The sequence below is a fragment of the Arvicanthis niloticus genome, chromosome 8 (assembly GCF_011762505.2).
Source record: "Arvicanthis niloticus isolate mArvNil1 chromosome 8, mArvNil1.pat.X, whole genome shotgun sequence".
Taxonomy (NCBI): domain Eukaryota; kingdom Metazoa; phylum Chordata; class Mammalia; order Rodentia; family Muridae; genus Arvicanthis; species Arvicanthis niloticus.
Genome location: NC_047665.1, coordinates 24,578,736 through 24,650,824, shown reverse-complemented (window position 1 = coordinate 24,650,824; position 72,089 = coordinate 24,578,736). Strand labels below are relative to the sequence as shown.

Here is a 72,089-nt window from a genome sequence, read left to right as displayed (position 1 = left end):
GTGTTCTTAGTGTTATCCTCAGTCCTTTATCAGTTACTAATCCATGAAGCTTTGAGACCATGAGGGGGAATTCGATCAGAGTCTAGTGATAACTAACACTGTTAAAGAGGATGCTACCTGTGTACTTAGTGACTTGAGATGAAGATGCCTACGACTAATGTATTCCATTTGCCCTTGTTCCAGTTCTGTAACAGTGCCTGAGTCACGATGCCTGGGATGATCTATGTCTGATCATTATAGACAGATGTTTGCTTTGACTCTCAATTCTGGATGTTTCTGAGTATGATTATGTGGACCCATTGCTTTTAGAACTCTAGTATGACATAGCCTAGAAAACTGAAAGAGATCCCACATTCACCTTCAAGTTAATAGCACCCCAATAGCTAAAATTCTCCCAGCAGCCTTTGCCTCTTAAAGGTTCCATTATCTTCCAACAGTACCACTCTAGAGACCAAGAGACAAGGCCTTTTGGTGGACATTTGAGATCCACATACCTACCAAGCAGTGAATTTTGTCAGTGGTCAATGCTCTTACTTAGCTGTTCTCAGCTGTCTTTGAATTATCAAATCCATCCTGTGAGAATCAAGGTTGTGTCAGTCATTCTGAGGATGGTTTATATGGCTGTCAAAACTTCACCTTTGCTGGACATGGTCACACACACCTATAATCCCTGCACTTTGGAGTTGGATGCAGGAAGGTGCAGTGTTTTGGGTCAGCCTCAGCTAACAGTGGTTGGGACTGCATGCACAAGACCTGTACAAGACCAAGCCGACCAAACTCTTAGCATGGAGACAAGAAGGGTCGTGAAACCCACTCCTATCTGAGGAGCTATAGATGACAGAGGGAGAAAAGTATGTTTTCTTCAGGGATGCAACCTCTGAGCAATTACCTGTGCTCTAGTGGATGCTCCTATGTCCATGCACATACAGGCAGCTGTAAGTGGTCTCAGTGGACTTAAAAAGAAAAGAGCACACGACATCGGAAGAGAAAAGAGGTGGGAGAGGACCGGAAGGAGCTGGAGGGAAGGGTTTGGGGTAGGTCTAATTAGAGCATGCTTGAAATTCTCAAACAATTAAAAAAATTTAAAAAAAAAATGGATCTTTCCTCTCTCCCTCCCTCCATCCCTCCCCTCCTTCCTTCCTTTCTTCAGAGACAGGGTCTCACCTGCAGCCTTGGCTAACCTGGAACTCACTATGTAGACTAGACATGCCTGGAGTATACAGAGCTGAGCCTGCTTCTTCCTTCTGAGTGCATACATTAATGGCCTGGACCATCATGCCCAGCTCAGGTGCCTTTTCTGAGAGCAACAGAAAACACATTGTCTCCTCAAGATGAACTGCGAGCATTAACTTCCTTACAGGATCCTTATAGGATCCAGAAATAAACTTAATCCTTCTGGCTAGCAGTGGGGCCTCCAACTGTGTTGACAGTGTGGCCCTGGCAGCAAACTCTGTGCGAATTGGCCACTCTATCTCCCTTCCTTTTCCCTGTCTGCCAGGTGGGGCCTTGATGTCCAGTGGCCGTCGGTCGTCTGACTCTTGGTGGCACCCGCCTCTTATCACTGTCTGGCAAGCCACCACTCTGCTTCCAGAACTCCGGAGCCTTCCAGGGCATATGCCGATAAGGGATTCTCAGGCCGTGGTGCCAGGGGCTTTCTTGGCGAGGGTCTGAGGAAGGCCATTGTTGTAGCTAGCTGTTATCTCTCACTCTGACTCCACTTGGCAGAGATGCAAGGCCCATCACTGCGGTGTGGAAACGGCTGCTGGACACCGGAGGAGCCGGCGCGTCAATAAACACGAGGCGCGCAGGAAATAGCAACCAGCCTTGCAAACAAAAAGAGAAACATTCTCAAGTTTATTGGATGCTGAGATGTTTGTCCTTGGTACTGCTACCCGGCTTTATCTCACTCCACAGCCTTCCTATGGAAGAAGCTGGGAAGTGAGCGGTTTATCAGTGGGGATCGGAGGTAATGTTTATGTTTGGCTGACATCGCTCGGAAAGTATTTTTGGTGCCGAGGGTACTGTTTTTGTTCGTTGCAAATGTCTGTCTTTGCCATTGGCTTCTTTGTTAGATTCCATATTCTAGGAAATCCCCAGTCAACTAAGATGTTTCTTGTCTCCCCAAGCCATCAGGGAACCTCCAGACTGTGGCCTCATGGAAGGGCAAACTGCCAGTATGCTCCTGAAAGGACAGCAACAGAGTGGAACCCCTCCCCAATGGGAGGCTGTGGCTAGAGGAAGACACACCTACATGGAGATATCTGCTCTGTGCATGCCCCCTGCAGACACTAGGTGATATTGCATCCTGGTCCCTGGTCCAATTCTGCAACATCTTTGCTATGTAGTTCCTATACCAAGTATCAGGATAGCCACCCTGGGTGGGTCAAATGCCACTCCTCAACAATGTAACAGGAACCAAGGGTTCCCATGAGATTCAAACTCAACTGTTGAAGATACAATGCCACCTTCAGAATTCTAGGAGTACTGCAGGGAGAGGGACCTGACCACGGTTTCAGGTCATCTTCCCACCCAGAGATCTTGAGTCAACAAGAACAATTAAGAACAAAAAATGCTACAAAACAGCCCAAGACAGGGAAGTGCTGCCTGAGGTGACTTGGGCTATCTCACACTAATCCTGTAGTGAGAGTCATAGGCCATGACTATATCTCTGATTCCTCTAGGAAATCGGTTTTAACCCAACACATGCATTGGTAACGTTCTCTCCCTTGCTCGGAAAAGCACCTTCATTTGGGTGGTAAATAGTTTCCTCTCTTCGAGCTGTACCAACAGCATGGCTGCATTGTGGGGCCACTTACTACCTGTGCTTTAATTTAATTTGGTTTCAACAAACACTCCTCAGAACAGCTGAGAATCAGGTAGGTGTCCTGGCACGAACTAGCACTAGGGAGGTCAGGGGCAAGAAGATTGAAAATGAAGGAATCTTGGATACATAGTGAGTTCCAGGGCAGACTAGACTATATACTAAGTGGGGAAGAAAAGGTTATAAGGGAGAGAAAGAAGGAGAAGTAGGAGGAGAGGAAGAGGGAGAAGGAGAGAAAGAAGGAGAAGGAGAAGGAGAAGGAGAAGGAGAAGGAGAAGGAGAAGGAGAAGGAGAAGGAGGAGGAGAAGGAGAGGGAGAAGGAGAAGGAGAAGGAGAAGGAGAAGGAGAAGGAGAAGGAGAAGGAGAAGGAGAAGGAGAAGGAGAAGGAGAAGGAGAAGGAGAAGGAAGATCTGGTGAGCCAGTTATGGGGACACTTGCCTGTAATCCCAGCACTTAAGACCCAACATCAGTTATTTAAAGTTCTCCACCACAGTAAGGCACATTTGAAGCCAGCCTGGGATACTTGGGACCCAATCTAAATGAATGAATGAATGAATGAATGAATGAATGATTTTTAAAAAAAAACAAAGCAATTCATGTCCTGACAGTTCACAGGTCAGAAACTGAGACCCAGAAAGGGTGGGCTAACGTGTCCAGGGCTATACAGAGAGATTTTAAAGGCATTTCTATAAACCCTAGGATACCAAGTTCTTTCCTCCATAGCATGTTGATCACTCCAGGAACTGGGCTCTCAGGTGTGTGTTAAGTAGCAAGAAGTGGGGCTGGAGGAGGTGAGAGTCTAGGAACCCCGAGTAGTTACAGCCTGAACAGTGAGGCTGAACAAGGTGAGCTTGGGAGGGAGGGCAGGGGGTGGTCACTGTAAGGTGACCAGGGAGGAATGCTGATGGAAAGTGTGAAGTTGACGTATCCCTGTGACCTTTAAGCAGCAACTGGAGGGTGTGGGTTCTGTAACATAGAACACACATATGTTACTGCCTGGCCACAGTAATGGTAAGAGCAGGCAGTGCCCATCGCATCTAAGTGCCAATGCTGGTGAGAAACAGGACAGGATGGAAAGAAGGCCAGGACACGATGATGTCATTTGCAACTAATGAATACAGCAGAAGTGCAAATGTCTGGGAAATGGATGTGTTCTTTTCTGTGAACCTATAGCCTTCTATAGGTTCCACGTCTTTCTTAAAGGTACTCAAGCCAGTGAGATGAGTCTGAAGGGTTTCGTTTTTCTACATGCTGGGGCTAGAACACAGAGCTCTACCACTGAGATTTACCCACCGTCTGAGTTGACAGTTTTTACATCCCTTGCTTTTCAAGTGTAACACATAGAGGCATATAGTGTGTCTTTCCATAGCGTATTTTCTCATATGGACAGCTGCCAGGGTGCCTGGCCCTTTAAGGAGAACCCTCTGCTGTGCTGTTAGCAGCATCACTTCTGAGACACAGAATGGGGGTTGTTCTTATGCTAAGCCACCCATCCAGAGAAGAACTTATTCAGACCTATGCTAAGAACTAAGGAAACAGATAAAGAGCTGTGGCAGCTGCTGCCAAGAAGTTGTTTGGCTCGCTGGTGGAATTTCCTAGTTCCCATGTTGCTCTTGGCTGTGCAAAAATTAGATGTTTGAAATGGCATTATTATCTAAAAAGGATAGGTTATGCCACTTAGTGAGAGAGAAAGACCTCGTGGATGTTCCAGGGTGAGTCTGCTGGTGGAGATTGAGAGAACCTGAGCAACTAGCTCCTTAGGGAATGACAAGCGGTGTCACTATCGCTACAACTGAGTGAAGGGTGGCAAAATGACATTCTGGGGTTGCTTTCAATGGTCTTTAAGAAAGAGCTCCAGACAGAAGATGATCCTTGGGAATGCTTGCAAGATACTCAAGTGGAACAAGCTGGTGAAGCCAGCATGGTGACCTAGTCTTAAATTCCCAGTACTCAGGAGGCTGAGACAAGACTATTGAGCAACTGAGGCCAACCTGGGATACATAAGCTACAGGATCTGTACAGGAGTATGTTTCCAAGATCTTATCTCAAAGTGGAAAACAAACAAAGAAACAAGGCTTATTCATAAGGAACATGGAAGCTGACGTGGCTTTGCTGTTTACAGTTAATGAGACACTTGGTTCCTCAGGCAGACCAGCTCACGTGTGGCCAGTGGCCTCTATACTGTACAGCATGAGCTCAGGACATTCCCTCCATTCCAGAAATATTACTGGGCTGTTTGAAAATGGAATGTGTCACCATTCTAGAGGCTGTGGGACCTGGGAGAACAGAGCTGATAAATTACATGGACAAAAGTCTCATGCACTAGCAACTTTTATTCAGACAATTTATACTCTGAGGGTTAAAGAACAGTCACCTGGGTAAAGGTCTCATGGGTTCAAGCTGTAAACAATCACAAGGGCAAGCTACATGTTGGTAACAAAAATGTGGCTTCCTATAGAGGTGTATAAAGTTTAAACATGTAATTGAATAACACCAGCAAGCAATAATGAGTAATTTGAAGTAAAGCCATTCCTATTTGCTCCACCTGGGAAGAGCACAGAAACACATTCCAGGAATAATTCCATGGTTTGTAGAAACTGAGGTCACAAAACTCATCTTGATTTCTTGTGGTGTTCTCACAAGTTCTCAGAATTCTCTTCACAAGAATTCACTCCTGGTCCGTGCTCCTATGAAATGTCTCTTATAGAGGTTCAAGGTTGGGAATGAACACGGAGCTACTGAGTTTAGAAGTCACAAGAGAGAAATTACAGCTAATTACAATGAAATGTAATCAAAATATAAAATCACAGTAGAAACACCCGGGTGGGAGGGGTTGGAGGATAGTGTTAGCTGGTATTCCTCTGGTACCATCTACCTTTGTCCTTGAAATGGAGTCTCTTTCTGGCCTGGAACTAGCTAATTAGAACAACTAGGGTGGCTGGCCACCAAACCCTAGGGATCTCCTTGTCTCTGCCCCACCAGAGCTGGGATTACAAGCACCGAGTTTCAGTTCAGGAAAGAAGGAGATATGCTAATACTGTCAAACTCAACAACACAAGCGTCCTGACCATAAGCAAGCAATGACTTTTCTCACCCTTGTTTGAGACGTCTTTAGGAAGACAGCAAGATCTCTGTAGGTAATCCTGGTTTTGACAGCAGGGTCAAAGTTTTTAACTCTCAGACAGATTTCCCGTCCTTCCTACGGCCCCTAATTTTCCCTTCCTATCCTGCCTCCAGTCACGTGGTTATCCTGGGGTTGTCCACATGCAGTGGGCGTTACTTAGTACAATGTATCTTGTTCATGTGGACACAGAACACCATTCGACATGAATGGCTTGTTCTAATAGAAGCCCACTTGACACATCCTCATCTCGTTTTCCCAACACAAGACAGACAGACATGGGTGCAGTGCTCCATGGCTTACAGTGATGATGAGAAAGACCCCAAAACTGCCCAAATGCCACGGGGACAGCATGATGTTGGCAAGCACTTCTTTCATTGTGTCCTCTGTCCATCTCCTAGAAGTTACTACTTAAAGCTAAAGAAGGGAGAACAAGAGGGGGGGAGGGGAGAGTGAGAGCGCATGGGCAATTTCCCAGATATCCATTCAGTCTCAGAGGGCTAGGGTCTGTTTGCGTGATATTGCCAGCTCAGCAGTGGAAAAATTGAAGCCCATTATTCCCCTTTGAAAGTGCTCTTCCTACGTGGCTGGGAGCCCCACAGCGTGAGGCTGCCACTTGCCACAGTGCCAAGCTCAGAACAGAAGGGCCTGGCTCTGGGGCAGAAGGACTTAGGAGCTCCAGGGCTCTACTGGTCTGCAGTCCTTCCCTTGGCCACAGATAGCGGCTATTGATCTGGAGGAAGGACTGCCAGGTCCTCAAAGCAGACCTAGCTAATTGTGTACCGGGAGGTGTTGGGAGAAGCCAGCAAGATGCTGAGGAGCAAGTCCTTTGTTTGCTGGAGTGATCAGTTTGCATCCCACACCATCAGACTCTATTGTCTTAATCTTTTCTTGCTTAATTGTGAATATCACAGTGATCAGACTTCCAAGGGAAAAAAAAATCCAGCCACAATATCTGACCTCATGACTTCCTGTGGTGGTAAACTCTACAGACCAGCTACATGTTTGGAGAAAAGACATTTTCTCTCGGTTGTTCATTTCCCAGAACGAAAGCTCACTCTTTCACTGTCCCATTTCAGTTACATATCCTCTAACGTTTTCTCATCCTGCCGTCACTTAAAAACTTCCATTTAAAACTACTTTTTTGTTAATTTTTAAAGTTTCATCATATTCATGCTCACTCTGATCCTACGTCCTCCCAGACCCACACCCATCTTTGTGCCCTTTTAAAAACCCATTTTTGAGCCCAATTTGTATTGCCCACATAATCCTTGGGCATCCCCTGGAGTGTGGCTGACCTACCAGGAGCTACACCCTTAAAGAAAACTGAGTCTTCTTCCCCAGAAGCCATTAACCGTCCATATCTCCTCGGCCAGGAGTGGGAGCTTGTAAGCCCTCCATGAGGGGATAACTGGCTTCATCCTGTACAGGTCTTGTGGCGGTGGCCACAGCTGCTGTGATCTCATGAGGTCTGGAATGTCCAGAAGACACCATTTCTCTCAGGTCCTCCTGACCTCTGGTTCTTATAATCTTTTATTTTTATTGTGAAGGAGGCTTCACAATGATCCCTGAGCATAGGGTGTATGTGTGTGTGTGTATGTGTGTGTGTGTGTGTGTGTGAGAGAGAGAGAGAGGAGAGAGAGAGAGAGAGAGAGAGAGAGAGAGAGAGAGAGATGTCCCATTTGTGACTGAACACTCTCTTGATACTTACCCTCTGCACTTTGACCAGTTATGGGTTCCACACTATGCACAAACAAACTTCTCCTCACTGGTCTGTGCATATGGAGAACTTAGAGGGCAGCTTGCTACAATGTCCACTTAGTAGAAAAACAGTAACCATAGGTGCTCAGCCAGATTTACAGACCTGTACAAGTCTTCCTGTGGAGGGGGCCTTAAATCTAGTCAGAAGGTTGTTAGTGACCCTCCTAAGTTTATTGCCACAATTGAACTCCTGAGCATAGCATGCCACATTGGACATTATTGGAGCCCACAGGGTTCACAGCTACATAAGATGGTTAATGACTTTTCTCTCCATGTAGCCTACACAGTAAAAAACCTTCTAACACCACGAATGCTAGCCAGCATGAATGGAGGAAGCATTCTGGTCAGAACCAACTTGATTTCTTCAGGTCAGGTGACCACTGTCTGTGATGTCTTTGACAATAGGTTCCCGTGGGTCACTAAGAACAATGGCAGTAGCCTGTGCTGAGAAACTTCCATTTGAAAACTACCCTTTAAAACTTCAGATAGGCAATACAAAGAACTGACTGCACAGATCGAGGCACTACAAGAGTTAAAACAAGCACCTTTCATTTCTCACTGCAGCCCTGTAGACCCACGGATGTCCTCCCCACCCCCACCCCCAGGCAGCTGTTAGTACCAACTGCTGGTATACATTCCAGAAGTATCTAAATCCACTAATCCAAATTGATCTTTTCTTTCAAATACTGAAAATTGCTACACATGTTACCGAAGTGTTACCTTGTCCTTTTCTGTGTTTGTGTAATAGTTTGTTTTAAATACACCACAGTTAAAGTTCATCAGTGTCCTATTGGTGGGCATTGTTGATGTGTTGATGTTTCCTGTATTTTGCTCATGTGTAAAAAGCACTAAGAACTTTGTATGTTTGCCTCTTTTATATTGATTGATTGATTGATTGATTGATTGACTGATTGAGACAAGGTCTCACCTAGCCTAGGCTGGCCTGAAACTCTTACCCTCCTGCCTCCACCTCCCAAATGCTATTACAGACATACATGACTCACCATACACACCCACATATCTTGTTTTCCTCCTCTTCTGTTTTTTTGTTTGTTTTTTGGTTGTTGTTTGTTTGTTTGTTTGTTTTGAAGCAGAAGCTCACTAGCCTTGAACTCACTATAATTCCAGGCTGGCCTCAAACTTTTGGCAACGCCTAGCCAGCTTGTTGTAATCACAAGCCTGAGAGGCCACACTAAGTGTTACATACCTCTTAACATACGAATGAAAGCATATGTATTTTAAATGCTGGCAGATGTTTCTGTAGTGTCCCACCAGAGAGTTACAACATCAGCATCTCACTGGTGGGATGGAAAGGTTGATGGTCCCCCTTCCTTGCTAACTAAAACTGTGCATTCATTCTAATAAGACAGCACAATCGCTTATTATATGTCGACTGCCCCCAGTTGATACAGTTATATAAGGAGTGCATGTAAGTAAGAAAGTGTTGGGCCTGTGGTTGGGGGAGGGCAGAGTGCAGTGGGAGAGCATGCTTAATGAGCCCGGGAATCAGGATTCAATCCTCTGTTCTGATACTGAATCTGAATCTTTCACCCAGTCCATGGTGACCTCAACCTCACCTATATAACCCTGGAGTCTAATGGAGAAACGTGTCTAGGACAAACAGATCAAAAGGGTTACATGAATAAGTGTCACCAATTTTTTAGTCAATTGTCGCTCCACTGTAGGGCACATCCTTTTAGGGAGGTGGAATTTGTGGAGTTTGACTGTGCTTATCCCATACTGAGACACTGCTCCAGGGGTGGGAAAGCACAGTCTGAGAGGTGGGAAAGCTGGAGCTGGTTGGTGTGTGTGTGGGGGTGGGGTGGGGTGGGGGGTGGATTCTTACATTCTTAGATATCCAGGCACTGCTGGTAGTTGCAGAAGAGCAGAGAATAAAGTTGGGAGTCCTTAGGCTGGGGAGAGGTCTAGCCTGGGGATGGGGGTGGGAGATGGGGGGGTGGGACAGCTAGTCCCAGCAGTGATTGTCCTTAGCTTGGCACATGCAGGCTTGGTGGCAGTTATGGCTGGGAACACAGGGAGGCTTTCTACGGGAGAATTAAGAGGCAGCTCTGTAGTCGAATGCCTTCTTCATGGTTCTCCATAGCAGAGCCTGATGAAAAAGACGGTCCGTGGTTCTAAACAGTTTATTGGTTCTTTGTGGTGGAAAATGGATGCATAAAACCATACCCCACTTCTCAGGGTGGGCCTGAGATTAAATACCTTCTGCAGGGAGGTCTGGGAAGGGAAGCTTATTGGCTAAGCCCTCGGGGCTTCTAAGTATCTCATTAGCATAGAGAACTCTGTGTTGGGCCTATGGGACATGTTTCTTTTATGTGAGAAGCATGTGTTTCAGGTGAGGCATCTGGCAGGGAGCGGGGAATCGCCTAAGTCTCCCGTGTGTGCCCACCAAATCTCCCTGTCTCAACCTGCTCTACCTAACCAAACTTCCTGGCATGGTTTCATGTCCCACAGCCAATGTGCACCCACAATTGTGTGTGTGTGTGTGTGTTTTGTATGAGTAGAGGTGGGATAAGAAATCGATAGACTGTACCAGACTCCCAGAATGTTGTATGCCTTCAGAAAAAAGGAGGAGGAGGAGGAAGAGGAGGAAGAGAAGAAGGATGAAGAAGATGAGGAAGATGAGGAGGAGGAAGAAGAAGAAGAGGAGAACGAGGAGGAGGAGGAAGAGGAGGAGAAAGCAGAAGAGGAGGAGAAGACAAGAATCCATGGCCCAGATGATAAAGAAATGAGAGATGAAATTTCAAGTGCATAAAAATACAACTAGTTGATCTTACTTTAGATATGCTAAGTGACACTGTAAGCATAAATTATTACCAGGTAAATAACAATACCACTGTAGATCAGCTGTCTTTTCTCTCTTGTTGTTATACTTGTGTTCTGAGCCAGTCTTATTATATAGCTCAGGCTGACCATAGCAAAACTACCTCCATCTGTTGAATGCTGGGATTAGGATTATCGGCATGTGGAGCACATTGCTTCATGCGCAGAGTTTGGGTTATGAGTGATCCACTTTGGTTCCCAGAGTTCCACTACTGTAAGTACAGACGCTGACAAAAAAAAAAAAAAAAGTAGCTACCACATTTGTCATTGTCTCAAAACATAGTATTTTGAACAAGAGGTGGGAAAACTAAAACCTGGGAGTAAAAGGCAGTTCTTTGAGTTGGATGAGTGAAACTCTGTGTTAATCTCACTATATTGACTCCTCATAGCACTGTCCTGTGCTGCTGAGACTGTAATGGCCATGCCCCCACTAGGAAACTGCTACCCAGAAGGCTTCGCGGCTCCCACCTTTGCTGCCTTTTCTATGGGTGCAGCAGGGGAGTCCTGAGGAAGGAGCTCTAGGGACTGGAGGCCTAACCCATCTATATGACTCTTCTTTGAAGCTCATTTGTCAGCATCAGATGAGGATAATGACAGGGTTCCCATCCACTTCACAGGAGTTCAAAGGAACTAAGTGAGCAGGTTCTGAGAACCAGTGTGAGTGAAGGGCGAGTACTGATGGACGCTGTGAAGCACTGAATACTGGCAACCAAGGTGGGAAACCGAGGCTTACAGAGGATAAGGTGACAGGCTAAATCTATACAGCTAGGGCAGTGCAAGATTAGAACAGGGTGCAGTGCTTAGTTCCAGTCTCATAGTATTAATCATTATCTGCATTTTCCTAACAAAAATACAAGCATTACTATGATTGTTGAAATGACTATGTTTTGATTTCCAGCGACTGGCCAAATGTATAATAAGGATTCACAGTTTGTCAGGCCTGGGCTCTCTTGATGTAGAATCAGGACCTTTACAGGTGGCAGGTCTGGTTTCACCACAGTTTGTTCAGGATCCCTGATACCACTTGGTGCTTTGTGTTCAGATGCTAACCAGCCTTCGCGTATGAACATGTGACCTGGCAGGTAAAAGCCGCAGGTAGTCCATATTGTTCTGGAAATGGGTTGGCTGTTACTGCATAAAACTGGGAAGGTGTCATTGGGTGAAGATGTGAAGGAAGGGGGTGGGGAGCTGGCCTACAGAATGAGATGTTAGGCCTCAGATGGAGGATTATTAGCTGACTCGAGATGAACTACAGTCCACCCAGGCAGCACCCTTTCATCCTCTTACACCACCTGCCGTGACACCTCTGATAGCCTGCTCCTGCTGCACTAGCTTGCCTGCTCCTAGGATACCGACTCCGCTGTATCCCAACTCACAACCCTTCATTGTTAGCTGCCATCTGCTCTGCGCAAGTACCTTTCTCGGCTTCCTCCACCCAGTTACACTTTGGACACAAAGGGGCCTTCATTCCTCCAGAGCAGAGCATATGCTCTACATGTGTTCTCTACTCTCCTGCTCCCTCTGCGGAGAAATAAGGTGCAAAGGGCATAGACAGACGGCTATGACAGCTAAGAGGGAGTGCTGACTCCTTCATGTATACATATACACGAGTCACATATAAAGACATCTTCAACTCTCCAGTATTCTGTATGTGTGTGTGTACGCACGTGCGTGTACATGTGTGCATACACATATGTATTTATACTTTTTAAACTTGGTATTGGCAACTGAACCCAGGACATTATGTATGCCACACAAGAGCTCTACCACTGACCTATGACCCCAGATGATTTTACCTTTTATTTTGAGACAGAGTCTCAAACTTGCAGTCTACCTATCTCAGCCTCCCAAGTGGCTGGAATACAGGCCTATTCCACCTAGGTCTAACTACACACACTATTTTAAACATTTGAGTGGCTACAGTATTTCACAATCTGAATTGTTCTTTATCTCATTAAGTAGTTTACTCATTGCCTTCGAAGTAGCTCTTATTATCTCTTCAAATACAGAGAAATGATCAAAGCACAAAGAAATGTAGTCTGGGTTACAGCATAGCTCCATTGGGAGAATGCTTTCCTAGCGTGTAGTACCATCCTGGGTTTAACCCCAGCACCACATAGTGTCAGGGATGGTTATACAGACCTGTGATCTCAACACTTGGAAGGTGGAGGCAGGAGAATCTAGAATTCAAGGTCATCCTTGTTTATATAATGAGTTTAAGACCAGCCTGGGCTACATGAGACTTTTTTTTTTTTTTAAGTTAAGGAGGGAGGGAGGGTGGACAGGCAGAAAGGCACCAGGATTCAAATTCAAAGCTGCCTAAGATATGGAGCCAATAATACTCAGAGTGCATAAGCAGGAGCAAACTACTTACTGTCTCCAGTCCTTAGTATCCTCAGGTATAAACAAGGATCTAGTGTCCACTCTGCAGGCTTAACACGAGTGAGTGCATGGGGCTACAGGGAAGGACTCTGGCATTCATGGGAGGCTCTGTGAATGTTTCTCTCTGTGTCTCTGCCCAGGTGCAGTGCATCCATCTTTCACATCCCACTCCTTCCATGAAGGCTTCTGGGGAGAAACAAAGACCTATTTTAACCTAGAGATGTCCTCTCTTACAAAATCCAAAAGTTCAAAGGAGAGTTTTCAATCATTTTCCAGCTATTTAAGTTTTAGCCCCTCACGGTTTCTTCAGTTGAAGGATCTCACAGGGTTATAGCCACATATCACACCCCACTTGTGCTGGCTATTAATTAGAAAAGCACATGGAAATATCTAGATAAGTGTTGACAGGCTTAGAGAGAAAGGCTCCTGAATGCAATTGAAATTAGCTCTGACTTTAGAAAAAAATCCATTCTATTTGTGGTGGTTGGTATATGCTTAGGCCTAGGAGTGGCACTATTAGGAGGTGTGGCCTTGTTGGAGTAGGTGTGTCATCTTGGGCATGGGCTTTAATACCCTGGTCCTAGCTGCCTGGAAGTCATATATCCAAGCTTCTCTTAGAGGCCTGCAGATGAAGATGTAGAACTCTCAAGTCCTTCTACACCATGCCTTCCTGGATGCTGCCATGCTCCCTCCTTAATGATACTGGACTGAATCTCTGTAAGCCAGCCACATTTGAATGTTGTCCTTATAAGAGTTGCCTTGGTCTAACTCAGTCATTCTGGATTTCTGACGGGGTTGAAAACTTATAGTCTCATAGCCAATCCTAGCTATTTACCTTGAGAGAAAAGATTTGAGTGGATGGTCGTCAGCTGACATTCATCCTAAAGCCAAGAAAAAAGCCAGGTTCAGAACTAAGTGTTTTAGTCAGGATAGACGACAGAGGTTCTGGTTAGTCAACAAAATGATGGACTGGGTATTAGGACTATCTTGTACCTCACTGGCACAACTTGGCATAATTATGCTCTAATTGTATTTTGAGAGAAAAGTTTTATTTTAACAGGAAGGATGATATGTAGGAGGAACTAAGGTGGGAGGAGTACTGAGAGGAAGAGAAGGAGTAAGGAGAGGAGAAGGAGAGGAGAAGCTAGGTGATGAGAGAGAGAAAGAGGGGGGAGACAGGGAGGCAGATGTTCATGTATCTCCACCAGTCAAAGATAGTTGATATATCTAGGTTGGGTATTGGGTCACACCTCTGATTGAGCAATACCAAACTTATAAAGCCTTTGATTAACATTTTTTTAAAAAAATGTATAAGTGCAAAAAGGAAAAGGGGGCATGGGATAGGGGTTTTCTAGGGAGGGGAAATGGGCCATGTTTCTTTGGACCTATGGTAAGGGAGCCCATCACAGCAGGACCAACTGCTGTAGCAAAAGTGTTCCTTAAGGAGCAAAAGAGACAAAGTTGAGGTGAGCTGAATCCCACAATCCCCTTCGAGGACAATAAGCCCAGTGATCTAAAGACCTCAGTCCAGTCCCCATCTCCCTAAGGCTCCATCACTTCCCAGTAGTGCCAACCCTGAGGACCAAGCTTTCAGCACCCAGGGCTTTGGAGGGCACTCATAGAAACCATACAATTATTTCCACAATGTATACACAATTGATTGGTTTCTGAGATAGACAAGGAGAAGCCATTTTAAATAACAGTTCCACACTGTTCATCCACATACTTTGTCAGAGGGAAATGTCATAGAGGTTGATTCCAATGCATCAGGTCACTGATGGAGCTCCCAAGGGAGGGAACTTTATGGACATACTGCCAACAGATAAGATGGTCTTTCTCTGACAAAACCCTGCCTCTTCCTCCCTTGGTAACGCCATAGTATCTTGGTTTCCTTCACTCTGTTTAGGATCCCCTACTGTGACACTTATATACACTATGACACTGTGACACTTTATACTTTGGATTTTATGCTAGGGGAGGAGAATATGATGACACAAAGCCAAACATTCCGATGAAGCTTGAACAGCCATCTAGAAGTTTCCAAGTAGCTTTAGAGATGGCATTGTACAGAAACCCAACGTTTGTCCCCAGCCTTTTCTAAAGACACCAATAAGGAAACTTTCTACATCTTAGGTGACATGCCCACCATGCCTGCTTTCCTTTTGATGAGAACTCAATATTGAGAGCTTAAGAAAGACCAGTGTATCACCATCAGCTGCTTCATTATTGCTGTGTAATGATGCCATAACTACTGCGGTCCTGACTGTGTATGAAGTTACTTTCCTGTTACTGTGATGAAACACCTGACAGAGGTGACTTAGGACAGATGGGTTGATTCTGGCTGGAAGTGGTAGGGTACAGTCATCAATGGTAGGGAAGTGACAGAGACAGGAGCTGGAGGAGGCAGCTGTACCAGCACCACCACAGTTAGTAGGCAGTGAGAGACTGAGGATGCTGCTCAGTTTGTTTTCTCTCTTTATCCCTTGGAATGGTGCAGTCCACATTCAGGGAGGGTATTTTTACCTCAGTGAACTGAATCTTTCTACATACATCCAGAAATCCCCTCCCCCATGACTCTAAATCCCATCAAGTTGACAGGGTTAACCACTGGAGATTGGGAAGGATCACAAAGAAGATAGTTCTCAGGGATATTTTTTAGTCCACGTTCAAGAAGAAGGAAGGCAAGAGGTTCAAAAAACCTCTCATACTGTTATAAAAGTTGTTTGACAAAAAGAGATACCTATTCTTTGTCCAAAGCATTTTTAAAAAAATGAGGTGTTTGAAACAGAAGCCCTGAATTCTCTTTAGAGACAAAAGGAAAACACTATTATAGAATACAATCCAATAAACTGTTAACTTTAAATCATTTCTGGATTGTTTCCAAAGGTGGCAAAAAAGAATCCCAGACCTGAATCTTAAGGAATCCCAAAAGGCAGCTACCCTGCACATCCAGAGCCCCTCTCCATCACGCCAAGTGGGTAGTGACTCAGGCTCTGCTCCCTGGAACACAGTCAAGGAGACTGGAATGGCATGTCTTCATTCATAACACTGTCCCGTGGAATTATTTTTTCCGGATTCCTGGGGAAGTTAAAGTATTTGAGGAGAATATCAGGAACTGTTGTTTCAGCCTGTTTTGTGAGCAGATAATTGCCTTCCAACTCCATTACTTCAGGAAGTGATGTGTGCGGCATTGTTTCTGATGGGGGAGGTGCTGAGTGTCGGCCAGACATACCAAGTACATTGAAACAAAACAAAGCCAGGAGCGAGGAGTAAGTAAGTCACCACATTGAACTTAGACTTCTGAGCCCACTTTGCAGATAAGACAGCCCCAGACAACCTGACCACATGCCAACCTCATTATTTTGAAAGGGTGTAAGCACAACTTGTTTTGGGAATGAGAAATTTCACTAAAATTACTAAATGTGGTCATCAAAACTTTTGGTAAATGAAGTGCTATCAAAATGGCTTCAGCAGAAACTTACTTGGAAGGCCAAACTTCTCTCTCTTTTGGGTCTGAATCAAAAGCCAGCCTGGGAACTAGAAGCAAAACACGTTTTGTCCTGAGAAATACCTTTGATCCTATGGAACATATTAGCTGATCTTCCTGAAGTGTGACATCATTTGTGGCACCAGCTGTGTGGGTGTGCCATCTAAGGATTTACAAAACTCGTCTTTCTTTGGCTTTAATGTGTATTTTAAGACTGCAGAAAGCAGTCTAATCCAGCTAAGTGCTCCAAGGGGAACTGTTACAGACTTTAACTTAAGAAGCTTAAACTTCTTATGGCTGCGATCTATCAACCTTTCAATAGTTATTACAAAGTCATTTCCAAATGGGCACTGGGAACCCATGATAGTGATGATAAAATTGTTATTGAGCAAACATAAGTATCACGTCTATGTTGTCAGCTCCTTCTAAACTTATACACATTAACTCATCTAAACTTGAAATTTATGATGTACTATGATATATTATGTATTGGTTCCTTTGCCAACTCAAGTGTACAAATAAGGAAACTGAGGCACAGAGAGGTTAAATGACTTGTCACTGGTCACTTGACTAACAAAGAACAAACAAACCTAGGATTTGAGTTCCCACTCACGATTTCCTCCCCTATATCGTCTCTCATGGTTCTCAGTTTTGTCTTAACTCTGTTATAATACAATAGTCAAATATTGTCTTAGCAAAGGCCATTAACTCTATGTTCTGTTAAGAAATGAGAAGTACTGATATTTTTCCCCTAGAGACTAATTTTTAATAGAATCAGTACAGCCCCATTTTGACTCAACATGCAGTTGCCGTGGGGAGGTTCTGTTTTCCCTCAAGTAGTAGGCTTAGTGTTATTTGGCAAGTGATCTATCTGCTCCACTATAGAAAGGGTTGCTTTTAAGGATCTATGCCTAAAACTATCACTCAACAGTTTATCCTTCAACATTGTAATGCATTATCTTTCAATGCTTTTAAAAACCCATTACCAAATGGAGTCACACTACTGAGAAATGGCTCGATTCTTATGTATTACACTTAAAAATAGCATGAGTAAAGATGCCTAGGTGAAAGGAATGCTGGGTTAGAGCATGTTCTACCATCTATTTACTCACTAATCCATTCACCTGAAGAAGGACTCACCCATCCATCCACCTCAATACCCAGGTGTTCATCCATCCATCAATCCACCCACCCAGTATCTGACATCAACCCACCCAATAAATGCTGTATTTCAGGCACTGAGAATACAGAGTGGATCACACAAACAAGCTGCTCATTACAGCCAATATTCTAGTGGTTGAAACATTAAATAAAAATGACCGGACTAGGGGCCTGAGAAGGCTCTCTAGGGAGATAGCATTTGTAAACAGAGCTAATGAAAGTGAGAGATGGACTCTTGATAGAACTTGGGGGAGAAATCTGGGAGGAAAGTTTTCCCAGTGCAAGAAAGAATGTTGGAGCATCAAGAAGGCCCACATGGCTAAATGAAAATGAGCAAGGGCTTGGGGTGAGACAAAAAAAAAAAAAAAAAAAAAAAAAAAAAACAAAAAAACAAGACAGCCAGGGTTCATGCTGTGGGACAAGTCACTGGAATGTTTTCAGAAAGCAAATGGTACCCACGGCAAGATGCATGCTGTTATGGAAAACTGGACAGAGGGAGAGAAGCAAAAAGCAAGGAATCTGGTTAAGAGGTGATGTCCTGGGTTGGGGGAGAAGAAGAGAGCTGGTGAAGTGGTGGTTTTGAAGCCAGTGGGCAACTTAGCTAACATGTGGGTTAGAGGTGAAGGATGAATGAAGAGCTAAGCAAGATTCCCAGAATGCTGTTGGGAAGCTGACTGGGAACTGGTTTCTACCTGGCAGCATTACTGCACAGCACAGAAAGGTGAAGAAGAGATGTGATCTGGATACATGTGTATCAACAAGTCAATGTATCCAATGCAGCTGCACGCTGTTAGTACATTCGTGATGTGCACGCTGTTCCTGAGAGTGTGTCTGTCCTGACTAGGGATTGCTAGTTCCAGTCAAATCAAATCCCAAAATATCTTGCCACAGGCTAGCAGTTTCTTCCATCCATTACACATCTGAGTCCACAGAGTAACCTTCCTGAGACACTTTAAGAGTCTATTACATAGTATCAAGGTAAGCACGGATTGCCATAGTTGGAAATGATGCAAAGGGGCCTGCTTCAAGTCCATGAGTAAATTTAGACATGGAACACAGATAAAAAGGACTTCTAACTCTGATGTGGAGCTACCACCAGACAAGACTGCTGGACATGGGTTTAAGCTAATAGCTAGTCTTTATTAGCTGGTGACAAGAGTGGATGATCAGGATCCCAGCGTAGCACTGAGACTTTCTCAGGGTGAGCTTTTAAGCACAAAACCCATGTTCTGGGTTGACACACTGGGTTGTCCATTCAACAAGGACAGTTAGCCAGAAGCAGAACTACAGAAGCTAAAAAGCAAGGTTAGTACATTTAGAGACTTTCTCAGGCCTCTACGGACTTTGATGGATCAGGCCCTTGTTTTTGTTTTGGCAGGTGGTGCTGTCTGCATGCTGAGTTTTACAGCCTGAATGGCACTTCCATCACAGAGTCAGTTGTGCGAAGGTCTAGGCCCCCTTCTAATCTTATCTACAATTTTTCAGCATCAAAGAAGTTATATCATGCATAATCAGTATTATTACCAGCATTTCAATTTCTCTCTCTCTCTCTGCGTGCGTGCGTGCGTGTGTGTGTGTGTGTGTGTGTGTGTGTGTGTGTGTGCGTGCGCGCGCACGCATGTGTACACGGAAGCCAATTTCTCCTTAGGAGTAAAAACTGCCTAGAATACAGGCAATCTGTAAGTGGTTACTGGATTTCATGACCATCTTTTTGTGATCCAAATCCTCATGAATTCACATTTTCCCTTCAGTGCAAACGGTTCCCTACCACAGTTCACAAAGATAGTTTCTGCAGAGTCTGCTAGTGTTTCTCATGTGGGACATGTTTAATCCTGGTCATTGGAATGTTACATACTTTTTATTTGTACTTTATTACTATGTGGACTCAACTGCAAATTCCTTAATGACAGGACACAGTTCTTGCCTTTCTTTGGGAACTTAATCCTGACACAGCTCAATGCTCCAGTGATCACTGTGAGTCAAATTCCACTCTGCCTTCCATATTTGAAAGGAATAAAATACTAACAGCTAGCTTTCTAATTCCTATTTTTATATTCTACCAATTATATTTTTATGTCTCTGAATGATGTGTTTGACTTGTAATTCTTTCTTAATTTGAAAGAAAGCACTAAGAGTTTCTCGGCACCTGTGTAGGTCATTATAGATAACATTCTCAATTCAGTTTTGGTTATACAAACTGGAGCCTTGTAAAATGTGTTCAGAAAATTTACAGTTGTTTTTTAACCTTTACTTTTCTTTCCCTAACAAAACTCTGACATCAACTACATAATAAAAGATATGAGGAAAATTAGGAGAAAAAAAATACAGTTTTGCAAAACACTCCTAACCAACTAGGTTACAATTCCTATACTCTTCTAACTTTATTCAGCTATGTGAATATGAATTTATTATGTCATACATTTTTGTCAATAGAAGAGGAAAAATATTTTATTGCAGTGACACCTGCTGGTCTTAGTGTATAAGTTTTTGATTCTAAGTGGAAGACATTCTCTGGTGTCAAAATTGCTTAGCATGTTATACATACACATAATTACAGCATTTGGAGGGCGGAGGAAAAGGAGTAGACATTCAAGGTCATCCTTAGCTGTGTAGCAAGTTTGAGCCCAGTTTGGGATACATTAGACCTTGCCCCAAATAAAACTAAACATACAACAAAACAACAATAGACATGCTATGGGGGTGTGAGGGTGGGGATGGGGTGGGGAGTGACATGGACACAAGGCCCCAACCCTACACAAAACCTACAGGCAGTGAAGGAATGCTGCAATTGAGAGAAATAGTCTTCCTCATGAAGAACACACCAATTGGTTATCCAATACCAAACAGTCAGCCTTGAAGACATACATGAGTAACATTATACAGACTGAGAAAGCTGTATTTATATATTTATGAACACACACACACACACACACATACACACACACACACACGGGAAAAGCATCATGACTTTGAAATTCAGAGAGTAAGAAGGAATACATGGGAGGAAGGAAATGGAAGGGAAAATGATGTAATTATAATCTCTAAAAATATTACTTAAAAATGAAAAAACATTTAAAATATCTAAGCATTGTTTTCTAATATAATAATTTATTTGACATACATCGAATTTTAAAAACTTTAATATATCACAGATGACACCATGCTAATAGCATGGAGGATTTCTAAATTTTACAGTGGTCTCACTGTAACTACATGAACCACTTTCTTTCAAAGTACATACCTCTGAGCTAGAGAGATGGCTCCATGGTTAAGAGCACTGGCTGTTCTTCCAGGGGATCCAGGTTCAATTCCCAGCACCCACATGGCAGCTCACAACTGTAACTCCAGTTCTAAGGGATTTGGTACCCTCACACAAATGTACATGCAGGAAAAATATCAGGGAACATACAAATAAATATCTGGTTTTTTTTAAAGAGCTGCTTAGGCACTTCTGATGGCAAAATTTTAAAATGTGAATTTTGTGATTTTTCTTTTCTACAAATTCTATTTTAAGGGAAAAAAATGATTAAATCTTACCATTCGTAGAATATTTTCTCTTAATGTTGGGAGCTCAGTGGTAGAGAACTTGCCTAGCCTATATGAGGCCTTCAGTTAGATTTCCCCAGCATCACAAGAAAAACAAAAATGAAGCTAATGTTAGGAACGTGGGCAAGTTCCTCAAGTCGGATCCATGTGTCAGTCATTCATAAGTCAGCTCCACGTGGCACAAGCTGAAGCCCAGTCTAGAGAGCCTCACATGCTGACTTCCTTTAGAATGGAATTTCAGTTCTATGTGGTGATAGCACGTACGTGCCCTGGTGGATGGCGACCAGTCATGGCTGGTCTCATCGGATGCTTTGTTAGATTTACCAGGGAGGGGTGGCAGTAAGGAGTGATGCAAAGCACACAGCCCATTCTCTTTGATTTGTGTTGTTGCATGTTTATTTACTTGGTGCACGTGTGCCTATGTGTGAGTTAGCACATGCTACAGAGACACGTGGAGGTCAGAGAACAACCTGTAGAAGTCGGGTTCTCTCCTTCCATCATGTGGGTCCCAGGGATTGATCTTAGGTGGTCAGGTGTGGTATCCAGCACCATTACCCACTAAGACATTTTTCTAAGCTATTTTAAAACAGACAATATTGTTTGTGTTGATTTAGAGGGAACATGGTGGCCACAGGGACCATGCATTCCAAGGAAGAATCCTCACACTCTTGCATTTTTGTCAGTAAACCTGGTGCCATCTGATCAAGGGATTCTCTGTGCTTAGTGATTTTGAATCATGTATGGGTCTTTAACAATGGTAACTTAACATGGGCTTTGACCTGGAATCGTGAGATAAATGCTTTCTCCCCTAAGTTGTTTTTCCAAGTGTTTTGTCCCAGCAACAGATGGAAGCTAGAACATACAGAATTGAGACCAAACAACTAGAAAAAATGAATATTAGGAATGATAGTTTCAGGGACTGAAATTGGGATTTAGTTAATACAGTGCTTGCCTAGCATGGATGAAGCCCTGGTCTGCCCAGTGCCACGTAGATGGAGTATGGTGACATATACCTGCAGCACTGGCACATGGGAGGAGAAAACAAAAGAAATCAGAAGTTTAAGGCTATCCTCAGTTACACTGAGTTCCAGGCTAGCCTGGACTACATGAGACCCTGTCTTAAAACAAAACAAAACCACCAAACCAACCCAACCCACCAGCCAAACAAAAGGTTCGTTACATTCTGGATCCACTAATGTTTAAAGTATTTCTCTGGCATACTTAGACATGGATTTAAGCCCTTTACTTTTATGTCTGTGATAATAGCCTGGGATATTTTCAACAATCACAATAAAGCCCTAAAAATCGAAGGCATCTAGGACTAAGTATTCAGGCAAGTTATGCAGGTTTTAAAAATCACATTACTTATTTTATGTTCACGTGCATGTATTTGTGTGTGTGTGTGTGTGTGTGTGTGTGTGTGTGTGTGTGCAGGTCAGAGTTATAGGAGTCGGTCCTCTCCCTCAACCATATGGTTCCTGGGGACTGAACATAGGCCAACAGCCTTGGCGCCCTGCTGCTGAGCCGTATCAGAGACTCATTATGGAGACTTAGAATAAGACTATTGTGCTCATTTTGACTTTCGTTAGCTTATGAATAGTAAAAGAAAATACAGTAGAAATAGATACAATCAAATCAGCTCATGAATAAGAAGCAAAATAATAGAAAATGTTTGGCATGAATATCAAAAGAAACGAACATATTCTTTTTGTAGGAAATTTTCATGCGGTAAAATTGCCACACACTTCCTTAGCAATTTCTATACACAGCAATCTCTCTGGTTACAGAACACACCCCAAAAATGCTACAAGAAATGACTTAAGCTGTATTCTTTATTCATAGCCAAATTCATGGGAAATTAATGAAAACAACTGAAACCAAGTTGGGAGACAGCAGATTCTACAGGGTAACTCAACTCTGGTATTGGAGTCACCCTAAATGTGTCCCCATCCATTCTGGCTAGAAGGGTCTGGGTTTCAAGAAGCCATCTCTCTGGAGCAAGGAGAGAAGATGAAGAAGAGGAGAAGCTAGGTGATGAGAGAGAGAAAGAGAGAGGGGGCATGGAGGCAGATGTTCACATGTCTCCACCAGTCAAAGATAGTTTTTATATCTAGGTTGGGTATTGGGTTACGCTTCTGATTGAGCATTACCAAACTTATAAATCCTTTGATTAACATTTTTAAAAAATCGTATAAAAGTAAAAAGGAAAGGGGGGGGCATGGGACAGGGGTGTTCTAGGGAGGGGAAATGTGGAAAGGGGATGGCATCTTAAATGTAAATAAAATATAAAAAAAAAGAAAGAAAATTAAAAAAAAAAAAAAAGAAGCCATCTCTCTGAGTGAGAAGAGTAAAAGGCAGAGATAGTACCAGTTGGCTCCAGTTGGGGTGGCTCAATCAAATGAAACTGTGCTTTGAATAGCTGGCGCAGCAAGATGTCCAAGATTGAGTTGCTTAAATGCATCTGATGAGGTCCTTCCTCCTAGCTCTCAGACAGCCAGGCTCTCTTCTTATAATACCCTCATGTGACCTTTCCCCCTGTGCTTATGGGTTAGAAAAAGCAAAAACAAGAACACATGCTCTGGTGCTTGTCTCTTCCTCGTCTTATACAGACTTTGGCCTTTTTCTTTCCCTTTTGCTACAAAATAATCTAACTTTCATGCCATGGCCATGAAAGGCAGCTGCAGGTACAGTGGGCCTTGGAGCCTCTATTCCTGGGGTCCTCAGGCACCTATCAATCAGGCAATGAGAGGCACCAGTTCTTGCTCCTTTATCGAACAGGTCAGAACTTACAGCCTGGAATATACCCAGGCGTGAGGGAGTAATGTCATTACTGATCCTCCCCTGCACAGTCAGCAAAGCTCTGTTGGGACCTGCATGGTTCAGTCATAAGGTGGGAAGAAAGAGAGCAAGGTTTTAGTCTGTAGACCAAGAGGGTGCCTTGCAAAGAGGAAGGCCTCAGATGATTAGGGCTGGGATATTGTTTTGGCTGGCTTTCTGTCAAGTTGACACAGCTAATCATTCTGAAAAGGGAAACTTCAATTGAGAAAGTGTCCATACCACACCAGCCTAAAGGTAAGTCTGTAGGGTGTTTTCTTGACTGCAGAGTTGATGTGGGAAGAACTAGCTCACTGTGGGTAGTACCCGCTCTGGGCAAGTGGTCATGGATAATGTAAGAAAGCAGGCTGAGGTAGTCATGAAGAGCAAGCCAATAAACACCATTCTTCATGGTCTCTACATCAGCTCTTGCCTCCAGGCCCATGCTGTTATATTTCCTGCCCTGACTTCCCTCAGTGATGGACTGCAACCTGAGAGGTGTAGGCTGAAATAAGCCCTCTTCTCCCCAAGTTGCCTTTGGCCAATGTTTTATCACAGCAAGAGAAATCTAACTGAAACAGATATTCTTACAGCTTGGAGGGCCTGGAGGACTCCCAACCTTAACTAGAGTATTGATTTGGGTAACTCCTCGGATGAAACATATTTTACTTTAGGTCCAAGAAATGTATGTGAGAATATCCTGCTAGGTGACAGAGAGATCATGCAGGTCCAGGAGCCAGGTACAGGGGGTGGCTTTACCCCCTAGTCCTCTGGCCTGCCAAGGCTCTGAAGGCATTTTTATAGCACATCAGTCACCTGATAAGCACTCTGCTCTTGAGAAGGTCTAATGGTGTCTTGTCCAAATGGGAGCATGCCTCAGCGGCGGTACAGGAAACAAAGGCAGCAGGCCAAAGGCCTTAAGAGCAGTCTGAGGATGGCCATGCCCATGCTGAAGCAGAGTGTATAGAAGGGGCCAGTTCCCTGGGTACTGATAACAATGTGGATGATGCCCAGGAAGATGGTGGCCAGCAAGGTTCCCAGATACATCCCAACGGTAACGATGGAGTCCTGCTATATGTACCTAGACTCACACCCCTCTGGATACAGTCACACTGGGATTATGGCTCCAGCTGCTGAATTTCAGGGAGGACATGAGTTTGTCCATGACACGGACTGAGCTGGAGGACTGGCAGGACTGAGAACTCAAAAGGGTCAGAAGAGAGGTCAGGAAACACCCAGACATGTGGGCTCCTTCACTCCACATCCAGACATAAAAGAGAGTCCTATGCGGTCTTGTCATCACAGTACATGGGTTCAGGATAGAGACTCTCACCCAACACAGAGAGTAGAAGACTGGCCCGAGGGGAGAGTGACCCTGAAATGGTCCAGGGTTTGTAGTGTTACGAGGGAGGAATTGTTAGTGTAGGGAAAGAGGGACATCTGACTATCACTGAAGGGGAGAATCTTGAAAGTGACCCCGGGGAGGAAAAAGGCATGCTTATCACACCAGTCAGCTGTCACTTCAGAAGCAACAAGAAAGACAAGGAGAAAGAAACCAGCCATCACCCTGCAATTGCACCCCAGCAGTTTCCATGGAAATAAGATACAAGCTGTGGGTATGTCTGAGTAAACAGTGCTCAAAACTTCTCCAGGAGTCAAACAAGATGGAGCTAAAATCCTAAATCTGTAAGTTGAGGGAGGAAATCAGACATTGTTCAAAAGCTCTCAAGGCTAACAGGGGAAGACCAGGAAACTCAGGTTCTGTCTACGAATGCATGTTCTATTTCCTAGTGAGCATGAGGAGTAAAGACTGAGTGTTCACCTTTGAAAGTAGTGCAAAAGAAGTACATGGAAAAGCACATGAATAGAAGTACATGTGAAAAGGCAGGAAAGTGGGGACGAAGCACACAAAATTAAAATAATGTAATCTGAGTTTGGTTCCCAGAGTCTATATGGCAGAAGAGAGAACTGACCCCCACAAATTATCCTCTGATCTCCATGTGTGAGTTTGTTCTCCCCTAATAAAAAAGTGGCAAACAGCTCAAAATAATATAAGCAAATCCCAATATTAGTAGCTTTAAGAGGTATAAATGGATTATACTTTCTAGCAAAGAAAAACCAGGAAAAAACTCCTCAGTTATGAAACAATCAAGTTGGGGCAGAATGTACCTATCACAAAGCCCAAAACACATAAAACAGAAATTATTAATTTTGGGATAATATAGTAAGCCCAGTAGAAAAGGAAATTCTAATACATTGCAGATCTGAAAGATCCTGTAGAAGGAACAGAAATCTTGCACAGCTCTGCCCTCATGGACACCCACCCAGAAGTGCACAGAACAGCCTCGCCCTCACAGGCACCCAGCCAGAAGTGCACAGAACAGCCTCGCCCTCACAGGCACCCAGCCACAAATGTACATTTTCCAAGCATCATGAAACAGGTGGGAAAACTGACTATATCAAACCCCAATAAATCTGGACAATCCAATCTTATATGTACCTATTATCTGACTAGACTTCAACTACAGGAGGGTTCAATAAATAAAAACAATTTAAAATGTGTATATGTTAGGAAATGAAGAAAAAAACCTCACCTGTCAAAAAAAGATCAATTAAATACATTCAATCAGAAAATACATTCATTCAACATTTCCTAGTGGTTTAAAAATTTAAAATACCACTTCATCTGATCATTATAATCCTGTGAGCCACATATAACCCACAGTATCTCTGTTCAACATAGCAAAAATGTAAATTATGTAATTGAATTTTTTTATGTAAAAATATGTAACAGAAATGATTTGGAAAGGAGGGAAACGAGAAGCGTTTGCTGCTGAACACGACAGAAAGGCACACCAACTGACCCCTGTGGAAATCTAACAGTGCTACACAAACCTGAGAACATTAACATGCAAAGCTTGGAGACTCTGTCCTGGTCAACAGCCCTTAGAAAGGTATATGCTGTGTCTATTATTTGTGTGCAATGCACACAAACCGCCCGAAGCCTTTGCTGTGTGGTGTGCTGGTGACCACAGCAGGCACACCCACTGGCACACGGAATTCTAATTCGGTGACAGCAGCTATTAATGGTGCAGTGGTCACAAACGGCATTCCACAAAGTGCCTGTGATACAAAGAGGATTTTCACTTCGGCTCCCTCCCTTCCCTTTTCACGTGTGGGATATTTTTGGAAGTGTTCTTTTCCATCCGCTGAAAGAGAATTAAGAAAATTCCAGCATGCTTCTGTGTCAGCAAGCGCTCTTTCAGTCCAGGGACCACAGGATGATTGATGAACCTGTCAGGCCTACAGTAGCAGACAGAAAAAGTTGGCAGAAGTTCAGTGTTACTGAAAGAAATCTCAAATACTTATTTCATCTCTTCTATTAGCTTTAATCCCATTCCAACATGAGCCAAGAACGAGGCTTTCACAGTTGGCCATACATTTACACAGGCACACATTGTCGATTTCTGCAGTGAGAATACTGAGATAACACGACAGTTAGCGATTTTCTGCCTTGCCTTTCTTTACTGAAGAACAGAAAATACTAGAAAGACCCATGCACACCTCAAATCCACTGGCTATGCATCTCCTCAAATGATTGCATGAACTTCTGTTTAGTTTACAGCAAATGACATTTGATGCGGTCCTTCCTCAGACTGAGTGCAGGCACGGAAAGATCACAGTGGTGGGCAGCGGTGTTCCATTCAGACACACCTGCTGGAGAACAGATGCTAATTCGAAGAGGATTTACCTCTGACACATCATCCACTGTGTGGATAAGCATTTTTAGCCCACCCAGGGCCCAATTTACATGGCCTGCGAGGGACTTCGTGGCAGATTCTGCTGACTACTCACTGAGCAGCTGAAACATGCACAGACACTATTCCTTAGAGTGCTTGCCCAGTGTGAAATGGACAGGAAAGCAAGGGAAGTATTATGGGCTAGATGATGGTCCTTGGAGAGGAAAAGGTCAAAATACATTTTGGGTTTTTTAAGCATAACTTAGAAAATGGAAATATGAAGTGCTACAAGGCTACCAATCATGTATGTCTTGTCACCCAGTGAAACACATGGCACTGTGTTGCACTGTAAAACCTGGTGTCTCCAGGCAAGCTGTTCAGATGCTGTGATGGGCAGCTGTCATACCTGCCGTTTAATCCATAATGTCAAACAAACCATTTGCCCTTGGTGGAATGAAGTGGATCCTTGAAGAAATCTACACTTGAAGCCCTCTAAGCTAATCACTGAAAAGAGCAAATCTGTTTAGCAATAATGTGTCCCACGTTCCCTCCTCTTCAGATGGTCACAGGTAGGTACATAAGCACCTGCCTTCCACTGGACATGTATCTGGCTCCAGCAGTGTCTCTCTTCAGACCTCAGAGTGCCCCTGAGTGTATTGCTAAGATTGAAGGAGAGGCTACATGGTTGCTGGGAGGATTGGGGTGGGGGGTGATGAGAAAGTGCTTTCTCACTCATCTGTCTCTTTTAGATCAAATTCTTAAAAGGTGGAGAACTTGGCTAGGTCCTTCTCCATCGCTGCATATTGCTCTCTGAGCCTCTCCATGGCTCTTCTGTGCTCGTCATCCACCTCAGCTCTGCGCTGTGGCTGTCCTTTCAGGAACTCCTCCCACTGGAGCAGACGATGCTTCTCACTAGCTGTCAAGTGGTCATTAATCACCTGAGGGGAAAAAAACGTGAAAGCCACAGTACATTTTGACATACAGTACACAGCATGTGTGACATACAGAATGACACAAGAGAACTTTATCCACTAGCTGCTACTGCAACAACCAGCAGATAGTCACAGTGTAAACTACACGACCATTTCAATATCCACTGAGAACACTGTATGTGAAGCCTGTAACCTCAACATTTGTGAGGCTGAGGCTGGAGAATTGCTGTGAGTTCAAGAGCAGCCTGGGATACAGAGTGACCTTGGCTCATAAACTGTAAATATATGATGTTAGAAACCTTTCAAACTTTTCTTACTGTAAGTGAACATAGATACTCAAGGTTTCTACAATTTATAAGACGCTCGGTGTCTTTCCGGTGCTAGTGATCTGAACTGGTACAGGGACTGAGCAAGGAGCCTAGAGCTCACTGTGCAAGTGCCTGACCACCAGCTGTCTCTAGGGTGTCTAGTGTCATGATATGACATGACAAATACTCAAGTAATCTTCACGCTTTTGTTTCTCTCAAAGCTCTGATTAACTACACATGGTTTTAATCAAATCTGAAAATCTATACTGGAGTCACTGTATGAAGGTAAAATTACTCCTACATTTTCTGAAGTATTTTTTTTTTTTTTTTTGATATATTAGAAAGAATCACAGGTTACCAGTCACTGGGGAATTCAAGACATTTTGTGGTTCCGTCTAGTTTATAAAGTGATATCGCCATCTTATGGCAAATATCTAACTTATTTTCAAGATGGTTTTTAACATTTCTACACCAGCAAAGGTTTGCTTCCTTCTGAGTACAATATATATATATATATATATATATATATATATATATATATATATATATATAATATTGTAGAAAGAAAAACAGGATTTGGATTCAGACTAAGTTCTATAAAACAAGCTGCTAGAACCTTTGACAAATGGATGGAACATGTGATGCCCTTCTAAATTCCTGCATACCAACTCCAGAGAGACTAAGAGACTCTGAAAATACTACTACTGTTGTTGCCTGGAGTTCCTTCCCAGAGGTCGAAGTAAGTCTGAGTTGCTGAAGACACCACATACTTCAGATGCGGGACTTGGAAGATTTGAGATGGACCTGACCTGAAAGCCTCCTTCCTGAGGTGGACCAGTGGTACTACGCAAGCTGTTGGAGGAGGAAAGCACTCGATGCCTACCAACCACAAGGATGATCACTACGGCAAGCCATTCCTAAAGAGCGTCTTGGCAATAACTAATCGCTGCCTAACTTATCCTTATACCCACAGAGAAGTATAGTTCCCACTCCTGATCAAAGCAGCTCTCTTTGCAGCGAGTGGAAACTATTACAGAGCACACCTGGTCAAAATGAAAAGAACAACTGACCATGGGGTGCCCAACCCCCACTAATCCATCCACAGCACAAGCTCTACATCTACAATGCAGAACATCTCAAAGAGGAGGTGGAAAGATGGCAAGAGCCAGATGACTTGTGTCTCCATGAAATCTCAACAACATGGCTACCTAAACAAGACCTGAACAAGAATACCAATCAACATGCCAACATGGAAGGGAAAATGTCATGGGCCCCACCCTAGATAAAGAACTACAGGTGACTAGTGACCGATAAGAATAGGAAAGCTAGTCTTCCCTAGAGATGAGCCCCAAACTGGTTCAACACCCACAGTCAGCCCTGGAATCAGCAACACTAAGTGGATCTAGCAGGTTGTATTTATTTATTTACATACACAGAGCAGAAAAAGAAGTCGCAGATTTGAGAGGGAGTGAGGAGTACATAGGAGGGGTTGGAGGAGGGAAAAGAAAAGGGGAATTGGTGTAATTATACTTTAACTTAAAAATGGTTTTAAAAAGGTCAGTGAATAGACTGTGAACTTGAATGCCAACACCAGCACTTGGCAAAGGTAAAACTGTTTCTGCCAGTCTATATGTCTGGGGCTCTGCAAAGGCCAATACATTGTCGGTGCCTATGAAATGTACCCCAGGAGGAGATGTTTGGCATAGCTTACCCACTTCTAAAAGTCTGTCTTGTAACATTTTACTATCTCATTTTATAGGTAGATAAAGGCCCAAGCACACACCTTTGCTTCTCTGCTGCCTCTCACCTAATAGATGGGGTCCAGTGTCAAACTCAGGTCTGTTTAGTATGGAGACCCCTGCCTTTCCGACCATGGCTGAATAGCAGGTCTTTGGAAAGACAGTTTTACACAGGCTGCTAAACATTTCTTTAGCAAGAGGGAAAAAAAAGCTCTGGCTATACGTTTTCTGCCAAGTGTTCCAACATTTTCAAGAACCAATAGTTTTCAAGAGAGAATTAAAATGAGTCTAAAGATGTGGTTTTAGTTCAATGTTCCCTAAATACATGCTGCACAGCGCATGGGGATGTGAGCAGGTAGCGGAGGGGTGACAAGAGAGGCTGCACAGGGTTCCAGCATCCGATGAATCTGAGAAACTGTTCAAGAGACCATTTTAACAACACATTATTGTTTTAAGTTGTTAGTCGTATAGGTTGGAAATTTCCAGAAACTGAACAAAACACAGAGAGTTTAATAAATTACTTCTAAAAATTTTTGAAAGCAAAACAAAACAAAAACCCAAACCAAAACAAAGCCACAAAAATGACAGTGTGAAGGGGAAGCCACATAGCAAGAAGAGAAGATATAAGCACACTTCATGAAAAGGGCACCCTGTTCAACTCATTTGTTTACTCACTGTGTGCCATATGTCAGCCCTCGTCTTCCCTTTAAGTTAATAAGGGGAGTATTAGCACGCATGCTCAGATGTCGCTTTCCTCCTTTCTCTGTAACTGGCTTAGCTGGCCTTTTGATTTGTTCCATAAGGCATCTGTGTAGGCTGCCCTCTCTACCAGACAACACCCAAGTCAGTGTAACTCAATGGGGAGAAACAGAGACCTGGGAGGAGGAACAGGAGCCTCATTTCAAATTTACGATCACCCATCACTAGCTGCATGACACTGAGCAAGTTAAATGTTTCTTTAGCCCAAAGAACTGAAGAAAATCATGTTCATAAATAAAGTTTATGAAGACTGGAGGCAATGCCTGTCAAGCTTCTACTCAGTGCCTGAGGTACTTAATAAAAGGTAAATATTATTAGACAAGTCACAGTAAGCTTCTAAAAGCATACCATACCACTGTTTTCCCCCTGCCAGTTAAGTGTTTGTTTCTTCATTTTAATAACACAGTTTTTAGCAATAGGGTTTTATAATAATGCAAACAACCCAGGTATCTTAAGTAAAGTCACAGTTCAATTCATTCCACCTGACATATCCACTGGAAGCCATGTGGCTCTTAGAAAAGCTTCTTAGTAAAGTCAGTTTCAAAGTGTGCATGTGAAGTCAGTGCCCGTGGAGGCCAGTGGCATCAGGTCCCTGGAGCTGGAGTCACAGGAGGAGAGCGGCACCGTGTCAGGGACAGGAAGTGGATACTGTTCCTCTGCCACAGCACTGTGTCCTCGTTCAAATTTATTTATTTTTTTATTCTTATTTATATGCACATGTGTGTCCATGCAAGTGTATGTCATGTGTGTGTGGGTTCCCTTGGAGACAGAAAGGGAATGGGATGCCTGGGAGGTGTGAGCTACCTGAACTGAGTGGTGGGACTCAAACTCCAGTCCTGTGGAAGAGCAGTAGGGGCTCTTAACCACAGAGCCTTCTCATTAGTCCAAAAGCAGTTCTCTTAAGTGATAACCCACCTCTCCAGCCCTAACTATTTCTATTTTGGAGTTGCAGAATACTGTATACTAAAGGTGTATGTATGTATGTATGTATGTATGTATGTATGTATGTATTATGTACTTATCCAAGTAGCATTTTGCTATCAGGCAAGTCACTCCTTGAACTCAAAGCCCAGGTGACCATTAAGTTGAAAAGCTGACAACTCCCAACCGGATCTATGGCTTTCCTGGCAAGTCCCGAAATCTCTATTTCTGCTTGCTTAATCATCAGCTTTAAGTTCGTTTTAGCTCATGTACCGACAACACTGTAAGTGTGTACGCATGTAAGTAAAACAGCTACCCAGAAGGTCAGCAACTGAAGCTTAACTGGGATTATGACTTGTAAACTAGAAGAAAAAAAGAAGCAGCACAGTCTGTCTACAAATATTGCCGTTTTCAGAAGATCCTGGACATAAGCGTCCAAAATCACACACATTCTAGCATGCTACCTGGTGTCTAAGATAGCACCAGAAGGAGAAAGGGCTCATCAATGGGATGGGAAGAAATGCCATCTATAGAAAATTACCCTGAAATATATAATACTTCAAAAAAGACAAGGACATAGAATATATGTTTTTAAAGACCACCCAAAGGCAATGAAAGTCATAAAGTGTTATGCTTAAAGATAAAAAAAACTTAAGGTTTCTGGTAATCATACATATGTGGTGGTTTCTCAAAAAACAGATCTAGAATTACCATCTAATTTAGCAATTCTACTTTGGGATATTTGCCCAAAAGAATAAAAGGAGAGGGCATAAATAAGCATTTGTAAACCCTCAATGGCAGTATTATTTGGGACAGCCGTAGGTAAAGTGATCCACGTGTCCAGACAGCTATACAGATTCATAAAGTGTTGTATTGTGATTGTGTACATATATATGCACAAATGCAGTGCATGAATGTGTGTGTGTCTGTGCTATACATACATGATTGTGTACCTATTCAGCCTTTAAAAGGACAAAAATTCTGTAGTATACTACCCTGTGAACAAGCCTTGAAAACCAAATTTTGAAGAGATAAGCCATCTTGGGGCCAGGGAATAGCTCAGTTGGTAGAGTGCTTGCCTGGCTTTAATCTTCAGCACCAGCACAAACCAAAGCAACAAAAAATGAAAAAAAAAAAAAAAATCAAGACCAGAGATTCAGACCTGTGATTGATTCTATCACTCAGGAGGTAGAGGCAGAAGGGTCTACCCTCTGCTGCACATTCTCAACTATACAGTGAGTTCAAGGCCCATTAAGTACACTTACATGACACATCTAAAAGAGTCTAATTTATACAGACAGAAAGTAGAATGCTGGGTGCCAGTCATGGAGATAGAGAATGAATTAGTGTCAATAAGTACTGAGTTTCAGGGCTCTGAAAACTGGTTAAGTGGCTACAATTGTGCAGCCAAAGGCAGTAGCTATAATGATAATGACATTTCTATCTACTTGGTCAAATGAGCAAATTAAGTTACAACAGTAAAAGTAAGATTAACAATAGATTGGCTTTCTCTAGTACCACATTAGAGACATTTAGGTAGAAAATGACCCTGACACTAATCTACATCTAGAACCAAGTCTATGAATGAAGCCTCTACACGCAGGAGAAACATTTTTGCATGTATTAGTCTAAGCCGGTAATTCTCTTCATCTTGAAGAGATGTTTGACACGGGAACAGAGAAAGGGAGAGATGTTTCTGGCATCTAGCAGACAGAAGTCATTGCCAAGGACAGCCTAAGGAGAACCCATTACACATCTGGTCTACAGTGCCAGCAGCACCAAGGCTGAGGATCTCTACTCAGGGAAAGTTCTAAATAGGCCAAATGAGGTTGGGAAGGCCTATGGAAAGCCAATATGAGGGGTAATGCCTGTTATCCTAGCATCCAGAGGCCAAGGCCAGCCTAAGGGGTATTGGTGAGATCCTGCATCAGGAAGATTCAGAACATGTTAATAACACACATGATGTTAGCTTTACATGAGCTTTACAGAGGCATAAGGAAAATGACTTTAGAAAAAAGTATCAGTGTAAAAACTATTAAAATTATTTTACACATAGCAATATGTACTTATATCCTCTGCACTTCCTAGTTCTATCAAGAAGGATGGTTATATTCAAACTCTATCAACAAGGCTCCATGTGATGTCACTGCTCTCATGATAACATTGTAAAGGAAGCTAGCTAGAGTCAGTAAGTGTCTGTGGTCAAGATGAAGCAGAAGCCCTCACAGTCAATTCCTTGTCATTGGGGTGGCTGGACCAGGTGGCCAAAGTAGATATGTGCACATGGAGCCACCGTTTGTATTCTGACCACTGTCTCTGGCCACCTCATCTCTCCATGACCTGTTTTTAGAGTAAGTGGACTTCACAAGCCAAGTGCATTTTCAGTTCACTATTCTCTTAGCACCAAGAACACAACTCTGTATTAGGGTAGTTCTTAAGACATGTTGAACAACTGCAGAGTGGGCTTATATTGTTGGTTTGAATATTCTTTTAGATATCAATTGTGGGAAATGTGATTTGAACAAATGATGCTTATCAATTTACTTCCCACAGAATTTCACAAATTGTCTTAACATAAAAGAATTACTGATTAATGATAACAGCCTATTTTATTCTGTTACTACTTCCATCTTTCTTTGTTTGGAGAGCCTTCCAAATATACAAAATGTGGCCAACAGAATAACCCAAGGCAACAACTAATATTAGGCAGGAAAGTGCAAACTGGGGTCATTTTTCATCTGTACATACTTGCTGTACAAGGAACTACTTGACCTTTATGACAAATGTGTATGTGTGTGCATGTGTATGTGTGTGTATGTGTTATTTGTATGTGTATATATGGTGTGTGTGTATGTATGTATGTGTTATGTGTATGTATGTGTTATTTGTATGTGTATATATGGTGTGTATGTGTTATGTGTATGGTGTGTGTATGTATGTGTTATGTGTATATATGTTTTATTTGTATGTGTATATATGGTGTGTATGTGTTATGTGTATGGTGTGTGTATGTATGTGTTATGTGTATATATGTTTTATTTGTATGTGTATATATGGTGTGTATGTGTTATGTGTATGGTGTGTGTACATACTAAAACCGTGGCCTTGTTAAACTTTGAGGAGGAGGTAAGATGGCAGAAAAGTCAGTCTTAAGACCCTGTAGCCATGCACTTCCAATGCTCTGATAATTAGGTAAGTGTAACACTGAAAGAACTGGGACTTAGACTAAAGGTTTATCCCAGCAAGCATGTCAGGAACCTTCATTTACTGCTGCTCTGTGAAAAAGCACATCTTTTATAACTTCAAGACTGTAATTTTATTAAACTGTCTGGAGGGGAAAATTCAGAGTATCCCTTATAAATGCAAGGTCCACTGGCTGTGCTAGTCCTTGGTGAAAGAGCAGTTCAGTATATTCCAACACTCCTATGCAAAGCCAGGCACAGCGCCAAAGTCTCTATCACAGAACTTGGGATCAAGAAGCAGGAAGGCCAGGAGTTCATGGCTAGCCTTCACTAGAGAGCAAGTTCGAGATTAGTTTAAGCACTATCAGATTATGTCTCAAAAGAAGAAACAAAAGTGTGCAGCCAGCATTCTCCCAGATACTCTGGTCTCACAAACAGAAGTGCTCTTGTACTCAGTAACAAAGTGTGCAGCCCGGGCCTCAGGGTCCTCCGCACTCCCCCAGAGCTAACACTGGACAGCCAAGCCAGCACTCACTGCCTCCTCCTCCTTTGTCTTTGCTTCTGCCATTCTCCTCACCCTCCCACAGCCTTCCACACACCAGCACCTGAACCGTGCTTGCCAAATGGGCATGGACAGCCACACCTTCCTAATTGTTCCTTTGCTGAGATCACACAAGGCTCCTGTAACTTGACCACAGTGTGCACTCTGCCCTATCTTCTATTAGTATTTGTGGTTTAAGACTCCTGATTTTAGCTCCCCAGGTCTAGAAACTGCCTCAACCTTTAACAAATAAGAAAGTTTTACCCCTGGTGGCAGCTAGTAAAGCACAAGATTAAACCATACCTGCTGCCCAGGCTGGCCTGTCCACTGCAGCCCTGCCTGCAGTTCCTCAGTGCTAGTGTTCCACCCCACAAAGGTCTCCCAACCACAACTCTGCCTCGCTATGTTCTCTGTGCTCAGCAAAGCCCAGCTTCCAGAGCTGGGCCCTAGAACCTTGGGGTAGCCTACCCATCTGACTTAAGGACCAGGTCCTTTCAGTAAGGTTTACACCATCAAATTACTGAGCTTCAAAACTCTCTATGGGAACCCAGAGTTGGATAAAGAATGTGAAATCACAACTCTGGAAGGATTCATTCCAGTACCTGCCTATCCTGTGGCAGCCCTCAGTTCATTAGAATACACAAGAGAAAGGGGTTTGCTTTCAGAGGGACTAGAAGTTTCAACATCTGTACTAGTAAACATGATATGTATTTTTATTAATGTACGGGAAAGAATAAATTACTGAAACACTAAGAAATTTCCAGGTGAGAACAAATTATATCAGTAACTTACATTTTACCCTGCTTTCTTACATTTGAGTTATGATATAATTCAAATTAGGCTGAGCATTGTCTAGATAAGGCTTCACACCCTCCTGTAATTGTCCACTGAGCACTTGCCACCTTTTCTAAAGGGACATGCATAATGCCACACTGAATATGGTTTCAGGCTCATAGGCAAGGTTTATGTTTCTTTCTTTCTTTCTTTCTTTTTTTTCCTCTGTGAGACAAATAATGCTTTCAGAAAATAATATGAAAATGCTGAAAAAAGTCTATATTTGAATTATTAAACATGGCTGGGGGCTGGGAAATGGCTCAGTTGGTGAAGTATTTACATTCAGATCCTGGGAGTGCAGCAGGCAGCTGTAAGTATGGTGCTAGGGGAGGGGTTGTCAGAAACAGGTGGATCCCTGCAGCTCACTGTTCAGCAATCTACCCAAATCCATGAGCCCTGTGTCAGTGAGGCCCTGTCTCCAAAAGGGAGGTAGAGGGAATTGAGGAGGACACCTGATATCTAGCTCTGGCCTCAAGAAGCACACATGGCCATAGGCACACTGCACATCCCGACACACACACACAAACACATACACACACACACACACACACACACACACACACACACAAATGCACACATGCATTTAAAAAGATTAAAGATGTACTGCACATCCCATCACAGACACAAATATCTAAAAAGATGACACTGCCACTATGCTTTCAACACTTCTTAATGTGTTGCCGTCTTTACATCTTTTTTTGTTTAATTTCTGTATATTTGTAATGTGTATCAGTGTTTTGTCTGTATGTATGTTTGTGCATCACATGCATGCAGTCCTGAGGAAGCCAGAAGAGGACATTGGATCCCCTGGGACTGGAGTAACTGGTAACTGTGAGCCACCATGTGGGTGCGGGGAACTGAGCCTAAGTCTGCTAGAAGAGCAGTGCTCTTAACTGCTGAGCCATCTCTCCAGCCCCGGCTTTCAGTCTTTTAGTCACTGCATGGTAGAAAATAAGTTCAGAGACGCTGGATTAGAAAAGCAGCTGCTGATAATGTAACAGCAGGTCAGAGAAGTCTGTGCCCCTTTGCTCAAGTAGCCCGTTTTTACCTTCTTCCGTTCCTGTTCTCTCTGCTGGATTCTACAGATGGAGTCGTTAGCTGCTTGCACTGAAATAAAACAGACAGTGGGATTTCAATGGCAGCCTCTGGTCAGGAAGGCACCTATCTAGCTTCTTTAGATCTCAACAGTGTATTAAAAATAGATATTAGTTGCCAGTTGGAGGGGTGGCTAAGAGGAAAAGTACATTTTGTCAACACATTCAGGATGGCATAGCTGGAAAAACCACTGTTTTGGAGCTCTGAGCTATAATCCAAAGAGCACAGAAATACTAAGGCCATTGATATGTTGGCATCAATCCCCTTAATGTTCTCTATAAAGGGAGAGCATAAGATAAACTCACAGTCACACTCATAGCAATGAGGCCCATCGTCTGAGCCTTCTCTCTCAGAGGCAAGGCCTGACGGCCAGATGGCCCTACAGCTTCTGCTCACCCTTCTTGCCTCTGCTCCTGCTTTCTAGCTAGTTCATCCTGGATGCTGCTGCAACAGTTACCTCTCCCGGGTCTGAACATTCACTAAATCATTTCCATTTCTTAAGAACCAACATTCTGATGTTGGGTGAGCATCCCCAAATTAAAAATATTCTAAAATCTAAGACTTCCAGAGAGCTGGCATGACGGTACAAGTGGAAATTTCCACACCAGACCTCATGTGGTGGGTCTCAGGAAAGACTCTGGTCATAAAATATTACACAAGGCTACTCCCAGACTGGTATGAATCCCCAAGTTCCTCAGACCTTCCCATCATTGCTGAACTTTACTTCTGCTCTGACAAAGGCAACTGGTCTGCAGGCTAACAGCCAGCCTTGCCGTCTGTGACTGCTCTGCCTTCCTGCTGGTCCACTGGCTCCTGACATGCCTGCAGAGCCTGCTGCATGCCCAGTCCTGCTCTTGCTGAGCTCCTCCCTCCTCAGCTCCTCATCATACAAGCACTGCCTTTACATCTTAACACTTGTTCTGGGCACACTGACCTCCTTGCTCTTTTTCCACCATGCAGAATTCTGCTCCCAGAATACTTTTCTCCCAATTCTCCTACAAGTTTCTGTCTGAGTGTCTTACTTATTTTACAAACAAGGAACTTAAAACAGGACCTCAGGATGGACATGATCATGAAAAAGCACAGCCAACATGCCTATTAAGAAAGTAAGTATTAGAACCGTATAACTGGGGAGACAGCTACACGAATGTGAGGATCTAAGATTGGATTTCCAGCTGCTGTGTCTGCAAGCCCCATACTGAGGGCAGAGCCAGACTAGCCAAAACTCCAAGACTCAGGTTCAACGTGAGACCCATAGCACAGCCTGGTTTACAAAGTGAGTCCCAGCCCAGCCTAAGCCGCAGGGAAGATCCTGTCTCAACAGTAGCCCTCCCTTCACACACAAGCAGTGTCAAGTCATGGTGCGCTGTTCACTCTGTTGCCCTTACACAAAGCACTCACTCGATCTTCCTGTCCTTATGAAATTCCCTTAGCAGAAGCATATCACTACAGGACCACCTTCTGTTATAGCCGCTGAAGCTGGAAGCCATCTTTCTGTCTTCCTCTCTCTGCCTAGGACTAACCCAACCAGGTCCACATCAGGGCAGGGACAGTGGTTTCTCTTTCAGAAAACTGAGGCCTCCACCTCCCGAATGCAGCCAGCTGATCTCATTTTCAAAAGCTTTATTCTCAGCAACGATTAACAAACATTCCTAGATCACAGATGATATCTAAGGACTGAGGATTAGCTTCCCAATCATTTTTTTTCCTTAACAAAAGTAGGAAAACAAAACAAGAGAGGAGTTGATTAGATCTGCCTTCTTCCTGCGGCAGCGAGTATGACATCACCCTTCCTAAACATGGTATCATTTCCTGTTTGTCTTTTTTCCTTCCTAGCCCTGTGAGCAGATCTTAAAAATCTATTTTTATGTCCTCGAGTCATTTTCATTTTTGGATCACCTTGAGTGCAATTTGAAAGGAAAGTTGAAGGACCATGTCACTTCTGCTGTCACCTGTCACAGCGCCCCTGCCCCAGATAATAATTACATCAATCCCTGTCCTTTTCTCCTCCCCAGACTGCCCATTGATCCCTTGTTGCTCTCTTTTAAATCCATAGCCTCTTTGTTCATTGTTACTCCAAGCATACATGTAGATACATGCATATTCCTGGATAGAACCTGTGCAGTCTGTATGTTACTTGTACGCATGTTTTCAGGGCTGAGCATTTGGTACTGAATGACAAATTGCCATGTTCTTCTCTGGGAAGACTGTTTCTCCTGCACTCTCAGCAGTCCTTATTGCCTATAGTTCTTTGTGTAGGGCTGAGGCCTGTAGGCTTTTCCCCATCCACTTTGGCATGTCTATGGGTGTCATCTGTGTTCAGCTCATGTTTAGGCTATCACGGTGATGAGACTTCATGTGTATATCTTCTGACATTACTAGGAGACACAGTCTCACAGCAAACTCCCTGGGCCTCTGGCTCTTACAATCTTTCTGCCCCTTCTTCAACATCTGCTGGGCCTTGGGTTCCAGAGTGTTAAGTAGATGTATTCACTGGGACTGGGTTCTACAAAGCTGTATTCTGACTGGTTGTGGTTTTCTGTGGTAGTCTCTGTCTACTGTAAAAAGAAGTTTCTTTGGTGAGGCATGAAGACTACACTTATCTGTGGATTGTCACAGTCTTTAAAAACTTCCTTTGGATTCAGGTAATAAGTCTACACTTTTGATCCTCTACAGAACTGTCTCCATGGTTAGAAAGAATATCTATCTTCAGAATTTGACTCCCTGTGAAGTTATCCACATTTCAGCCACGTAGCCACAAAACAGAAAGGCTTTTCTTTTTTATTTCATTTTGTATGTGTGTGCAGGCATATGTGCTCCAACAGGCCAAGGGAAAAGGACAGCTTTGTATCTGGTTCTCATTCCACTGCATGGTTCTAGGCATCCAGCTAGGCTGTCAGGCTCAGCAGCAAGCACCTCTCCCCACTGAGCTTCTCTGAACTTACAAAGTTTGCATTTCTAAGATCTATAAATAAATAGTCACCTGACCACTCTAGAACAGTCCTGTCCTTAAGGTCAGCGAGACCACGAGAAGGCCCATGTAGTAGAGGCTTCCACTCACTCATATCACTTTGTGGCTATGTCCTTCAACAGGAAGCACTGTCTTCTGCTATCTGTCAGGAGACTGTATTGACTTGTGATAAATAACAGTAACTTATCAAGTGCTCCACCTGAGATGGGGTCTCAAGTAGCCAAGGTTGCCCTCACATTCACTGTGTAGCCAAGGATGGCCTTAAACTCCCAATACTCTTGCCTCAGTCAGCCTCCTGAGCAAATGGATCAGCTGTGCAAATGGATCAGTACATTTGCTACATAGAGCAATTTTTCCAAAAGGTCTCAGAAGGAGATGAGCACCCTTGCATAGTTACTATGCTGCACTTAGCTAACAATGTCTTGATTTGCTTCACATAAAACAGAAGCAAATTCTGTCATTCTGCCTATGTGTAAGCTTCAACACCACATAGCAGCACTATCTCAGATTAGTATTAGAGCAGATGCTAGCTGTGCTCTCAGCCACTGAGTTCAAGCAGGTAATCCGAGAGCAACAAGAAGGTGTAAGCACTGACTGGGTGATGTGCAGTGAGCATGTGGGGCTCTGTTTTAGTAGGGAGAATGTGCAATATGCAGATAAGTATTTAGTGTGTCAGCTGCTTACAGATATGCAGGCTAAAACGCAAGGTAGAGAGTACAGGAATGCCAAAAGGAAGGGTATGGGGAATGTCGAGGAGGCCAAGAAAGCTCTTGGTGATGTCTGAGCAGAGACTTGCAGGAAACTTGAGAGAAGAATGTTCTCAGAGGAGCAGCAAGTGCAAAGACCCTGCAGTGAGAGTGGTGAGAGTGTGCTTGGCACATCGGAGAGTGTGGCCAGGACATGGTGAGGGAAAAGACAGTGGTAGGGTTCACAGTAAGAGTGGGGAGCAGTGCAGAGGTTCCAGGATAAGAGAGAATTTGGGTTTTAATCTATACAAAATGAAAAGATTCTAAATACAGCAATGACAAAAACTGACTTACATCCTACGTGGAGACTAGCCTACATGGAGGAAAGAGAAGCAGCAAAGATCAGCTAGGAGAAGAAGCCAGGAGAGGGACAACCATGGCATGACGTACACCAGGATGGGAGTAGCCAGAGTGACTCGGGCAGGTACTCCTGCTACACTCTCAAAGCTGGGCATGTCTGCAGTTTGCTGAGAACAGGCTGTGCTGAGATGCTCACAGACATCTAAGAGTGCAGGGCAGTTGGACACAGACTCAAGGGTGGGAGGAGTAGAGTAGGCCAGGCTGTAAACAAGTATGACATTGACTAGTCAAAGCTGTGATTCAGTGAGGGCAGCGATAAAATCAACTGTGAGGTGAGGGGAGAGCAGGAAGGGAGGAGGGAGAGAGGAAGGAGAGGGACACAGTAAAAGGCGAAGGCAGGTAAGCAGGGGAAGGGGAAAGGGAGGCAGGCCAGAGAGGAAGGAGGAAGGTGGTAAATGGGGGACAGCTTCCAGCTAGGTTAGTGGTGATGTCAGCCCTGAGGGCAGAATGGAGTTGGGAACTGGAGTCTGGCCTCGCCATGTTATACACCTGTCCAACTCCTTGGTGGACTAGGATATAAGAGTTTGTCATTCTGGTCAGTGGTCCATGTTGAGTGTGCCATCACAGAGTGGAATACATATGACACCTAACACTGTGATCATGAGCAACAGACACAGAGAAGGCACAGGGCACCCCAGTGATAAGTCAGTCACAGAGCTCCAGAGATGGCTCAGCAGCTAAGTCCACTTGCTATTCCTACAGAGACCTGGGTTCAGTTCCCAGCACCAACAAAGTGGCTCACAGTTACCTTTAACTCCAGTTCTGATGTTCTCTTCTTATTCTGAAGGCATCTACACACATGGTGGACACACATACATGCTGGTGGTATATGAACACACACATATGCATACACACATGCACACACACACAAGAAATAAATATTAAAAAAATTAAAGGTAGCTGTAAGTCAGCTGTAAATAGGAACTACTGAAGTAGACTGAAGTAGACTGAGGAGGAGAACCTGTGTTGGAGGAAGAAACCCAAAAGTGATGAACCAGAAGAAAAGGCAAGCTGTTCTTAGATGCACAGAAAGTGGCGCCCTGAGATGGCAAAGATGCAGCTTAGTTGGCAGAGCACTTGTCTAGCACACACAAGCCTGGTTCCATCCCGACACTGAGGATGCCAGTACATGCCTTGAGTCCTAGCACTCAGGTGAAGGCAGGAGGATCAGAAGTTCAAGGTCATACTTAGCTACCACAGTGAATTCAGGTTCACAGTGGGCTATATGAAATCTTGAAAAACTTGTTTACAAAGAGACATCCTGAAGTTAAACTTGAGTTTGGGAGTCAGGAGAGCTTGTGATCACAGGAGAACCACAATGTTAAATCACTATACATTTTAGTTTTCTCAACAATGAATTAGAAATGATAATGAATGTTTTTTACTGTGTTAGGATAGCTGGCATTGCAGTCTGTAATCCCAGAAGTCAGGAGGCTAAGGAAGAAGGCTTACCATGAGTTTCAGCTAGCCTGGGCTACATACCTAAATCCTATCTCAAAAACCAAACCAAACAAAACAAAAGGCAGGTAAAGATTCCAATGAGTGAAGCTTATGAGAATTAGTATTTAGTGATGGGTATGGTGAAACAAATCTGTAATCCTAGCACTCAGGAGGGTGGGCAAGATGATAAAGAACCCAAGGCCAGCCTGAACAAGTTCTAGTAAACAGCTGAGACTCCAGATTACACCCTAACCAACTCACTCACAAAAAAACTAGTTAGAGGAAACAGGTTGGCGAAACTTTAAGACACTTTAATCTGTAGAACAGCAACTAGAGTTGTAAGAAAAGAGAACAAAATATGAGACAACAAGCCAAGGTATCTAGTCTTAAAAAAAAAATAGAAGAGAGCAGAGCAAAGCAAGAACACCCCATGGTCTCCCCGCTTTAACAAGAGACCAAACATGACAATAAAACACAGACAAGATGGAAAATGGGACGCAAAGACAAAGAAACTCATGAACTCAGCAGTGGCCTCCCACAGACAAACAGAGCAGAGACGGAGGGTTTGTGGACAGGCACAGAGTCCACTGCTCATCACTCTTCAGGGTCTACTTAGAGCAGAAAATACTCTGTGTTGACGCTTGTTTACATGACTTTACACAAATGAAAACAAACAAGCTAACACGGGTTTAAAATGTCAAGCTTAAAAAATGCAATCTGTTAGGGGTGACAGCTGGACCCAGGTTACTTATTAAAAAGACCTCAGTTTGCTAATACGTCATTATTTCTAGTAGAGCCATAGGCCTTAACAAACTAGGCAAAGGCAACCCTCTGGAGCCTTCTGCAGCAGCTTCTTCTGCTGCTAGCAGAGAATAGCTCCCAAGGCCACTGCCAAGTTTCTCACAACAACAACACGACCCAGCACTTCAGAGGCCAGATCCCTATCACTAGAATGTAATCCTTCTGTTCGAGGAAACGTACTTTTGGTTCAGACTCTAAATTACTGGTAATACTTTCCAACGTCATTAGGAAGGCCTGATAGCAGACTAACTTCACCTGAAGAAAATCAGTCAGCAGCCCATGGCTTCTCACTGTCTTATTCGATTGCTTTAGTGATGTTCCCAGTGTCAAAAGGCTCTTTTCAGTTCCTGCAGACGCGTCCCACCTGATAATAATTGGGGGTTGCAGACAGGGCTCAGTTGGTGAAGTGCTTTCCATACAAGCATGAGGGACTGGGTTTGATCTTAGGACTCACATAAACATACGAAGCACGGTAGTGCTTACCTAATTTCAGCACTGGGAAGGCAGACACTGTTGGGTCCTTGAAGCCCAATGGTGGCCAGCCAACCTGGCTTACTCTGAGAACCTCAGGCCCCAGTGAGGAGAGACACTCTGGCTTTCACGTACACACATGTGCCTGTGACACACACACACACACACACACACACACACACACACACACACACACGTATGCTTGTCAGCTAAGGATGCAACACTGTGGACAAACAAGCACAGTACAAAAACCTAATGCCAATTTTTATTTTTTACCCCCACCCCTACTCCCTCTCACTTGTTCTACATGAAGAAATCAAATGTGATCTTAGAAGAGTTAGCTTTTTCAACCTCCTTCCAGCGTCAGAGTACATGTGATCCTATGGGACTCCACTGCTAACTGAGGCCTCTCTCCTGCTTTTCTCACAGGTTAACCTAGTCCCCCTCTCTCACAGGCTAGCCTTATCCCCTCCCTCACAGGATGGCCTTATTCTCCCCCTCACAGGTTGTCCTTGTCCCTCCCCCACAGGCTGTCCCTGTTCCCCCCTCACAGGCTGACCTTGTTCCCTTCCTTCACAGGCTGGCTTTGCCCTCCTCCCTCACAACCTGGCCTTGTCCCCTCCCTCACAGGCTGGCCTTGTCCCCCTCCCTCACAGGCTGGCCTTGTCCCCCTCCCTCACAGGCTGGCCTTGTCCCCCTCCCTCACAGGCTGGCCTTGTCCCCCTCCCTCACAGGCTGGCCTTGTCCCCCCTCCCTCACAAGCTGGCTTTGTCCCCTCCCTCACAGGCTAGTTTCACCTAGTGCTTCAGTTAGCAGTTGTTATCTCTCTGTGGACAAGCTGCATGTTCTTAGTGTAGACATCTGAAGAGAAGCTTCGATGCTCTGACATCCTAATTTTAATATCACACTAACATCAACTTTTATTTATGTTCAAGTCTAATATTAAAGAACACTAACAAATACTGTCAGCTACCTCTTCCCATTGAAACAGTCACCTTAATGAGAAAACTGATAAAATATAAACATTTATAAAGGGCACAGTCCATTTGAAAGAGAAACTCATTTCCTGGTCATCATATATTTTCTTATAGATAAAATTTAAAACTTTAAAGGTAAAAAGCAAGAATTTTCTCCCATCCTAGAGCTCGTCTTGTGCAATGCTTGTGCACATTGCTTACTTTGGATCCTGGTGCCAGTAGAGTGACCACACTGGACAGACTGTCTGCGGCCCGGTAAGCCCCAGTCAGGAGCTCTGCTCCCCTCCCCAGCAGCACTCAGAGAACACGCCTGGGTGTGGGAATGAGGTCAAGGCTGCAGGGCAGCTAGACTCACGTCTCTTCAGGGTCTCCCCCAGGCCGCCCTGCATGGTCTCTCTGCATTTGGGAAGCATGCGCTCATTTGTTTCCTGGATCATGTTCTTCAAGTTCTCAAGAACTCGCAGTTCTCGAAGACCACGTTTTTCCTATTAAGAAAAAGAAATGACTACTATCTCAAGTCTTAGTAACTACTGTCTGTAGTGCCAAGAGGACAGGCTGGTGAGCACACACATCTTTTAATTCTCTGGCTGAAAAGGTCCAAACCTGGTGGCATTTTTATCATGAAACACTTCAAAAGCTACAATAGAGTATTTTATAGCAGTGTTCAGAAACGGACAGGAGAAATACTAGAGAGGCAAGAGAGGCACATACATGGCTATACATCTCGTTAGAATAAGCTCTGATGCTTCCGTTTTTATGTGCTACAGATTTTATGTCTGCCTTTTTTCTCTTCAAAATAACAATGTTATTTGGTCAATGTAATGGTCAATGTAATGACTGACACCCCACCATGCGGAAAAATGAGCAGTGAACACTGCTATCCTTAGAAAGGCCTGTGTTGGCCTGCAAAGCTGGGACCTACCCAGGAAGCAGGTCTCTAACCAGTATGAATCTACATGTGGGTTGGAAATGTAGTCCAGTGAGCCGAAGGTATTTGTACTAAGAATGTGAATAATGCCAGTGTGTGTGCAATCTTGGCTCATGCTGGGCAGAGGTGTCTGTGCAACAAGCTAGGATGCCACCAGCTCCTCTACTCAAGAGCTCTGGGTCGTTTATGGTTTGCAAGCATAGTCAGTTGTTGCTGTGGAGTCCTACTGTCCCAGGAGCACTCCTCTCTCATCACCTCCCTTGCTCACTATGCTTGGAAGCCTCTGCTGGAACACCACAGCCACACATATCCCTGTGCCAAGTCTTGTGTGTATCAACCAACCACTGAGCCTACATGGTCTCAGTGTTGCCCACTTTCCCCATCCAGGCCAGGTGTGGGCTAGACTCAGTGACTTGCTTCTGAAGAAGTGCACTTCGCTCCCCAGGGGAGGAAGAAACTGCAAGTGCTCCCTCCATCAAGCAATGTAGAACACATGGCAGTGTAACCCCTGACAGCAGGAGCAGGATGTGATGTGACAAGGGGCCACTCCAATTCTGGGTCTTCTCTGCCGAAGCCCATAAGCCCAGTCTAATCATGAGAAAAACATCACACAAATCCTGGGGTGGGGAGGCGTTAGTACCTTAGAGCCAGCCTGGTCTAGAAAGACAAGGGAAGACTGAGCAACTGTCACAGTAAAGCAGCAGCAGAGACATAATTAAACACAAGGTGGTTCCCTGGAGTAGATCCTGGAACATGAAGGACATTATCATGGAAAAACTGGTAAAATCCAAGCAAATTCTGGTGTTATATTAGTAGCAATTTGTCAATGCTGCTTCTTAGTTTTTATAATGTGGTAAAATAAGACATTAGGAATGAGAAAATAGGTTACAGATAAATGAAAACATTGTCATTATCTCTGAAATTTTTCTGTAAATCTAAAATTAACATAGAAATGTTAATTAAAGAGGAAGGTTGCTAAGCTTGGCTATAAGAATATAACAAATTAGTTGTATTGCTGAGGTTCTATGCAATGGTTTAAGAAGCCACTGTGGCTAGTTTCAAATATTTTACACATTTTTCTATAGTGAAAAATTTAAAACTCATGCAAAAGCTGAGAGAGAGCATAATGCCTCTCTCTCATCATGAATAAACCCCAGCAAAGCTCAAGTCAGGCTGACCTGTTTCCTCCATGTACCACAGCTCCCCAGGGCACCGAGAAGCACAGCCGAGGGAGTATACCACATTACTGTAAACGTTTCAGCACATGCCTTGATAAGATAGACTCATCCTTAGAGGAAAGATACAGAGCTAGAGAAATGGCTCTGTGGGTAAGAGAATTAACTATTCTCCCAGAAGACTCAGGTTCAGTTTCCAGCAACCACAAGGTGCTTCACAATCATCTGTAACTCCAATTCCAGGGGATCCAGCATCCTCTAATCTCTGTGGGCACCTACCATGAACATGGTACACATACAATAATGCAGGTGCACACACATAAAAATTAAATAATCTTAAAAACTAAAAAGATACAAGTCTCTGTCTCACTACAGACATACACCACACACACACACACACACACACACACACACACACACACACCCCACAGGTAACAAATCTTTAATATCACTAAGTGTAGGTATGGTTACAGTCCTTCAAATGTCCATAAATGGTCTTCTCACCCACGCTTAGCTTATTTGAATCAAAACAGAGTCATACACTGCAACTGGTCAATGTGCTTTCAATGTACAGGTTTCTCCTCTATCACCATTTATTTCCCTTGGCAAGTCACTGAACCAGCGAGTGGTCTGTTCTGCACCGTTCCCCACAGTCTGTTTTAATGAATGTCTCTCTGGGCTGTAATTCAGCATCCTCTGCTGTCTCTTCCCTTTCCGTAAGTCAGCAGTCAGAACCAACTGTGCAATTAGTTCAGGGTTTGTCTGATTGTTTGTGTGAAGTCTCCAGAGGCCGATGTCCACTCTCAACAGGATGGGGTGGTGTTTCATCTTCATGTATTACAGGGATACTTCTGAAAGTGAAGACTGTCTTTCATTGGTGATTTGACTACTCTGAGCAACATTCATATGAGAAAAGCAAAAGAAAACACTCAGCTCCCTTTCCTTATTTGCCAACTTAAAAGATGATGAGTTGGACCGGGCATGGTAGCCCATGCCCGTGATCATCGCACTGGGGACATAGAGGCAGGAGGACTCAAAGGCATCCTCAGTTGCAGTTCTAGGCCAGCCTGGGCTAAGTGAGACACTATGTCAGTGGTACTGGGAGTAGCAGCAGTGGTCGTCGGCTCCCTGGCACCAACGGCACACACCCCACAGGTTTCAGCAGACCTGAGCTTCTCTGTCACTGCACTCCACAGGGACTCAGGAACACGCTGAGCTCATGCAGGTCCCTGGTCCTCCTCCAACTGGCTGTGGCGGCTTCAGTGAGCTTTGGCTTTCTTGATCAGGCTCTTCAGTTTGGTGTGACCTTATGCCCACATTCTACCTATACTTCTCTCTTGGCTTGGCACTGGCTCTCTAGGACCACTGGAGTTAAGAGACAAAATTTACAATAGGAAGGCTGCTCACAACTCCAGGGTGGGCCACCATAATTAACCGTTAGGGGACAGGGCTGGAAATACTGGTGTTTTTTGACATAGGGTTTATCTCTATTACCCAGGCTAGCTTAGAACTCAGTATGTATTACAGGTTGGACTTGAACTCTGAAATCTCTTGTTTCTGCCTCCCAAGTGCTAGGTTTACGAGCTACAACAACTAACTGGCTTAGGAAATTATTTAGTTTTTATATAAAGAAAAGTTACATTTTGGTTCATACTGACCAAATTCAAATTACCTTCATTTAGTATGCTTCTTTCAGTTCCTAAATTACTTAGTTCTTTTTTCTTTGGCTTAAATAGAAATATTAATATGATTACTAAAAACTAAAATTTTTTAAAAGGATTTTTTTTTGTTCTGAAGGTGTGTTACACTATAAATGTACAGACAAACCACTGTCTGTTTAACTAAGACAAGCCTTAATATGTAGCCCAGGCTGGCCTGGACCTCACAATCCCCCTGCCTCTGTTTCCTGAGTGCCAGGATGATAAACATGCACCTCTGCACCAGCCAAATAATTTTCTTATAAGAATGTCTGAGTAACCCTATCACCATTCAGAAATACAGATGGATTTCTTCATATGTCATTTGATTTTAGGGATTGCTCTTTGAAATTTAGTATTGTTTCAAATTACATAAAATATCTATATGGCTTCAAAATTGTATCTGTAAAACAACATGTATCTAGAAGTCTATCTTCCCTCCCTATTCTGGTTTATTCTCTCCTGTTAAGTGTATTTTTAAATGTATTTAGCCAGTGGTTTAAGTATAAGAATACATATGTCTGGATGCACAGATAAGTCTATGCACATGTGTTTATGACACACACAGAGACACACACAAAGACACACACAAAGCTGAGTGTATACAAATAGTTTTAAATTTGTTTTTAAACAGAATGGGATACGAAGAGGTTTCTTTTATCATTCGTGAGTAAGAGTCATAAGCACAGTGCTGGAAAGATACCTCAGTGGTTAAGAGAGCTTGCTGTTCTCCCAGAGGATGCCAGTTCAGTTACCAGCACCCACGGTGGCTCACAGACCCTTGGAATACAGCTTCATGGCACCGGATGTCCTCTTCTGGCCTCTGCAGAAACTGTACTCATTTGTCCAGACATACTTACACATCAAAATAAAATCCTTACCAAAATTCAAAAGCACACATGTAATATATATATAGCTCTCTGTGTGGTCTACTTGTCCCCTTTTCTGGTACTTTCTGAATGGTTCAGATGCTTTCAGAAGCATTATGAAGGGGTCAAGCCCTGATAAACCTACATAAGACTGAAGACATAATAGGTGAAAATGTATTTAATCCCTAACTCATCAAACATCCTTAGTGACACAATGCTCACAGTTTGTGTCTTGAAATAATCTTGCAGCTGACCTGGAGCTACGGCTTCCCCTCCTACGGCCACGGCAAGGAGAACTGGGCCTTGGATCACTAGATTGACAAGAGATTCAATTCAAAATATTCCTAAGATGCTTAGTACTGAATGGGCACCGTTCCTACACATTTTCAAAAGCAAACAACCCTAAGTTGGAAACTATATATTTGTAAAAATGTATGTGTGTTTGTAAGTACACACACACCAGAATAGTACATTGGGTCCCCTGGCTGGAGTTATGGATGGTTGTGGGGCACATGATGTGGGTGCTAGGAATTGAACTTAGGTTCTGTGTTAGAGCAGTGTGTGCTCTCAACCACTGAGTCATCTCTCTAGCCCAGGAAACTACATTTTAAAGCTCGCAATTTGTTTCTCATGGCTGATAATGCTAGTACTTTGCACAACACCCCTGTGAGGGAAAGGGTCATGTGTTCGTTCCTAACACATGGCATGTCAGTGTTAGGTGATAATCTTGATTTTTACTGTAGTTTGTCCTTTTCCCTCAGGATGGGACTTGCAAGTATATCCTCTCATTTCAGGTACTACTAACGAGGCAATCACAGAGGGAGGACGGCCTCCATTCCACAGGCCTTCTCATCTCCCTCCACATTCTATCACTCCCTCTCTGCACCAACACTGCACTATCCCTGGTTCTCTCCTCCTCAATCTTTTTTGTTTGTTTGTTGAGATAAGGTCTTCTGTAGCCCTGGCTTCAGACTCCCTTTGCTACTGAAGCTGGCCTTAGACACAGACCCACCTGCTCTCACCTCCTGTGTTGAGATCACAGGTCTGCACTGCCACATCCGGCTATACTGCTTAGTATTGATTCTATGACTAAACAGGTAAAAAAAAAATATATTATGGGCAGCCAGCCAGAGCTATGCAGAGAAACCTTGTCTCTAAAAACAAACAAACAAACAACACAATAGTCAGGTGAGGTGGCACATGCTTTTAATTCCAGCACTTGGCAGGCAGATCTCTAAGTTCAAGGTCAGCCTGGTCTACAGAGTGGGTTCCAGGACAGCCAGGGCTACATAGAGAAACCCTGTCACCCTGTCTCAAAACCAAACAACCAAAAACCAAAAACAAACAAACAAACAAACAAAAGACAAAAAAAAAAAAGCAAAAAGCAAAGTGTAAACGCACACACACAAATTTTCATTTATTTATTGGTAGGGCAACACACACATGCCATGGTGTGTGTGTGTGTGTGTGTGTGTAGTCCAGGGGACAACTTGAATGGGCCAAGATTCTCCTTCCACCATGTCGGTTCCAGGGATCAAACTCTGGTCATCAGACTTGACAACAGACACCTTTATCCACTACCACAGCTCTGGCCCCAGTGAGCACGTTAATGCTGACAGGAAAGAGTCTGTCTAACTCTGATATGCTTTCTGATGTGCAATGGCCCTGAGGAAAAGTTCATCTGAATCCCATTCCTGGGGCCCTGCAGAACCTTAACCATGTGTCTGTCATTTCTACAGCAAGGTGCAGATGGGCCAGATACAAAGCCCACTGGCATAACACAGACAAATCTGCCAACAGTTGGATTTTCTTCCCTTTACAAAGGGCCTATTCATTTAGCCAGGGTGCCCAGAGGATTTTTTTCTCCTATAAAGTCCAAGGTGGTTTTTTTGTTTTTGTTTTTTTTTTCTTCTTTCAGAAATGGTCTCAAGCATCAGGTAGTCTAGGTTAACCTTCTCAGAAAATAGCACATACTTCAATATGAATCCACTAGCAATTTCAGGTAAGTTTTTCTGAATTCTCTTTTGTTCTTCTTGGTACCTTGATTTTTTTCTCAGGCTTGTTGTCAGCCTTGGGTCACCTGGACTCACCATCCGCATGCACTCCTTCCTCTCCAGGCCCTCTCTTGTCAATGTTAAACCTTCTCAGGCCTTATTTTAGAACTATATAATTTGACTATTTATTCCTGGGCTCTTTATTTAATTCTCACCCCAAAAATAGTGTTAACATTTTATTTTTCTTAGGCAGCATGGTGGTGGATACCTTTAATCCCAGCACTTGGGATGCAGAGGCAGGTGATCTCTGAGTTTGAAGCCAGCCTTCTAGACAGTTTTCCCAATTCTGACTTATACCTTTCCTACAAATTTCCTCTTTCCTGTCTTCAGCTCCAAGGCTTCTCCAGTGTGGCCTTGGCCTCCATGGTGTCACTCTGTGGAGGTGGAGCTTGTGATGCCATCTGTTGGACTCTGCTGTTCTCCAAATAGCCTATCAGGATTTCTAAATAGGTCTGATGGGAATTTTGAGGGGCTTGGAGAGTTTGCATGAGCACTCTGGCCTTCCCAAGTCCCTGCTGCTCCCCCACTTCTGGCATTTCTGATGTCAGGGAAGCCTTAAGGCATGGATGGCTTGGCCATTTGCTATTCTGAGGCTATTACCACTTGGCCTTATTTTTGTTGTTGCTTGTATTTGCTGGCCGAGTTTTGCTGCATATTCCCAGAGACAAAATGTGACAAAGAAAAACCTAAGCTATTAAAAACTATACCATTAATGCTCCTTCTTCGAGATGGCACAGGAACTGGGAAGAGTCAAGTTTAAGAAAAGTATTTCAGTCCTTATGGTGAATTCATTTATTATCAGGCAGAGGAATATTCTGCCAATGCAGAAACGAAGTAAATGAGCAGAGCTCTGTAGCTCCAGTCAGGGAAGGGCTCTTCTCAGTCCAGAGACTTGGGGAGTAATAGGATCCCTTGAGATATAGTCAAACAACTGACACCAATCACTCTGTAGCAAGTAGATTTTTGTTATTTTCCTGTTTCTTTCTGGATTGGCTCTCTCTCTCTCTCTCTCTCTCTCTCTCTCTCTCTCTCTCTCTCTCCCCCAATCTCTCTCTCCACCCCCTTTCTCTCTTTCTCTCCCTCTCTCTCTCCCCGACTTCTTTCTTGTTTTTTTAAGACAGGGTCTCACAGAACCTAGGCTGGCCTCAAACTCACTACGAAGCTGATGATGACTTTAAACTCCTTATCCTTCTGTCTCCATCCCTGAAGGACTAAAGTTATAAGCATGCAATCACTACATCCTGTATTATTATTGTTATTGTTGTTGCTATTGTGAGAAAGGGTCTCATATAGTCCAGGATAGCCTTGAGTTTGCTTTATAGCTGAGAATTGCCTTGATCCTTCTGCCTCTACCTCTGACTGCCAAGATTATACCAACTTTATGCAGTCCTGAAGATCAGGCACATACTAGGCAAGCAGTCTACTGAGCTCTCCAGGTCTAGAAACTGCCTCAACCTTGAGTAGTCTTAGCCCACTAGTGATAAAAACCAGCTTACACAATGAAGAGTGTGGAGTGGCTTGCCTTTTACACAGCTGAGTCTCTTCACTGAGCCCTTCTGCCTGAGAAGTGCTTGTTGTTGAGCTGAAGTGTTCGTTAAGTGCTGTATCTTATTTCCAGGTTAAAAATTGTTGGAGCAATGCCTAGCAGCAATAACATAATGGCATGTAACCTCTCATAACACTACATATACTTTAACTCCTTAATTCAAGTTGAACTGAATAAAAAAAGTGTAACATACTTAAAACAATGCCTAGCCATAAGCACTTACACTGTTAGTAACTACTGATACTGGTACGTAACTTTTCTCCTAGAGATGTATCTTGATGGCATTAGGGGAAAGGACCAACAACTAAATCCAGCTCTTAGTCTCAACACTAATCAGCCTCACGGGATGAAAGGTCAGGATGCCATGAAATTCCACGTGGGGCTGCCTTGAACGAGGTCTCCCTGGACCAGTTCATCTCACGTTTGAATGTGTTTACCTTGTCTCCTAAGACCGAGTTTCACTAGAGATTCCACACTGGCCTTGAACTTCCCTTCCAAGTTCTGGGATTACAGTGTACCTCCATGTCCACTACTTGACGGCCATATCCATGAAGGCAATTCCTTCTGATTGCTGCATTACAGCATTTCTGCCACACTTGGAGGGCCTCTCTCTGCTCAAATGTCACTCTTCTATGGCAGCCTCCTGTGGAGCCCCGCAGGGAACTGTTCCTGGAGTACTGTACTCTACTCTGAAGTAGGGCAGCTCTTGATTTGCATTTATTTCTTCTTGTACACATTATGAATTTGCAGTTGAAGCTTTCAGGCTGTGAAGGTTATCTGTCACTTACTTTCCCATGTGTGGTATGACAGACAGACAGACACTTCTGCATCATTCTTATTCCATGTTACCAACACTTGCACTGTGTCTGGGGTAATCAGATGCCTCTAACAGAGGCTGGCTGCTGCTTCCTACTGGCCCTCTCTTTTACCACACAAAGTGGAGACATAATGACTGAAGCTCCATAGCCACTTTTAAGTGTAAGGGCTATGTGCCAAGGAGACAGGCTGGAAGCAGCTGACATCATAGAGTCACCATGCCAGCCCTGGACTTTCCAGATCTGTCCCAGGACTATGCAAGAAAAACAAACACTTTTTGAAGCCATGTATCTGTTCCTAGTAACTAAACCTACTCCCAGTGAGATGCCTGGGTGTTTGGCAAGTATTTGGCAAAGCACTGAAGGGGGGTATGGCAAGTACATTCTAATACAATAACACAGGATTACCCTCTCTTCTCTATCAGAGACCATGGTGCCTCATCTACAGCTAGTACCACAGTGACTTAAAGGACAATGCCTCTCCCGGGAAACTGCCACACTGCCTTTCACAAGTGCTGGGGTGGGAGTGTGCCCTAACAGGGGCTGCACACAATCCCAAGCTTTGCCTGTCACGATCACTGGAATACAGGGAGAAACTGTCTAAAGTTAGGAGAAAGGCTGCCGACTGTTCTTCAACACCAAAGAAGATAGAACCTGTCACAGTCTGCCCGTGCTTGAAGAATTCTGAGAAACGCTGCCACCATGTGGTACTTAGTTTGTCTTTCGTAGAGAAAAACTTAGAAAGAAAATGAGCTGGAGCTTCTGGTCAGCTTTTCCTAAGGTGAACTGCCTGAGCAGCAGAGACAGAGAGCAGGCTCTGCTGCCTCTCTCCTCAGTGAGATGGATCCCTGGGAGAAGGGAATGTTTGTTACTGTCTGTGTGCAAGCTCTGTAGACAGTGCTAGACTCCCAAGTCTCTGGACTGCATTCCATCTTTCTCTCCTTTGTTTGTTTGTTTGTTGGTCTTTAGATTTAGTTTTAAGTCATAAGCATGAGAGTATTTGCTGTATGTTGTTCGCATTTGTGCCACATGCATGCCTGGTTCCCACATAGACTAGGACACAGAATTGGGCCCCTGGAACTGGAGTTACAGACAGCTGTGAGCCACCTCACAGCTTGTGAATTTGGGTCCTCTCAAAGAGCAGTTTTGACCTTTTAACAGCTAAGTCACCCCTCCAGGCCCCAGCCTTCTCCTTCTAATCTGTGGAATATCGAGCAGGAATCGGGCAGATGCTGACTCAGAAAAACTTCTGTGCTTTACTATGTAAGCCCTTGAGAGGAGAAACACGGAAGGTCAGTGTGTGAAAAGAACAGACCGAGCACTTGTCAGAAAGAGCAAATCAAAGGCCAAAATTCAATTTCTGTGTCCTTAAAAGAAGATTCTTTTTTTAAAGATTTATTTATTTTATGTGTATGAGCACACTCTAGCTGTCTTCAGACACACCAGAAGAGGGGGTCAGATCCCATTACAGATGGCTGTGAGCCACCATGTGGTTGCTGGGAATTGAACTCAGGGCCTCTGGAAGAGGAGTAAGTGCTCTTAACCACTGAGCCATCTCTCCAGCCCTAAAAGAAGATTCTTCAGTAAGAAGTTCCTCAAGATGAGTTAGTTCCTGGGATGGGGGGAGGGGTTTGCCATGTTTGTGTATCTGTTTTATTTACCATATAATTTTATTTCCTAACATGTGACTTACACAAATTCTCAACATATTTGTTTAACTCTCTCTATATGGTTCCATCTGTCATGGCCAATGTGGAAAACATATTCTTTAGTAAATTTTTCTTTTTCAAAGTATTTTATACTTACTCTTTGTGTGTGTGTATGGGTTTGTATGGGTTTGTATGTATGTGTGTATATGTGTCTTACATGCTTGTGCACACATACATGTAAAAGTTAGAGAACAACTTATAAGAAGCAGTTCTCTGATACCTTGTGGGTTTGTGGATTTGTGGGTTCTGGGTATCAAAATGAAGTTGCTAGGCTTAGCAGCAGGTCTTTATCTGCAGACCCATCTCAGAAGGCCCTTGGTAAACATTTTCCCAAGAGAATGCTAATACAACCTGGTCATGGTGGCACATGCTTTTAATCTCAGCATTGATGAGGCAGAGGCAGGAGAATCTCTGTGAGTTTCAGACCAGCTTGACCTACAGAGTAGGGTGTAGAGAGTCCTCAAAAAAAGCCAGAGGGGAGGAGATGGGAAAGAAGAAGGGGAGGTGTGGAGAATATGCTTATAACATTTGTCTAGGCACTCCCTATTTTATTTAGAGTTATTAAAAGGTGACCCCAGGGGTTGGGTGATGGCTCAGCTGCTAGGAGCACTCATAGCTACTGCAAAACACCCAGGTTCTGTTCTCAGCAGCTATGTGGTTGTTTACAATCATTCCTGACTCCAGTTCTAAGAATCGGCACCCTCTTCTGCTGTCTGCAACCCCAGGCATGCACACGGGCCATACGCATACACCAAGGCAAATCCTCATCCACATAAAGATAAAAGAAATAAATCTCAGATAAAGAGGCTGAACTGAGCCCAGTGCTCACACTGGCAGCAGGACACTAGAGTAAGAATGACACAGAGAAATCCGCACAGAGCCTGTGCAGGGATGATACAGCAATCTGTGATGCCTTCTGAGTTGTTCAGTCCAGGCTGAAGGGGGACAAAGCTGAATCCAAACTCGTTTAAATTATTGTAAAAGAAAAAAAACTGAGTTACAAAATTAGTACGTTGTATTTGCTGTACTTACTATCATCTTTCAACAACATAAACATTTTATCAACACCCACAGAAAAACAATTTTAAAATGAAATCTCATTAAACCTTCACAGAAACCTTCATTCTGCAGTCTGTATTACTGTTGCCATTTTTAGTGCTAAGGAAACTGAGCCTTGCAAAGCAAACAGTCATAGCTGGTAAGAGGGGACAGGGCTTGACCCCAGGCATGGACGGCAGAGTGACAGTCATAGCTGGTAAGAGGGGACAGGGCTTGACCCCAGGCATGGACGGCAGAGTGACAGTCATAGCTGGTAAGAGGGGACAGGGCTTGACCCCAGGCATGGACGGCAGAGTGACAGTCATAGCTGGTAAGAGGGGACAGGGCTTGACCCCAGGCATGGATGGCAGAGTGCTATGCTCTTTCTACTCTTTTTGTCTTCTTGACAAGACCTTGGAGGGCTTAAACCTCCTCTTTAACGTATGTCCACTGTCCCATGACAACTATCTTACATTCCAGTCAAAAGAGGGCCAGACTTCAATTGGACACAGAATAATAAAAAACATAGATGTAAATTTCTTTTCAGGAGTTAGTTTCATTTGTATAATGTATTTACAGAAAACATCTCCATTGTTCCTGAGAACGCCAGCATTAGCGTGCCAGGGGCTCTGAATTTTAGGGATGACTCAGCTGCTAGTTCACTGATTTCCATGCCTTGACTCAATCTTTATGAAGTAAGAACTTGGGTTACAAAAGCCACCTTAATTTCAAACTTCTACAGCTATTTCAATAAATTACGTCCTTTGAAGTATTGTCTTAATAGCAAAACTAACACAAAGGATGACCTCTGAGAAAGGTCATTCACTGACTGTCACAAAAACCTAGGTTTTAAGATTGTTCCCTCAGCCAGACACTGTTGCAGGTGTTTTGGATACAAAGAGAATACCATAGGTCTGAAGTCAACAGTCTAGTGATGGAGGCCAGCAAGGTAAATGACAAGAACACAGCCAGGTTGGCCAACAGAAGTCTAAATGGCTGCCTAGGTCTGTACCCCCGGGGCACACAGGCCCACCCGTTAATTCAACCTTATTGTGCTACTGTGAAGTAGTTATGGATACATTAACGGCTCCAGCTAGGTGACTATAGGGTGGTTATCTGTGGAGGCCTGACTTGTAAGGTGAGTCCTGAACAGAGATGGAGCTCTTCTTGCCAGAGATCTAGAGCATAAGAAGAATTCCAAGTGAGGGAGACTGTCCTTCCTATTCTAGCTCTGAAGGTAGAACCTGTGTGACATGGACTACAGTTCTCTTCTGGAAGCTGAAAGTGGCCTCCAGAGAAGAGCTGAACAGTACTACGGATGTGTGGGTTTGGAAGAGGGTCCTGAGCCACAGGGCAGAATGCAGCATGCAGGGTTCAGAATGAACCCTGACTCTGGCTTCCTGAGACACTGAGCTAAGGTCTTGGCCACCCCATATGCAGACTTCTGACATACAGAACTTGAATAAATAGGCTGTGCTTTATGCTCCTGAAGGTGTAGAGAGAGGGCTGATGGAGGGCTGGAAATGGGCAGGGCCACTCATAAGAAGATTTAAAAAGTGGTTTGGGAGGTAAACTTGATGACCATGTAGTTGCTAGAATGAAGGGAAAAAAACTTGCAACTCCACAGTTAAGAAAAACTAAATCAGTCAAGATGGCTAATGGTGATGCCAAGAAACTAAAGTGCAACATGTTTGCGGCTCAAGTTTGATTCTGTTGCTGAGAAAGCACACCTTCCAAGACAGCTATGGGAAGAAAGGCTTTGTTTGGCTTCTACTTCCAGGTCATAGTACATCACTGAAGAACAACAGGGCAGGAACCTGGAGTGGAAACACAAGAATGGGTGGCGCAGCCACCTCCAGAGGGTGAGCCTGCGCCCTTTGCTCTCTCTCTCTCTCTCTCCCGGTTCAAATCCCACGTCTCCCATGTGACTCTGCCCGAGTCTCATGAGGAAAAAAACAAAAACAAAAACAAAACCACACAAGAATGCTCACTTGCAGCCTCATGATTACTTAGCTTTCTGTACAGCCCAGAACCACCTGCTCAGGGCATGGTGTTGCCCAAAGTTAAGAATCAAGGTTAATAAGGAACCAAGACAATCCCCCATCAACATGCCCAGAGGGCAATCTGATCTGGACAATCCTTCTGTTGAAACTCTCATCTCAGGTGACTTTCAGCTGTATCAAGCTGACAGGTAAAGCCAACAAGAATGTCAGCTTAAACCTTTGTGGAGACATAAAGGGAAGAACAGAAAAAGAAAAACCCAGAGAGATCCCTGTCAGCTTTACATATTTTTTCAAATAGCCCTGTAAGCTGTGAACCATCAAAGAGGACACACAATATATATAAATGGCAAAGGTAGGTAAAGTGCACTATGACTGGGACTGAAGGATGACAGACCAGCTAAGGAAGGAGAGAAGAAAGGGACACCAATGACCCACAACACCATGGTCTACATTTTTCTTAGTCTGATCAGAATTCCATTCCTAGGTCACGTCCACAAATCCTGGCACCTCCATTGAATATATGGAGAAAATCTGAGTGTGCGGTGGAACAACTTAAGAGAGAGTAAAGAGCAGTCACCCATCACCAAGGCCACAAAGCTCAAGACAGATGAGAAGGATGCTGCAAGGTCCTATTATAGTTGCCCAGAAAAAGGACACATGCATGCACCCATGCACAGACACACACACATGCACACATGCACACACACACACACACACACACACACACACTCCACCATTACCAATGACAATAGCAACCATTTCTCTGTCTCCTTATGAATCCCTTAAGGTAGAGAAACATCTCTTATTTGAGGTGTATCTATTATCTTCATTAGGTTTAACTACAAAATTGATCATGATCATATTGTAGTCTCTCAAAGCATTAGTGGATTATGTGTGTCCAGAGCACCCTAAAACTAATGAAGTTATACATATCACCATTTTTACTTTTCTTTTCTTTTTGTTTTTAATTATGTATGTCTTTGTGTCTGTGTCTATAAATGCAGTGTAAATACAGTGCCTGAGGGTAGAAGAGGCTGCTGGATTCCGTGGAGCTAGAGTTACAGGTGACCATGAGCTGCCTGACGCGAAGCAGAGTTCTTAGATTTCGGCTTGATGGTTCATGCTCCAACCAAGGAAAACCACAACAAATGCATCTGAAGACTCAGACCCATCAATCCCTAAGAGCTCCTTTTTCCCACTCTATCTGACTTCATAGGGAAAACAGTTCACAATTGACAAATATTAAATAGTCTGGAGTAGGAACCAGAATGTGGCCCTCTATCTCCTGTTGTCTGGTCTTGCATTTAACAAGTACTTTTTATCTTCTCATAATTTTTGATACATATATTTGGAAGACATAAAGTCAGGTTTTAGACCTTAGGAATTACCCTTCTGTATGTTAGTTCATTAACAATTAGGGCAATGCTTTTTAACAAAGTAAGTTTTAGATACTTACTTCAAATTCTTTTACAAAGTAACGGATTTCACCTTGGGTAACTGGTCTGTGATCCAGCAGCCTTGAATGAATTTCTCCAAGATCTAGAAAGATAAAATAGAATCAAGGATTAATTGACACTCAGTGGTGCAATCTCTGGCCTGTTTTACTCCTTCCCTCCTCTACGAACAGGAAGATAGGTTAAACTCCAGTTCAGACCATGGATCAGGAGGGAATAGTCTCCACTTCCAGTGTGTGTTAGTTGGTAGAACTACTTTTGAGAGCCATCTAACTATATCTAACAGAGCTGAAGATACACATCCACGCTGAAATATATAACGTAGAAGAATAAACTCACACAAATGAACATGACATCTATAAATATTTGCTGAGGCATATGTGTACTACCAAAAGAAAATTTTTAAAAAGTAACATTCTAAACAGTCACACAATGGAATATGGTGAGCAGAGATTTAAAACGCATACACCAGACTGACACCTATTAACATGGATAAATCTCACAATTACAATGTTGAATAGAAGCAAGCTTCAAAAGAAGTAAATCCATTTGCATAAACTCTAAAGATATGCAAAATGACAATTCCTCTGGTACACACCAAATCAGAATAGAGGGTAATATAGAGAGGGTAATGAAAGTTCAGTAGAGAAAGGTACATGGTGGGGCTTTTGAAGCACTGGGGATTGGCCTTGACCGGGGCTTTGCACATTCTAGGTTGGTTTCTCTAGTGGGCTTGTTAGAGATTTATGTGTGAAGGTGGGTGGTAAGTGCTGGTGTTAAGCATCTTTACTTTATACTAGATCTGAAAAAGCCATAGCTATGAAAAGAATTCTGAATTTTAACCCATTGGGTGAATGGGTCTATTCATTCTTCTTAGCAACAACTAGTTTAAGATATAAACCTCAAAATAGCTAGAGAAATTAAATGCCCAAATAAAAACATGTATGCCTTATATTCATGTGTATGTGTGTGTAATTTTTTAAATGGATCAGATTCTAATTCTGTTTTTATAAGTTTTATTAAGATATATCATGTTAATATGCTAAAAAAAACAATATAAAAAAGGACAATTTCTGTTTAAATCTCTCAGTAGGTTATTACCTACATCACTTCTGTAAGAAGCTATTTGGAGTTTTCTTTCATGAAGAAAGTTCTATTGAGAAATACGGTGTGCAGAGTTCACTATTCAGATCCTGGATCTAGTGTACTAGGAGTCAGGACTGCCTGAGTGAGACCAAGCATGTGTAAGACTTTATGGACCTTGTACAAACTCTAGCACAACCGGCCAACAGGACATACACAGGTCAGCTCCAAAAGTCTATCTGAGGTCTTCTGTTCCAGCTGAGCTGCAGTTTTCTAAACACAGCACGCTGCCTCAGGCATCCTGATGCAGGCCCTCCAGTTGCCACGGACTGATCCCTATACCCCAGCTTAATGTCTGTTTTCTTCTACAACATCGAACCCGACACTGGCTTTCATTCTCACCAGCTTCTTCCCAGGTTTCTGAACAGTCCACATGCTGTGTTCCTGAAGCACCAGAGGGGTCCCCAAGGTCCCCAGACCACCTCCTCCCCCGTGAGTGTCTCCTAGGGCAAGCTGTTTGTGATATTTACACAGCACCCATGAGTTACCATCTCTTTCCACATGACTGAGAAGCAGTCAAGGGTTGTCGTTTTAGAGACATCTGCTTCTGCAGCCTGGTGATAAAAAGAAACCCACTTAAGACTCCACAGAAAATTCAGTTCTACACAGAAGTAGATTATCAGGCACTTCTAAAACCGCAACTGAGGGAAACTATGGGGGGACATATTTTGAAATACACATTAGCACAGAAGTTATGTTATGCATGACATTATAACAAGTTTGCTATAATAATTCAGAGTTTGTAAGAGTCTGAATATTAAGTATAAATTCTGCTAGCTTAACCATGCATATGTAAAATACAGATTTCTATAGATATCCAACTCTAGCCAGGCTATATACATTCTTTTACTGTTTGGTATGTAAAAAAATTTGTACTGAAATATATAATCCTTTGATCTCTGCTTGTTTGTAACTTAATGTGAAAGCTAGACAAATATCTCCTCACAAAATCACAGAGAAGTGCTTTGATGAAAGATCTATGGCACTACAGGATGAGGCCAAACAGAATCGCAACTCTCTCAGTTCCTAAGAAAGGGAAGGAAGGCTGTGGGTTTGAGTCCTGAAAGTGAAAGTGAGAACCAGTCTCAAAATAAAAACAGAAAAGGGAGTTGGTGATGTATCGAGACAAGGTACGTTACTTGTCTAGGATGTGGGAGGCCTTGGCTTGATCTCCAGTGCTGGAGGAGAGGGGAGTAACAACAAAATAGTACTGTTCAAAATGTAAAACTTCTGCCTCAAAAGACACAATCAACAGAATGATAGGCAACCGGGCAAATGGGGGAAAAATGCCTGCAAACTCCTGCTCAAGGATACTGAGGATATAAACAGAACAGCATTGATGGTATGGTATAGCCTTCCAAGAATATATCAAGAACTGTAACTCAATAACAGAATCAACTTACACGAGAAAAGGGCTTAAATGGACATCAAATGACTACCTAAAAAAAATAGGTAGTCACTAAGTACATAAGAAAACACTCACCACCAAATATTACAGGAAATATGAATCAAAACAGGGTGCATCATTTCACACCCATAAAAACTAGTACCAAAGACAGAAAATAACAAGTGCTGGTGACAAGTGAATAGAAAATGGTGTAGCAAATACAGGACATGTCAATTCCTCAGAAAGTTTAAAAATCATCATATGACCCAGAAACCCATTTTTGGAGAGACATTCCTAAGAACCGAACAAAGGGCCTCAAAAAGATGTCTGTGTTCATATTCACAGCAGTATTATTTCCAAGAGTGGGGCTATCCAAGTCCTCAGAGGCCCTGGGCCAGTCAAATTCACAGATAGATCAGTTTGGGTCAGAGAGGTTAGGTATGAAGAGTTATGGTTTAATATGTACAAAGTTTTGCAAGATGAAAAAGATTTGCGGGTGGAGTGATGGTAGTCCAACAACAGCCATCAAACGACTAATCTTCACTAAGATTGCACAGAGAAAGGATTCTTAGTCTTAACACATACACACATACACAATACTACTTGCCCCCAAATTAAACGTAAATTTAATCTACACACAATACTACTTGCCCCCAAATTAAACATAAGAGACAGTGTGAAACACAGTTTAAACAGTCACAGCCAGCTCAGCTGGGGCTGCCCACAGATCACGGAATACTAAAATGGAAAGCGAGCTTGCGGTAAAGACACCACTCTCCAGGCACTGTAGCGGAAAGTTCGTGGGATAGGCGGGATTAGCAGGATTAAAGTTAAGGGAATCCGTGGAAACTGCAATTGTTGGCATCTTCGCGGGAAACAGGGACTTCAGAGGTTTAGGAATTAAACCTAGTTGTTACTGTAATAGGTCGAAATCTAACGCTCAAAGGGGACAGGTCAGACCGGTGCACTCCTTGGTACTGAGCGCTGTGTTTCAGGACGTTTTCCCAAGTGTCCTTTCTTCCTGGCATGACCCAGGCGCAGAGGACAGAGAACAAGAGGGTGAAGGATCGAAGTTACCCTACTATGGGACTGTGTGGGGCTCAACTAGTTCCCATTGTCCACTCGTGCGCCCTTCGCCCACGGCATTGAAGTGGGTCGTGCGAGCTGGGACCTCTCGGCTTGAGGCCGGCCAGGCAGCTGAGGGCGGCGGGAGAGTCAGGGAGCACCGGGAGGGGCGGTCCCCAGCACGCTCCCCCACCCCGCACGGAGGACCACGCCCTCTACTCCGTACCCTTGATAATGAGGTGCGCTGCACCCGGAGTCCCCAGCGAATCCCGCTTCTTGCCGCCGCCGCCCTGGGCGGCCTCGCACGCTACAGGGGTCTCTGTCCCTCCGCCACTCATCCCGACCAGTTCCGCCCACCCGCGGCGTCCACGGCGCAGGCGCGAACCCGGAGGCTCTTCAGGGAGACACGGGCTCGCGGGTGTTACGTCATCACAGGGCGTCAGAGACGTTGGGTTCCGGAAAGGCGCTCCGAGCGTAGCCGTTGCGGCCATGCCGGATTAGGGCAGATGCTCTCAGTACTGGAGGTGCTTGAAAGTTACACGTTTCTCAGTTATTTCATCCTACGCCTGCAGGAACTAACTCACTGTGGTTGAAGCAGAAGAATAACATTATTAGTAGTATATACATAGTTTATACATTTTTACTATTTTATAAAGCATTTTGCCATGAATTGTCACATTAGGGTCATCATAGCAACATGTAGTGACAGATCATAAGTTTTAAAAATTAAGCAACATAATTAGAGGTTAAGTAAGTTTTTTGTTTTGTTTAGTTTTTTGTTGTTTGTTTGGTTGTTTGTTTGGTTGGTTGGTTGGTTTGGTTGGTTTGGTTTTTTTAGATGGTCTCCCTAAATTAGACTCCGTATGCATCCTAGGCTAGCCTGCTTCAGCCTTCTGCTTCCTGGAATTACAACCCTATGCTCCCGTGCTTTATTTTCACCAGGTTTGCTTATGATCATACTTAGAAAAAATATCTGCTGAGGATTTTCTATTTACAAAATTTCAACCTTCATTACAGTGTTATGTGGACTAAAAATACAATTATGAAAAGAATTGGTTGCTTGAATTGATAGAAAACGAAGGAACAAGCATCCAGTTGCTACACACCTAAGTCCTGACATCTGATATATTCCATAATGTTCATTTTCTCAACAAATGTTCATGCTTCACAAAGAGCAATGTACAACCTCCCACTGGCTTTTACTTCCTGTTCATCCAGGGGTTCTTTCTAAGGACTCGGCTGTGACTTCTCCCTCTGCTCCTCTCTTCTGAACAATGTCATCCTATAGAGTCTTAGTCCAGTGCTGAAGGAGGAATGTAAAGCAACATAAATGACAGGAAGGGGAATCATTACATACCTGTGTACACTATCGGTTGAGGGGATCAGGAAAGACTTCCCAGAAAAGACAAGAGTTTTGTTTCCAGTCTTGAAATGAGACATGGAAACATGAGAGAATGACTAGGTGAAGCAGGAATTTGGGGATTCCTAGCAGAAATAGTGATAAATCCAAAAAGAAGGACAAATACAAAATTCCATTTCTTAGTTTTTAATCAATATATAGAAATCATAGTTCTTAAAGGCATTTATTATTTTCTCTACTTTCAAGAAAGGTCTTATTTAATCATTTTTTTTCTGCACTGTAGATATAATTTCCCTTAAGACTGTGGACGGTGAAGACTCACTACAATATGCTGAAAGTGAATGCTTTTCTTACATTAATGTGGCTGTTTTTTAAAAAGTGTTGATTCTGGATTTCACTTCTGAAATTTGCCAGCTTTGTGTTGTAAGTGATAAAGATATTCTAGGTGCGAAAATTAACACTTTGGAAATAGAATTGGGATCAGATTCTTACTGATTAATTGGGGATGTAGTGATAATTAAAGATAATGTCTATAGCTTAGTAAGGTCATGCATGCCTGTTATCCCAGAACATAGATCAGAAATTTCAGCTCATGAAACCCTGTCTCAAAAAAAAAAAAAAAACAAAATAATAACAAAAATAATACAAAGCAAGCACTCTAATGCTTGGCACATAATAAATAAACATCAAAAATATTTTATTTTTAAAACCTCTTCTAAGGCCAGGCATGGTGGCACATGCCTTTAATCCCAGCACTCAGGAGGCAGAGGTAAGTGGATCTCTGTGAGTTCAAGGCCAGCCTGGTCTACAACTCAAGCTCAGGTAGGCTGGGGCTATTATACAGAGAGCCCCTGCTCCCTCAACCTCAGCAAAAAATACAAATACCTCTTCTACAGTCTCATAGCTCAGACTGGATGCTCTTGCTGTGTATTTAAGAGTGTCCTTGAACTCCTGATTCTGCTGTGCCAGCCTCCCAAGTACTGGGATTGCAGCGTGTACCATCATCATTCCAGGCACTTCTGTCTCCTTTTAGGGCATTGTATATCCTACTTCAATTCTTCTACTTAACCCTTCTTTATCACCACCACCAAAATATCCTCTATTTGTTCAGCATGGTAAAATATATAAAACTCCATCACACACTTTATATTTCTTAAGCCTGTCATTAGTCAAGACTCTTAGGAGGATCAGTTACAGAATCCCCATGGAGAACTGAAATGGATGTTATTTGAGTATCTTGTAGGAAATGATGTGTTTGTACAGAACTGGCACATACCAGCTCTTGTAGTCTTTAAATCATCTCCAGATTGCTTATAATGCCTTATCCAATATTAGTGCTCTGTAAACAGCTGTTACACTGTTATGGGGAAGTTTGGGAGTGTCTTTACGAACAGCAGATGCTTCCTCGGCTCTTGTGTGGGCTTTTAACTCATGAGATGCTCATGGTCACACAAAACTCCCACTGACTCAGTCAACCCCAGGTTCTTTTCTCTCAAATTCAAAGAACGAAATCCATGGACTACCCGAAGGTGAATTTCAGAGAGAAATTTTATTATAGGTTCAGGGGAGAGAGAAGGGGAAAGAAAAGAGAGAGGGGGAGGGGAGACCAGGGCGAGGGAATGAGAGAAGGAGAGTGAAGCACTCCTATATATAACAAGAAGGTCCCAAGAAATAGGGTAACATTGAGCTGCTAGTCTGGTTGGTTTTTTTTTTTTTTTTTTTTTTTTTTTTTTTTTTAGATTTTTATGGTAGAAATGGGGATGAGGCATGCCGTGGGGGAGGCGTGGTCAGTCCAGTTGGCCCAATTCTCCTATCCAGGTGCCTTTATACAGTTTTTATTTGGGCCCGAAGGGTCAGAGATGGTAAAGAATGAGGAAACTGAGCTCCCTCCCAGCATCCCTGCCCTCCAGCAAAGACATTCTTGGAAGCCTTGGGATCCCTGCCCTACTTCACCAATTTCTGTTCCTGTTCCCACCAATACATTGTTACTTCTGGAATAACAACAAGAACAAAAGGCCAGTACCCAGTACCGATTGCAGTCATTGCAGGCTTAATTATATGATACCAGCCATCAACAATGTAACATTTAAAAAAATACTTTCTATAACTGAATCTGTGGGTGCAGAATAGAAGGAGGGCTGACTTATGAAAAATCCCCATTTTCGTTGGGCAGCGGTGGCGCATGCCTTTAATCCCGGTGCTTGGGAGGCAGAGGCAGGTGGATTTCTGAGTTCGAGGCCAGCCTGGTCTACAGAGTGAGTTCCAGGACAGCAAGGGCTACACAGAGAAACCCTGCCTTGAAAAATAATAAAAAAAAAAATCCCCATTTTCAGATGAGGAACCTAAGGTCAGAATGGCCACAGCAGTTCCTGCCTTCTCAGTAGAGACATGCCACATGATGGACTGTGAGCATTAGTGTTACATTTCAAGTTTAAATTACTGTGCTTAAGAGAACTATAAAACAAAAGGCCTGTAAGCCTCACTTGCCCAAGGACAGATAACTTCCTGGAATCCTTGGGGCAGTTATCCATGCAAGATAACAAACCACTTGTTTTTGCTTCTTCCAACAAGCTTAGTTGCCCAAACCGTATAGGCTATGCTTGATCACACGTAGATGAGAGGTGCATAGGCAGGAAGTCCATAAGGATATATGTTTGCTCTTGACTGGACGAAGATAGAACTACACAGCCGCATGGGTTCTGTTTTATACGCCTCTGACTAATGCAATTCACTACCATTCTCTAGGAATCCCTGGTATAGACCTGCCCAGGGATTGTCCTGGCCAGTATTATAATAATAAAACTAGTTTCAAATTTGGTTGAAATTTTTTGGTAGTATAATTCTCACCTCTGAAATTATCAGCACCTCCTGTTAGGAGACAGATTTGTTTCTCTTCACCTTGAATTTGGGCTGGCCTTGTGACTTGACCTTTGACCATCAAAACACTTGGTACTTATGAATGGGCTCCAGTAGACCCAGCAGCATCCTTTTTTTTTTTTTCTTTTTTTTTTTCTTTTTTTTTTTTTTTTTTTGGCCAGGACACTCTTGCTGGATTGAGGCCACCATGTGTAGAAGCATACTAATTTAGACACGTATGGAGAGAGGCTGTGAGGGTGAGAACTGAGGCACACCAACAGTCCCCACTCTCCTCCCACAGATGTGAGAGAGATTTCCAGCCAAATGCAGTCACACGAGCTGTGTGCAGTGTCAGAAACTGCTAGATCAAGCCCTGTATTATGAGGAGAAAAATCTATTCTGTGGCATATGCATGCATATGGCATGTGTGTGTGTGTGTGTGTGTGTGTGTGAGAGAGAGAGAGAGAGAGAGACAGAGAGACAGAGAGACAGAGAGACAGAGAGAGACAGAGACAGAGACAGAGAGGGAGGGAGAGAGAGAGACAGAGAGAGAGAGAAACAGAGACAGAGACACACAGAAATAAGGAAGAGCCAAGGACCAAGTAGTGGTTTTAACTTACTAGAGAAATCTCAGTACAGTGAGGTAGGAGCAGGGAGGTCTTCCTATCGTGCCATTTCTCTTGTTAACCTTCCCTCTCTGGGATGCTTTCTTTGTTCCTTCTATCTATTCACTCACCAGCTAAGTTGTTGTACACTAAAGAATTTGGCTGAGGGCCTGGAGAGATGCTTCAGCAGTTAAGAGCACTGGCCACTTCTCTAGAGGATCTGGTTTCAATTCCCAGCACCCACATGGTGACTCACAGCTGTCTCTAGTGGGGGGCCTGACTCCCTCTTCTTGTCCTTCTTAGGCACCAAACATGCATGTGGTACACAGAACTTCCATGCAGGCAAGCACCAATAGACATAAAATTTAATTTAAAAAAAAATTGCTGGGTGTGTCTCCTTTTCTGGAGGTAGTTCCATAAATCTCTGGAACTTTCCAAGTGATGAGAGTGTCTCTGTCATAGACCCAGGACCCATCTGAATTTATGCTAGCAAGCTAACCGAAGGCGGGGGGGGGGGGGGGCCTCACAGGTCAATTAACAAGTGGCCACGTGATTAGGAGGCTGGGGCTTTGAGCCACATACTTTGCTCCATTTCTGAACAGGGCACACAGAGTAGGGTTGAGTTCAATTACGTAAGTAGTGATTTGGTCACCTGTGCCTTTGTAAAGCACTTTGAAATCCCTAGACACTGGTGTTCTGTGGGCTTCTTGCTTGCATTCATACATCCATGTGCCAAAAGGAAGATGCTCTCCTGAGGATGCCCTAGTTGCATGTTTGGAACTCTTCCATGTCTCCTTCTTATGTGTCTCCTCATTTGGCTGCTAACCCGGTGCAATCTGATAATAAAACTCAGTGTAAATATAGCATGTTCCTGAGCTACATCGTTATTTTAGTGAATTAGCAAATCCACGCATGGCTAAGGAAACTTGGAGTTTGTGGCTCCAGTCTAAAACGTGTGGAATGTGTGGGTGACTACGCTTTCCACCTCTGCAGTCTATGCTAATGGTGGATAGTCAGAATTGTATCAGCAATGGGCAAACACACAGCACTTGCTACCTGCCAGGTATTGAGGTAAACACTCTACAAATATGAATTCATTTCATCCTCTGGCACTCCTTTGAAGTAGCTATCAGTTTTCTCACTTTAAAAAGAAGCCAAGTGGCTATGTGACTTTTATGTGGCAGAAACAACTACTTCAGGGACTGTGTGTATCCGTTTGTGGCCAAGAAGTGGGCAGATGATGGGGATGGGAAACTATGAAAAGATGGAGAGAATTCACATTCACTTTAAAAGGCCATATAAACTCTTCATTTTTTTTTTCGAAAACCCACAATAAATATGTATTGAACACCCACCATGAGCTCAATACAGGGTTGAAAGCGGAAGAGTGGTGTCCGTGGCTGACCCCACCACTTCCTTCCCTCACAGAGCAGGCTACCAGTGGAGACAACACTCAGTGAGAAAGAACAGCCTGCTTTCCTGCAATTCTGATGCATTGACTGTCATGATCAGCCTGACCTGTCAGCATCAGGTCAGACTTTATTGTGTTGTACCTGTCCTGTTCTCTGGGATGCTCAAGGTCTGCAAATGCCTCTGTACCTTCCGCTTTACAGAAAGTTTAAGTTTGAGGACACAGCAGGGCAGCTCAAACCATGGCAGATGGGAGATAGGCAGCAAGCAAGGAAGGGAGTGGGGCTACACATTCTATTTTCAAAGGTGCACCTCCCTTAGCCAGACCTCACTTGCTAAACTTTCCCTCCCCCCAAAGAGCAGCACCACCTGGGGACCAAGGGTTCAATACTGGAGTGGGCTGGGGATGGGGGACACCTGTCACATCCAAACCACAAAAAACTAACTCTATATTATACCTCTGAAGGGATTTTATTATCTTTCATGTTTCTGGATTAATGGAGCTTTCTATATGTATTTTTAAAAATGTCAATATTACACTTCATTTAGTTGTATTTCTGTGTGCATATGTGCACACACAAGGGAAGAGACGACAGGCTCTTTGGTCTTGGGGTTAAGAGCCTATAAATTTGGATGTATTGACTTCCTGAAGTTTAGGAAACACATATGGCATGCTCAGTGTGAAGGACCATGCTGTGAACGAGCGTCACCAGGCTGTTTGGTAGCAGCAGTCCCATAGATCTCATACTGAGCCTTCATGGTCCTGAATCACCATGGTTCGCCTGAGAGATGCTTCTGGTGACATAGCAGCATCCAGAGGATGCTACAGGAATTGTGTGGAAGTTCCTGTGACAGCCACTCTGTAGGAACAAAGCCACAAGTCATCATCCCAATCATGGAAAAAATAAAACTTGGCTCCACCAAGAGGACACAAAGAGGAAGGCTTGAATTTTTGGCGGCCTACCTTGAAGTCTGACCATTCTCCTTCTCCGGGCTGGAATAGGTATTTGAGGTTCTCACAGGACAGTTACCACGATAGCATCACTTGGATAGACAGAGTCTCAGGCCCTACTCTAGATGTTATAAATAGAAAACCTGAGTGAGAGCCTAGAATTCCATTTGAAGAAGCCTCAGGTGGTTTCTGTGCATGTCAAAAAGACCCACTGCTGAGTGTCAAGTCTGTTCCTCATTCCCTATGCATCTGGTAAGGAGGGCTGACCAGTG

At 43.5% G+C, this 72,089-nt stretch overlaps 1 protein-coding gene across 1 annotated transcript; it reads right to left on the bottom strand.

Annotated features, from left to right (window-relative positions):
- Positions 1 to 27,299: 27,299 nt before the first annotated feature.
- Positions 27,300 to 65,031, bottom strand: Bloc1s5 (biogenesis of lysosomal organelles complex 1 subunit 5). The gene is made up of 5 exons (XM_034511129.2): positions 64,861 to 65,031; positions 61,042 to 61,124; positions 46,107 to 46,236; positions 37,939 to 37,997; positions 27,300 to 28,612 (listed from the first exon to the last, which is right to left on the bottom strand). The coding sequence occupies exons 1-5, from the start codon at positions 64,970 to 64,972 to the stop codon at positions 28,433 to 28,435; spliced, it is 564 nt and encodes a 187-aa protein (XP_034367020.1). The 5' UTR covers positions 64,973 to 65,031; the 3' UTR covers positions 27,300 to 28,432.
- Between the last annotated feature and the right edge of the window lie 7,058 nt (positions 65,032 to 72,089).

Excerpts from the sequence above, each read along its gene's own strand:
- Bloc1s5 (XM_034511129.2), bottom strand. The coding sequence starts at position 64,972 with ATGAGTGGCGGAGGGACAGAGACCCCTGTAGCGTGCGAGGCCGCCCAG. Across the intron at positions 61,125-64,860 it reads AGCGCACCTCATTATCAAGG|ATCTTGGAGAAATTCATTCA; the intron begins GTACGGAGTAGA and ends TTATCTTTCTAG. Across the intron at positions 37,998-46,106 it reads GGGGGAGACCCTGAAGAGAC|TGCAAGCAGCTAACGACTCC; the intron begins GTGAGTCTAGCT and ends GTTTTATTTCAG.